Below are 57,681 nucleotides of genomic sequence, written 5' to 3'. Positions count from 1 at the left end.
AGAAGCTCATTGATTTTGGATGAATTATGTCATATAATTAGCGAGTTAATAATTAGTTAGTGATGGGACACAAGGTGTCACTATGGAGTAAGAGCGCTGTTTTGGGGGTTCCCCTAACTTTCGATCGATAAGTCTACGGTTTCTGACCGATATTCTCGTTTTCATCTTGATGACGTCCGTCACAGTTTTGTGTCGAAATCCCAGCGTGGTCGCCATTATCACAGATGAGTTTTTGCGACTGTGGTTGTTAGATCAGAAGGCCCAAGATTCCGGATCGGGTATTTATTGAAAACAGAGACTCGATACTTTAAATAGCAGAAGCATCAGACACGACTAAAAAGCAGCCGACCTCCAGCAAGAGATACATTTTCTATAGCACGTGTTCTGAATGGTCGGAGTCCCATCATACAACTTTGGACGTTGACACAATTCTCAGGCCAGGCGAAACAGCGTCGAATAAAAGATCAGCTCATTTTATAAACATGAAAAATATATATATATATGTACATAACATAAACAGGAACACTATGGTTGCATCACCACACATAACTTCAAAGTGTAAAACGAATTCCATAGAGCCCACAGAGATGTTTGAAATAAATGAAAGTAATAGCTTTGGCAGCATAAATGTTACGTTATGAATTGTCTTTGCTTCATAGGTTTACTTTGTATTCAACAATATATTTCTGCTATTTTATGCATGTCATTGAGACTATTTGCGTACGTTGATGAGTATAAAATACTGATAGTTGCGTGCCAATGATTTCTGAAAGGGAAAGAGAGAATTTATAATGTGTGTGTGACGACATAATATGATGTAATATTCTGTTTTTACTTATCGATCTTTAGATCGGTAAGTATGTTGATAGGTAATTGTCTGTTTGTCTGTCTGTCTGTTAGATGCACGCGATATCTCACGAAGGCGTGGTTGAATCTGCTCCAAACTTTGCATGTGCATTCATCATATCGGACCAGAAGCCTATTGATTTTGGATGAATTATGTGGTACAATTAGCGAGTTATTAATTAATTAGTGATGGGACACGCGGTGTCACTATAGAGTCATGAATCAAAAACGCAATTTCGATCGATAAGGCTTCGTTTTCCGACCGATATTCTCGTTTACATATTGCAAAAAATCCTTTACGACGTCATATTCTTGTATTTAGAAATCATAAAATTCAATAACTAGCACTGCACACTTTTCATTCATTTGTGCTTTGGTAGATATGTTGATAGTTTTTTACACATAGGATGTGAAAAAAATCCTAATGAGGATGCTATGATGTCACATATTTTGATATAGATCCTAAACAACTCTAAAATCAGATTTTTTACCCTTTCTGACGAAGATTGGAATAAAGTTTTAAAAGGAGGTTTATCGAATATCTTTATCTGACGCCTAAAGTTTATATTAATTTTCTTGGTCTGTCGAATATTGCCGGTCTCGGTAGCATAACGAAAATATTGCATAACGACAAATTTTGAACTTGAATAGGAAGAATAGTTTCCCGAGAACTAATGTCAGTTATAGTGTTTGGGCAATGAAAAGATGCATTATAACCAAAGTTGGCCCCAAGTAAAATATTGGTAATTCATTTCACGACATAATGTTCGATCATACCATAATATCGTTTGTAACGGCTGAAATTCGAGTTGGTGTATTTTCAAAATGATAATATAATGTGATGCTCTGGGAATCTTGCCTTATCAAATACCTTAAATCACGTGACCATATAAACTCATATGATTGGCTGATAATTATGAAACAATCGCGTCGCTTGTTCAAACGATGATTCGTACGAGTCACAGCTAAACTCCACTTCCAACGAAAATGTAATTGTACAAAATACCTCATTGGGATCTCCTACATCCGCCAATATGGCCCATAATATCCGGTATGAATATAAGAATAGAATATCCTTCAATTGAATTTACCAAATACAGTTCACGAACTTCCAACTTCCACCAAAAAATATTCGACTAGAGAAAATAAAATCGATTTTTCAATATATAGGCTATTTCAGGATATTTTCATATTGACATGTTTTAGAAGTCTTTATGCAGTCCTAAATTTACGAAAAAGCATTGAAGACTTTTCAAGAAGTGACGTTTCCTGAATCTATGGGGGGCACAATTAAAATCATGAACGACAATAATTGGCTTCTTTCCAATGAGGTTTGTTTCAAAATATCAACCCACATGACTTCAATGTTGTTGCCATGCTGGTTATAAAACCTACATCCTAAATGTAAAATGGATAGTTGCAGAGCAGATGCCGTCGCATCTCGTTAACATGGTCTGGTTTGCTTTGGATGCAGTATTTGTACTAGCTTTACCAGTCATTCCACATTGAAATTATCATATTCAATATAATACATGCAAGAAAATATGATTTTTCGTGGTAGATTGTGAGATTACGATTTTTGTTTCGGGTCATCATTATTAATTTTTGTTCTTTTTTGTTATTTATATATATAGATCACATATTTGGACTTTCATTTCTACTCTTTGCTGAAGAAAATATTATGTTGTCTCAACGAAAATTTTTTCAATAAATTTATTGGAGATTCGAGGTAAAATGAAAATATATCTCGCAAGTGTCGACTCTACGATAGCGCTGAAATAGGGAATTTCAGTCGCGCATTGTCGCGGACTACCGTAACATTACTTTTTAGTGTTGCTACATTTTGAATGTGGTAACTACTAACTATTGGTCATTTTTTGTACAATATTTTGTATTGTGTACTGTTTCGTACATTTCCATCGTGTGCTTTACAAAATACCTTTTTACCTTCATATCAGACTTAATAAATCCTTTGTTTGAATCATATACGTCGTCCGGGTTGATGATACTACCGGTCTACTGTCTAACTTTAATATATATATATAACGAATTAATATTGGGAAATGATGAAAATTCCATGTGGAATAAGTAGCCTATTCATTTTAGGTCTTAATATTGGGAAATGATGAAAATTACATGTGGAATAAGTAGCCTATTCATTTTAGTATCTTGCCTCTGGAAGATTTCGAAAATATCAATCAATCACTGCTTTAGTCGCTCGATGGGTGTTCAGAGAAGAATGCAGAAGTCGCAAATGAAGACAATGGAATCTGCAGTTGAAACTAAAAATATAAATCAAATATTTTGCAAGTCATCTTTGTAATATATAATATATATAAATAAAATATGTACCTTGAGAAAAGTTCCGGTCTAGTATAGTTCATTTCTAATAGGTGTAAAATGGTCTCCTAGACTCGAGCGAATTAGCAGATATATATCAATCATTCGATTCAATGTTTAGTTAATATATATATTACTTAATTCAACTCAAGCAGTAGCCCAGCTAATTTTATTCTTCGCATGGCCAATTCTTCTACATTCTTGTGAAACCTTACTTGCGGTACTGTCACAACCGTCTATAAAAACTTTTATTTTTTCAAATCAGAAGTAATTAAAAAAAAATTTAAATATACGAAAATAAGTATATGTATATGGATACATTCGACATCGTTTATTATCATTTATATACCATTCGCTTTAAATTCAAGCATTTCTATCATGTATTCCCTATAGCTTGCGAATTGCAAGGTCAGAAATACCACACTAACTCAAAGTAAATAATTAATTCGATGTAAAAAAGTTTCACCATTTTCATTATGAGTCTATGGATATACCACCTCACAGGGATAAATTGAAACTGCATGGGCTGCCAAGACCAAATTGTCTACATATACAATTTAACCAGGATGTTATTTTTGAAGAAGGAATAAGAAATGAAGCAAAAAAGCTAGCATCACAATGTTTGGATGAATCGAATATCAAGAGCATCGCTGTAAGGCCATATAATTCAATAGACGTAACATGCACCTCAAGACAAAATGCATTGAAACTTTTGGAATATTTTACCTCTATAAAGTCATCTGAGTACAAATGGTATTTGTATACTCCAGAAGTCGTAAAAGTCGAAATAGGATGGGTTCCAGGCCACCTGACAAAAACGGATGTGAAAAAAGCGGGGATAAAATACGTACATACGTTAATACGTTTTAACTGATGATGATGGCATTGCGAATGGGCTGATGGAAATTGACATACAAAATAAGGAGTTACTAAATAATCCGATCCCTAGCTACATATATGCTGATGGCTATTTGCTTACTGTTAAATATCGAGGCCAGAAGAAAACATGCAAAGAATGCGGCTCTTTTGAGCATTTCAAGATAGATTGTCCACAATGGAACCCAAACAAAAACATTAATTAGACGTCTCTAATTAATGAAGTAAACTCATCAAACAAATCACCACAAGATAAACAAGCCAATTTGCCCAAACAAAATTATAGTGTAACTACTGCAACAGCTTCAAACCCAATACCGAAAACAATTCTTCGCACACAGATGTCTAACGCAGAACAGCAAATATCTCAATTTGGAGATCCGCAATCATTATCCGATTTCCGCAATCATTAGCTGGGAAAAGGGGACATTCAAGCAGTCCTTATGATAAACCCGCTACACAACCAAAATATGATGAATTAACCAGTAACGACGAAAAATTCGACGACGAAGACGACAATCAACCAATGGATAAAATGGATTTGATGATATATGCCCTTGGAACACCAAGTAAACATGATAAGGACAAGGCTCAAGAAATCGAAATATCTGCATCGACTATTACGTCTCCTTGCTGCACTGAAATATGTGAATATGAAAACGGTTGTTGGACATGTAGTAAAAGCCTCAATTTTTATTTTCAGTGTAGATGCTTACAACTAAATAAGTTCCCCAGTAAAGGAACCTACAAAAAATGTCTAAATAGCAAGTGTTCGTGCTATATTACGAATTGCCTATGCGGTATAACAAAGGCATCAGACAACGCACCATACTGTGACTGTGGATATTCAACCGGAAGTAACATTAACATAATACCCTAAAATGTCTGGATGCAAATTAAAAGTTGCCTCTTTAAATGTTGGAGGCATTCGATCTTACAAGAAAAGAAGAGAAATATTTCTTTTTCTCAAACACAAAAAAATTGACTTTGTTTATTTACAAGAAACACCTTGCACCGATAATGAAATAGAACAATGGACAAGAGAATGGGGAGGATCAGGCGTTTTTTCCAATCATTCTTCTTCTTCACGAGGGGTATGCATTTTATTCAAAAATAATATCTCATATCCAATTGAACATTCACACAAATCAGATGATGGAAGATATGTTGCATTAGACGTGAAGATTGGATCCGAGCGAATCGGTTTAATCAATATATATGCACCTAATGAAGATAATGTCAGCTTTTTTGAACAATGAATGCTTGATGTACTAGAAACATTAGAAACTGATCACGTGTTACCCGCTGGGGATTTCAATTTAATTTTGAATGATGATCTGGACAAAAAGGAGGTCGACCACTTCATGCGAATCAACGATCTAGAAACACTCTTCTTAATATGCTGAAGGAATATAATTTATCTGGCGTCTTCCGATCGAAATATCCGACAAAACAGTGTTTTTCTCATATTCAAAACCCAACCAAGATCATGACACGTATCGATTTTTTTCTCATTTCCAAACATCTAGTCACGCAGACGACAAAATGTGCTATTATTCCTGCGGTCAAATCAGATCACGCCCTGTGTACTTTAGACTTGAACATAAACCAAGTCAAGAAAGGCAAAGGATACTGAAAACTCAATTGTTCATTGTTAAAAGACAAAAATTACCTAAATCTAATGAAAAGGACAATATCCAATGCAATATTTGATCATTCTCATGAACTGGTTGATCCCCTGTTGTTCCGGGATGTTCTAAAATGTTTGATAAGAGGGGAAAGAATAGCTTATGCAAGTACACAGAAGTACGTGAAGCAAAAACAAAGAAGAGAATTGGAATCTAAAATCAGCCAACTAAGAAACGGAATGCACTCAAATAATTCGACAGACACCTATCAAAATCTTTCAAAGGAACAGGAAAAGCTGAATTTATTATATCAAAGCATAACACATTAACCTATTATACGCAGTAAAGCAAAATGGGCTGAAGATGGAGAAAAAAACTCTAAGTATTTTTTTGGACTTGAAAAACGAAGAAAGCTAAATTCTACAATATCGACCTTACAAACAGAACATGGTATCGCAACCAATCAAGAAGATATAATGAAAAAAATACAAAGATTTTACGAAACACTGTATAGTTCTGGTCAACCTGACCATATTTATACCCAAAATATTACTGAGACTCTAAATATATCTCCTTTGATAAAAGATATTTCTCTTAGGTGCACAGGACAAATAACAGAACAGCAATGTAAAAATGCACTTTTTAAAATGACAGACGGCAAAAGTCCAGGTTTAGACGGATTACCTTGCGAATTCTATGAAGTCTTTTGGGAAGATTTGAAAGACCCTCTGCTGAAATGTTATAACCAGGCGTGTATCACTGGTCACATGAGCCAAACTCAATGTGATGGAGTAATACCCCTTATATTGAAGAAAGGGAAAGACGCCGATAATTTAAGAAACTATCGACCCATTATGCTATTGAATACGGATTACAAAATTTTAAGTAAAGTTCTTACGACACAAATCCAAACAGTAATGAACGATATAATTCACAAAGATCAAAGAGGTTTTATTCAAAACAGACAAATGGGAGAAAACATACGATTACTTTGCGATATAATAAACCATACAACATACAATGAAATACCTGGTACAATTATTGGATTGGATATTTGTAAAGCATTTGATAGTGTCGAATGGTGTTTCCTGTTCCTAACAGCATTCGGATTTCAAGACAATTTCATTTCGTGGATAAAAATTCTTAATACCCAAAACAAACTATTTGTAACAAACAACAATTTCTTTTTTGGGGCAATTATTCCACAAAGAGGGCTTAAACAAGGCGACCCAATCTCATCGTATTTATTCCTGGTAGTAATAGAAATTTTCGCAACGATGGTTCGTAATAATAAAGATATCACTGGATTTAAAACTGCAGAAAACGAAATTAAAATAGCCTTAGCTGCAAATGATACAATAGTCCTCACTGATGGTTCATCTAAAAGCATTGAAACCTTATTTCGAACAGCAGAATATTGGAACTAAATGTGGCATAATTGAACAAAATATCCACCACAATCTCAACTGAACTTATGAATTTGAATTATTGGGAATTACAATTACGGCTGATTTGAAACAACTATATGAACTTAACTTACCGTCTAAGTTGCAGCAAGTACAAAACATTATTCAAATTTGGCGTATGAGAAATTTAACAATTGTAGGAAAAGTATGTGTAATCAAATCATTAATTATATCGCTATTTACATATCAATTTACATTTTTACCTGTTACTATTCCCAAAAAATTTGTTAAATCACTGAATTCTTTAATATTTCATTTTTTATGGAATTCAAATTGGGAAAGAATCAAACGTAAAACATTGATTGGCCCAAAAATGAAAGGTGGAATTGATATGGTAAACGTTGAAAGTACCATTATTTCTAAAAAACCGAAATGGTTGTATCACCTCATAGATGAGTCGAAAGGAAAACCATTGAACTTTATTATTTACGTGATATAGAAATACATTGTTTACTGATAGGAAATTTATGGTATAACTCTCGTTTCATAGAAAATCTTCATTTTATAACAATTAAGGATACACTTTGTACCTGGTACATATATAAGGAATTAACATCTAATGCCAATATCCATCTCTATAATGAACCATTATGGTACAACAAGAAATTACAATATGCAAGAATGCCATTTTTTATAAAAAAAAAAATGGAAAGAACACGGAGTCTGTGAATTACACCATTTGGTGAACAGAAATTCTCTATTCACTTATTTTCAACTGATAGAACATTACGAAATAGAATATACCGCAAATGAGTATAGGGACTATTATAAATTAATTGGTTGCATACCAGAATGTTGGATGGATTGTATTTAGTGATTTTATTTGTTTACATAATATAAATATGTTGATTTTGATGAATTTTTATCAAGTACATTGTGTGAAAATACGTGCCGCTCATCGTATAAACTTATTATAGAAAATAAATTTATTCCACCGGAGAAAAAACAGAGGTTTTGAAAAGAAAATCTAAATTTACCTAATGACTTTGATTGGCTGTCATACTATTCAAATAATTACTATTAAACGATTGAAACTAAATTGAGATCTTTTCAAACTAAATTTTTTCTGAAAGCTATTGTGCTAAATAATATTTCATATGGATTTAACTTGGTGAATTCAAATCTATGTGGATTTTGTGAAAATGCAATTGAAGACCTTTTTCATTTATTTTTTGACTGTCCAATCACTCAAGATTTTTGGGCACAAGTTAATCCATACTTATATTTGATTACTGACAATCCGGCAATTACTCTGGACAAAAAAGAATGTTTTTTAGGTTATTTTAACCCTCCGAATAACATGTTAATCAATTGTATACTAATTTGTGATCGTTTTTTTATATATCGATGTAAACTGCAACGTATTCTTCCAATATTTGGCATTTTTGTTGACTTTATCCAAAGTGTGAAAGAAAGCGAGAAAAGGTATGCAATTAACCGGGGCAAATTACCGTTACATAATAAAAAGTGGAATAATATATCATAGTTGAAATTGTGAAATCATGTTAAATAAATATGTTATGCATTTGTAATATCAATTTATACGCTTGTCTATAATTTTACTTATATGAAAACAATAAAAAAAAAAAAGGATTTGAATTATTGCAACAATTAATCTTTCAGTTGGCTAAAATATGTCGGCTACGCTTTATCTTTCTTACTGTATGAATTCGATGAACAGCGCTTATGGATGGTTCCCCAAGCATCAGTATTCTTGTTTATCTCTGTAATTATAACCAATCAGCAAAAAAGTCAATAATGACGCAAGTCTTAACACTTGCAATTTCTGCACCCAGCCGCTCATACACTTCCGTCGCTCAATCGGAACTTCAAACACTGTGACTTAATGTATTTAATTGTCATTATTTCTTCCGCGGAGCTTTACTTTAGTTGCAGTAACAAAATTGAATCTCGCAAATGCTGCGATGGATAAGGCTAAACGGCACATGTTTGATTAATTTTTATTAAAATGATTCGCTTAAACACGTAAACCAGTTTATAAACGCCAACACATCAAAACACTCTCAGAATAAGCATAAAGTTTGCGATAGTAAAGTATAGGGGTAATTTTTAAGCTATTTTGCACTATCCGTACTTGTCTTTAGAGGTCGCCCTCGTCCGCTATTGTCCACCTTAAATGAAGCGATATGGGCATGTTTTTGTCCCTTATGCATGTTATGCCGCAGAAGATGTAGTGCTACATTATAGAATACTCCCATAGCACGTTCATTGTGTCCTTTTCCTCACGCCAAATAAGGAGCTTTGTCGGTGGTACGCGGCCAAAGTAAAAACAGTACAGGGGTACGCGGTCAGTAAAAGGTTGAGAACCACTGATGTAGAGAAATGTTCAGTTTCTGCTCACCCAAGTTCGCCCCAACTGTTGCGCTCGATTCTATGTAGCCTGGTTACTTCTCACGCACATGAGATTGGAGACTTCAAAAACGCGTCCCAATACCCCAGTCCTGACCCCAAACCTATATCGGTTAATTGTTACAACTAGTCCGTGCTTTCAAGCAATTAAAGTCTGTAAACAGCGGTTAAAGTGCCGCCAGATTCTTCTGTGCCTTTCAAATGCTGCCCCAATATAATTCAACTTGAAATCGGTGAATATCTTTAATAACAATCAACAGACACTTCAAATCAAATCTCGAACATGAATCAGGAAAATATAACTTGCCGGGTACCGGAAACGGAACGTTGGCTTGTCTCGTTCCACCTTGTCTAGTTCGAAATTCTTGATTAACGGGATTCATCAATTCCGCAACCACTTCCTGGACCGGATCCAGGGATAATCTAACTTGTGGCTCTCTAGGAGGCACAATGCAATTGGTTTGACCCACTTGAGGTGTGTTTACTTCAGCCTGTGCTGCTTCACATTCTACCAATTGTGCTATCGGTGGTCCAGAATCCATTTCTTGAAACTGGACCCTTTCATTGCGATTAGAGCTTCTTTCCCACACTTCAGCCTCTACACATGCGGCTTGATATTCGTGTATAGCTTGTAATCGCCTTATTTCTCTTTCTGATGCTGATTTTATTTCTTGAGTATTTCGTTCCGCCTGTTCCAACTCTGACAGTTGCTTCATTTTCAATTTTGCAAGTTCTCTGACAGCTATTGCCTCAGTTCTCTTGTAACTGGAACTTGTACTTTTGTAACTCGATGCTGTCCTTGCAGATCGAGGTCTTGACATATTAGATGATTTTCTACTAGCTATAGATTGTGGTTTTGATGGAGGATTCTCAACGATTTGTGTGCTTTCTTGTCTGGAAAGCCACTCTTCAACATGTGCTTTGAACTCTTCATATCCATAACTTTCTCTCTGAAAAGATTCTTTAGCTACTCTTTGAACCTCTTCATCTACTGGCAGTTCTGCAACATGTACTTCATAAGCTTTAGAATACTCCACAAACATTGCATCTATTTCTTTCACTTGTGATTGTAGAATCTCCTTATTTTTTGGATTCAACATCAATTCTTCTGCTGATCTATACTGACCGATCAGATCACCCAATAAACGTTCCAGTTCTTCTTGTGAAACTGGTTTTGCAGCCATTTCTACTTTTAAGTGACTTTCTTCACTCAATCTAGGATCAATTGAAAAGTTTGATATCTTTCAATTGCTGCTTACAATACTCTGGTTTGATTTCGAAATAGAAAACTTCAGTTTTCCTTCATTCGAAAACTTTAATGTTGCGCTCGATTCTATGTAGCCTGGTTACTTCTCACGCACATTAAGAGATTGGAGACTTCAAAAACGCGACCCAATACCCCAGTCCTGACCCCAAACCTATATCGGTTAATTGTTACAACTAGTCCGTGCTTTCAAGCAATTAAAGTCTGTAAACAGCGGTTAAAGTGCCGCCAGATTCTTCTGTGCCTTTCAAATGCTGCCCCAATATAATTCAACTTGAAATCGGTGAATATCTTTAATAACAATCAACAGACACTTCAAATCAAATCTCGAAACATGAATCAGGAAAATAGAACTTGCCGGGTACCGGAAACGGAACGTTGTTAATGGAACGTAACGTAAATCTTGATACCGGGTATGAGGAACGTAAAGGAACGTTGTTAATGGAACGTTGTTAATGGAACGGTTTTCTGCCAAAATAATAGATAAAACTAAATAGCTTATATGGCAAAATTAATCAAATATAACAGCATTACCATTTTTACAAGCAATAACAATTCACATCAATTAGCAGATAACCATATGTCACAATTATGTACAGATTAAATCACATAGGATAAAATAGTATTCACAATACTAAATTACAGAATGAATCATACAAGATAAAACAATATTTACATAACGAATGTTTAGGATCTCCAGGCAACTCAATTCAACAATTTATAATCCAAAGTAAATACAACTTAACTTATGTGACTAAATATAAAGAACAACAGTTATCATTCTATTTGGGCTATAATACAACCCTAGCCTGTATCCCTACATTATATTACAACTCCAGTATGAACCCTTGATTTTAAACCCAATTAATAATTTCAACCCGAATCGTTTATCCTATCCGCAAATAGTAAACCCAATATTAAACACGATAAACAACTCCTAGCGCAATAGATTACACTGGATACAAGACAGAAGGTGCCAACTCCTCGAAGCAGCGTGGCGATAATTTAGAATTCCCGGGATTAATCGAGAAACAGGACTCTGTCGCAATAAGGCTGCGTCGATACGTTTGCAACGTCTGCGTAACAACGTAAAACCTTATCAACTTAGAAACACGTTATGATTCTCGCTAACAATAAATGCCGATCATTGTTTATAAAAAGCATATGCACGTGATTGTAAGTTGTCAAGAATCTGAAGTGCACAGTGTGGATTGTATATTTAGGTCAAGTCTTTATGTTAGAAATCAGTTCGCATAAAGAGAGAACGCACTGAATTTCCGTCTGTTCACTGAATTATACAAAGAACGCGATTCTGAATCGAAACTACCTTGTTGCACTCACACGCAAAATGGCTTTCAAAAGGAAAAGTTCTGAAGAAAGTTTTAGTATATATTATATATTTATATTATTTATATATTATAGGTTTTTATTATATATGCACGCTATTCTGCAAGAATTAGATCGTGAAATGCACGAAAAACTCTTGTTTTCGGGTGTGCCTGTTTCTGGCGCGTTAGGCTATACTCGCTATTAAAATAATAATTGCAAACCATACTGGAAATGAGACATGATATAAGAGCACTGTCCTAACCAGATCCCAAAATGGATAAACTGGTAGAAGCCCAGATAGCACAACTACGTTGGGCCAACGTTATAATCCGCCGGCAACCGTTGTACGCGGTTTTACAACCATTTACCATGGTAAGGCCATGATTGGCCTTCAACGAAACACTCCATTATGCGAAGAAATGCGCGCGCGATTCGAATATAGCACATGAGGTCGCCATTCATTTTGGCGGTACTCGTAATCGATAGCCTGTTACGAGGTTTTTGCCGTGGATGGGACAGTGACATTGAACTTTTAATGCTTTCATAGTAGAATGGCGAAAGTAGAGATAGCCTAGTTGTAACCGTGTAAGTTAATCTCATGGTACCGGTACGGTACCTTAAGTGCGTTGTCAGGTCACGGTTCATAAGGGTGATAGGGTACCATACCGGTAAAAGTTACATATTCATCCCTGGACACCGTAGGTACCGGTACCGTAACGGCAGAACGAGATGAGGTAGGGTACCGTGCTTGGTCTTTTGGCATTTTTTTGTTAAACTTTTTCAGGTTGCCATCTCTCATTTACCAGTATTCGTTATCGAGTACCGGTACGGTACCTATGGTAGATACCGGTAAAAGTTACATATTTATCCTGGACACCGTAGGTACCGGTAACGACAGAACGAGATGAGGTACCGGTACCGTACAGTACATTACCGTACTTGGTCTTTTGGCACATTTTTTTGTTAAACTTTTTGAGGTTGCCATCTCTTATTTACCAGTATTCGTTATCGAGTACCGATACCGGTATTGGTCCTTCATCCCTGATATGCAATTAGAAACGTGTACAAATATTGTAACTAATGACTTGTCTGATCATTTTCCCTTACTAATAGAGACAAAACTAATGTGTGAAAAGTCTAAAATAAAATTGCGCAAACGAGATTTTTCTTATTTTTCGCCAGAAAATTATCTGGAACATCTCACAGCTGTACTGAACCGCAACTTAAACACAGAGAGAGATACTAACTCCAATTTTCACATTTTTATTGAAACAATCAAAGAAGTTATTGATAAACATGTGCCATTAAAAACCTTGTCTAAAAAAGAAGTTAAAATGAGGATAAAACCCTGGATTACTGCTGGCTTGCTGAAATCAATTAGAGTAAAAAATAAAATGTACGAAAATAGTTACAAGAATAAAAAATCTGAAAAGTTCAAGAAATACAAAACCTATAAAAAATGTCTTGAAAACTCACTCTCGACTGCAAAAAAAAACTACTACAAAGAAAAATTGGAATTATGTCAAAAAAACAATTGCAAAAACTTGGAAGCAAATTCGTAATATTATAAACAAAAACTCAAAAACTGATACCTTGCCATCATTTATCGAAATTAACGGTGAAAAAAATTATAATAGCAATGTAATTTGTGATGTTATGAATAAACACTTCTCAAGTATCGGCCGCAAGCTTGCATCTAAAATTGGGCCATCTCCAAAGAAATTTGACGCATTTCTAGGTTCTTCATTGCAAAACTCATTCTTTCTTCAGGAAACTACACATTGCGAAGTTGAAAGTCTAATTAATAAATTAGATACCAACAAGGCAGTAGGGCCGGATAGTATACCGATCGGGCTTATCAAGATTGCAAAATCAATTTTAGCTCCAACACTCACAAAAATTATCAACCAAAGTTTTAGGGAAGGTATTTATCCTGAAATATTAAAATTAGCAAAAGTAGTACCGATTCATAAAAAAGGCACAAAATCTGACCCTAATAACTACCGACCTATTTCTCTCCTTTGTCAGTTTGCCAAAATTTATGAAAAAATTTTGTATAATCGCCTTGCAGTCTACTTTGACAAAACAAATGTGCTGAATGAATCCCAATTTGGTTTCCGAAATGACTATTCGACCGAACTCGCAGTGACAAAATTGAGAGAAAAAATATTCGAAAACTTGTCAAAAGGCAGAGTTACCTGTACTGTTTTTTTAGACTTGGCTAAAGCCTTTGACACTGTGAACCATGAAATTTTGCTTTGTAAAATGTCTCATTATGGAATTCGAGGTTTACCCCTCAAGTTATTACACTCGTATCTAAGTGAGAGACAACAGTACATTGAATGCATCGATGGCATCTCTTCGCTTGAATATATAACATGTGGTGTCCCACAGGGGAGTACTCTTGGACCGCTTTTATTTCTACTATACATCAATGATTTACCAGCAGCAACTAGCTTAGACTCAACTCTTTTTGCGGACGATACCGCGCTCATTGATTCTGCTGCATGCTGTGAAGAACTGCAGATTTCGATTAATAAAAAAATCGAGATGGTCAACTTGGCTAAAAGTAATGGCTAAATGGCTATCAATGGCTAAAAAGTAATAAATTATCATTAAACCTCTCAAAAACTAAATTCATGGTTTTTGATTCCAGGCAATCTACTTGGCAGTTCCATCTCCAAATTGACAATAAAAAGTTAGAAAGAACAAAATGTATTAAGTATTTGGGTATAATCCTAGATGAGAACTTGTCATGGAAACCTCACATTGATCACTTATGTAAAAAAGTTTCACAATCACTCGGAATATTGTATAAGTTACGTAGAATCCTCGGTATCGATGCATTAAAAATTGTATACTATAGTCTTATATACTCTCATCTGAAATATGGCATTATAAGTTGGGGAGGAACTAATAAAACTACGCTAAAACCACTAGTAATTCTGCATAACAGGGCAATTCGCTGCATGCTATCTGCAGAATCACAGCATGTTCATAACTCACTCTTATACAAGCAGTGTGGAGTATTGCAACTGAAAGATATCTATCTTACTGAAATTGCCAAATTTATGTATCGCTTCGAAAATCATATGCTACCCCCTATTTTTCATAACTTTTTCACAAAAATTTCAACCATCCATAGCCATGCCACAAGGAGTGTTACAAAAAGGACTTATTTCATGCCTCGATGTTCATTTTCATTAACAAAAAAATCGCTCAAAACAGAAGGCATACTAATTTGGGAAAAAATTCCGTCTAATATTAAAGAAAACTCACTTGCAACATTCAGTAAGCGATTAAAAATTCATCTACTTGATGACTATGAATAGATGAAAAAAAAGACGACTAGGTTGTTTTTTTTTCCTCACGTATTCAAGTTATATTATTATTGTATTGCTGCTATGTCCATGCTCCCCAAATCTCAAACAACTTTGATAACAGTTTCCCTCAAATAATAACAATAACAAATTCTGCAACTAGTGCCCAATTAGAAAAACAGCCCTCCAACTTTCAAATTATAAAAAGAATTGCCCCCCCCTGTAAACAATAGCTCAACGTATTTGTTTTTAGTGTTCACTTTATTTATTGTGTTCAGTGTTCACCTTATTTATTGTGTTTAGTGTTCACCTTATTTGTTGTTCAATAATAATCCAATAATAACAGTGGTACTTCGGGTGTCGCTGCTCGATAACCAGTTTTGGTTCCCCGCGACTTCCCTTCCCCAGTAAAATTGTGTACTATTTTCTTGTAATTTGTGCCTGTGTTATCTATCTATTTTTTACTGGTTGGGAAAAAAATAAACTTGATTGATTGATTGATATGATTTTTTATATTTACTCTATTTGTATAAGTGCAAACATTTCCGCAGCCCAAATCCAACCCGTTGAACGACTTAATCCAGTAATCTGAATAGTTGTACATTTGTGAACCTTCTGTCTGATGAATTTCAACAAATCTAAATACAGATCTCAATTGGCTGAAATCTAAAATATGTTTTAACAATTGCCACAATCAAACTGAAACTAAAATTTGATGTTTTTGGGTAAAAATGAGCTCAAGGATTATTGTTTTCCCTTTTTGTTTTTGTAACACTTTAAATTTTTTTTAAAATTTTTGTCCGAGGTCCGAGAACTTTGTCCAACCCTGCTCTATTTCATATTTTCAGCTTTGTTGAGAAATAAATTACTGATTCTTGAATAATATCTATTTTGTTTTAAAATTCAATAGAATTATATTGGGTAATCATATATATTAATATGATTTATTTTCAGTATGTATGCTATGTAATCTTACCCAACCAACCCTAATTAAGTGTTATTATATTTTAAAGTGAATTGGAAAGTAGACCGCTAGCAAAAAAGATTCCGGCGATTGGGGGGAAGCCCATCTCTGTACAATGACTGCCAAATGTGCATGCAACTGTGCAATCCAGCGACTCTAAAAGCATGAAGTATTGTACGACACATCCTTTACAAATATTTGGACATTTTTTGTGTAATATCCATTTTTTCCGGTTCTAAATAATTATTACCGATTAGATATTCTGTCAAGTGTCAATATTACCATTGTAAGTTTAATGGCATATACCATTTTTATAATAGGCCCTATGACAATGGACTCGAAAATTCACCTGCTTCAATTCCCTCTTTAACGCAATCATACACTGTGTCATTTCAAGCATCTCAATGTTTCAATGCGGACAATGCGCAAAACAGGTGTTTTTGTTTTTTAGTTTGATAGTAGCTCCTTGCATACCTGTGCCATAAAATATTGCACAATAGCTAGATATATCGGTTGAATAATTACCTAGTACAACATCATGTGGTTAATACCGTATTTTCCGGCGAATAAGTCGCTTTTCTAGACCCAAATTTTTAGCCTGATTTTGGGGGGGGTCGTCTTATTAGGCGAGTATGATCATTTTCATTTTTTTGTTGCCCTATTATTGAACCCGGACAATGAAATACCTTCGGCGATAGCATCCCCCACGTCCTCATCAGGTTAGTTTAATTAAATCGACATTCTCGTGCTGTGAATCTGAAATTTTAATGCTGTGATTATCATATTCGCATTATCATATATGGACTGAATATTACGTTATAAAAAAAAAAGTCATAGGCTATTTTACCAATGCGCAAACGCGGCGACCGCTCGAAAGGCATTGCATGGTAATTTGAGATTCCTGACGTTGATGCGATTTTACTACCCCGACTCATCGGCCGGTTATATGCAAAAACCCATTTTTTCAGGCTTAAAAACAGGCCTCGTCTTATTCGCCGGAAAATACGGTAACTAATATTAATGAAAAATTTATATTCTGGTAATTAGTATAGGCCATTTGTTCACGTTTATCATCTGAAAGACAATCATGTACTATATATTGTGTAACACTAACTTGATTTTCAGAGATCAAGCCATGCTCCAATCCAGTCCATGGAAAAATTGTTGGGACAGGCGGTAGAAACTCTTATGCTACAAGCTACGGCATCTGCAACTTTCCACTGATTATAGTGTGGACTCGGACATAAAGGAATTGATGAAATTCATTGTCAATTCATTGTCTGATTACATTTTGATCCAGAAAACATTCAAGGATGAAAAAATCGCTCGTAAGTTGAATACTTTTATAGGCTGATTACATACACTTTACGGCAGTGGTTCCCAAACTTTTTTTTCCGCGACCCCAATTTTTGTAAAATCACAGACTACAGATACTTGTGACCCCACAACGAGAAAACATTAAAAATCAATTTATTCTATTCAATCATTCTGATGAAAATCAACTGTAAGTTTGCGGGGCATTAGTGCAACGTGGTTGTACTTGTACTTAAGTTCAGTGGTTCCCAACCTTTTTACCCCAGCGGCCAGCGGGCAAGCAAAATTAATTTAAGAGTTCGCTGACCGGTAACACATGCCATCGTATGAAGACCACGATGTAAAAATCTCTGAGATTCAGAATATTTGTTTAGTTTTAGTACAATGTTAAAATATTGCAGATTACTCCATAATTAATTGGAAAGCTAAACAGAACATGAAAGTAAAATAGGTGAAAATACCCTTGCTGGGTCTCATCTTATTCAGTGCCTTTTATTTTTTGTCGTTTTGTTTTTGACTGCATGAAGCGCTTCGAATTTATGTATGAAATACAATATGCCCAATATTTTCGCTTCGTGTTCAAGGAAGATTATTTAAATGTCTAAATAAGATCTGATTGCAATATTAAAATTGTTCACTTTTATACGAATGGGATGTGGACAAAACACATATGTGTATATTTTAGAGTAGATACTCGCGATAATTTAACATAGAGCTTTTGCAACGGATGAAAACCTTTTCATTAGATGTATTCTTATAATTGTGCTTATTTACTCATTCCAGATAAGATATTTGTCAAGTCTTGGAGGTTGCTCCGAGAAAGACTGGATTGGAGAATCATGAGCTCAGTTATAACAAATTTACTCTCCCGCTCTTTCAACTGTGCAGGACGCGGTGGTGAGGAGGAGTGAGTGGGACGCCCTTAGTTTCTGCTATTAAAGGTACGTATGTAATATGTTTATCATATTGTACCACCATCTTTCTCTGCTCTACCCTCTTCTATTTTATAAGTATAAGATTATTTTGACTCCAAATCAGCTTAAGATAATTCATAAGGGAAATGAACAAAAATTGATTAAATAGAATCTGACAATCTGGAGTGAAAACAAAACCTTAATTAAGATTGGAGCGTAAAGAATATAAGGTTTTGCCAAAAAGATGCCTATCGTGTTCATGAATTAAATTAAGTTACTCACACACAACAACAACAGAGATATAATAAAATAAAAACAGGCGAGAAAATTTAGATAAGTTTGGTAGTAAACAAAATGTACTTGCCAGTTGCCACACCATTCATTTTTATCATTATGATTGTCAAATTGAATAATGATTTTGTAAACAACTGTGAACAGTAAAGAAATTAAATGTAGATTTTGTATACAAAAGTGAACAGTATAGAAAAATATTTATTAAGGAGATATCGCCAAGCTGATTATGGTTAGAGTCAAGTGCCAAATTGCCAATCCAATGTTGCCAGAGTTTGGTGCATAATGGCGAACAGTGGTTTTCGAACTTATTTGTATCATCGCTCCCGTACAGTACTTTTTACATTGTCATCCCCCCCTAGCACAACAGCAAATTATGAAGTTACAAATTAATTTATTTTAAATCAATTAAACAAATAGACTAATCATGGCGCATGATGTTTCTAATAATATAGATGAATTTCAACAAGGAATATTTGAAGACATTTTAGTCAGATAAAATCTCAAATCATCATTATTCCCTCCAACAAATATTCCCCTCAAAACATTGTCTACGCCCCCCTTGCGGAATCAAGAATTTCTGTATTTCTCAATTATTATTGTCTTGTCAATGTAAGCTTCACTCACACATTTGCGACTGCAGAAACTTGGCTTAAGATTCCTACTCTGAAAATTTGTTGGGATGCAGTCATTCAGACTAGGCTTTGAACTCTGGTGCTGTAATTTGCTAATACTGCAATTTAACACAGAATTTTAATATTTTTCAGCTCTGGATGATCTGGCAACGAACTCCGATTAATTTTATTACATGTATACATATTTGTAAAATAAAGACATTTTGTTATTTTTTGTTTTTTATTATATAAATAATGTTAGATTAGTGGGAAATTCCTATGTAGTATAGATCCATACCCTGTCTGTACAACACATCGCCTAACTTGGCCCGACCATGTGCCACGATTGTATTACAACGTGTCACCTACGTAGGCACGTCCATATGTCACGATTGTGTTACAACGTATCGCCAACGTTGGACCGGCCATATTTCACGATTGTGTTACAACGTATCGCCTACGTTGGCCCGACCATTTGCCACGGTTGCATTACAGCGAAAGGACCGACGTTGGCCCAGCGGCCAAATCTTCGCTGGAACATGGTTGTTCGCCATTATTGGGCCGGTGGTTCGAACAACGTTCGGCCATGGTTGTTCCGACGTAGTTGTGCTATCTGGGAGCCTAGCGATTGCACCCATTACATTGAAGTGTATCAATGACAAGCAATAAATGAATGCTTGATATATATAAGATGTTGCTATTCTAAATTTTTAAAGGAAAAATTATCATTGCGTATTCTCATCGGTTATATCATATATCATCGGAATGTATAAACTTTCACTAAGATCATGCTCGTTGGTAAAATAACCAAATATATATCTATATATATTAAATGTTTCTATTGAGAACCTCGACTTTGTGGAATCCGCCCCACTTTTATGCAGTTTTTATTACAACATAGATTTGAAGTTTTGCTTCAAATCAGACTTTAACTAACCTGATCTAAATTCTGCAGGGAAGGATGTCAGTGAAACAACCTTCGAACTTACTCGAAATCCGGTTCTGACACCTGGTTCACAAAATAATCAAATCCGACAGTAGATTAAAACAATCCGGCTACAACTTCTGCTCTCATTTTTGGTATAATAAAACTTTTACTCTAAAATGCCTTCGTGGGATGCCAGTTTCGGCACACTAGTTGATACTTGGTGGGTATGTTTATATCAGTGGGTAGTGACAGAATCAGAATATAGTTGACGTTATGCCCCCTGTTCTTCTGGTTAATAAAAACTGAATCGTCTACGCCTCTTGATAAAACCCGTTTGTGCCAAATTTCCCAAAACATCACTCCAAACACAATAAACATACAAATGTTGAATGCAATGTAGTGTTATATTCTGAGTAATAAGGCTAGCCTTTAATCAAAGAAAACAAGAAATATCAATGTTCTGCCGGGTCCGTCCGTCTTCAAGTCGCGTAGCTGTTTAAAACTTTTTTATTGATCCCCGGTATCATACCAATGCTTGCCATTGTCTTCTGCGTAGTGGTCATAAAACTTTCCATTATCTTGTTGGTCGTCGCCGAACACGTGGCTAAAACCATATACAAAATTGCCAACATGATGAATAATTTTGCCAAGGAGATGGAATACTTTTTCTTCCTCCGATTTTCCTAGTAAAAGATGGAGTTAACTCAGAAAATTGTTCGAATTCCGGGCCAATGTGAACAATTGTACAGACGAAGGAGCAATTTCATGAGCCAAAGCCGTAAAAAATCCCGAAGACCGAAATATTTTACGCTTAATTTCCCCCAAATCACACCTGAACGAAGATGGAACTATGGAATATCTACCATCACAGGATCTAGTGTAGTTTAATAGCACAAATACTTCGAGTGAGTGTGGAAAAACAATTTTTGCATGTTTAATTTATTACCCTCGCCTGGCTACGTCATCCAGACATTACAGCTCGCCACAATAGAGCGACGAGCTCCCGATTTGGCGTCTGCGACAATGATAACAAACTCATTCAATCCAGCCACCTCCCTCGTTTTGATATGATCGTGACGTCGAAATGGCGTGGTTTTTGGATGGCGTGGTCAGAAGGAGAGGGGGTGCAGTAAATAAATATGTTACAATCTCGCTGCAGACTCATAAAGAGAAGAAATAAATAGAAATGTGTTATAATTAAAATATAATTTGCAACTCACTTTCCTCCAGAGATTTTGCACTGAAAAAAGATAATTTTTGACATTAGGAAAATTACTAATATATTTGCAAATACTACATAGTATTTTCATGTTATTTAAAAAATGCTACATATAAATTGATAATCAAACTAAAAGAAACATTGTTTTGAGTTTTTGGACCAGTCGGAGAGTACTTCTGCGCAATTTTTTCGTCATTGTCCGTAGAGGCACCGTGTCTCTTTTCGGCATGGGATCAATGGAACATGTATAAACAAATGTGTTTTTCATTTACTGATTATTGCCGTTTAAAAATTGAGCTAAGTCGACTGTCATAAAATATTCATTGTTATGCATATTTAGGTTTAATAATGCATTAAATTGTGAGGTGCAATGTTCTTTGCGGAAGTTGGTTAATTGGAATGATTATCTCGGCCATGCGAATGGATTCACTTGACAATTTTTTTCAACATTCCATATTAAGGGTAAGTAAGTAAAAACAGATTGACAAATATTTGTTAGATGTAACTTACTTGATGCCAAGTCCCAGTATGAGAAGAATCAAAATTGTTGTTTTCATCTTTCCTGTTGTTTGTCTGAGTTTGATTCGACGAAACTGTGATTTGCAGTGAGAAATAACGGCTTTTTATACACTTCTGCATCCGATATTTTGAAAAAAAGTTAACAATAGTCTTTCCCGTGGCAACACATAAAAAATAATTCTGCATTGAAATCCGTGGAAATAGCTTATTCAAATTCTGATAATCGATGGTGATAAAACTGATGATAATGACATCCACATATAGAAATTTTCAATCCGTGATATGAAAGCAACTTTGGCAATGAACTTAAACTATAGTTCTATTAAAATTTGATATCATTAAACCTCCATACGTTATTAAAATATTCTGATATATGTTGTGATTAATTTATAAAATTGATTTGATTTCCGCTAGACGATTATTTTTTGGTGTAAATTGGAAGTTCGTGAACGGTATTTGATAAATTCAATTCAAGGATATTCTATTCATTATCTTTTTATGGGCCATATTGGCGGATGTAGGTGATTCAAATGAGGTGTTTTGTACAATTACATTTTTGATGGAAATTTAAAGTTTAGATGTGACTCGTACGAACTACTAATAAATTACTAATATTTTTTTTGGTGCCCCCCTTCGGTTAATCTTCTCCTTGCCCAACAACTATAACAGACATTAGTTCTCGGGAAATTGGATCAAGCGAGTTGATAAATGTAACAATTAGAGTCAGGCTCAACACATTTTTTCTACCTGAATTTATTCTACCTTTTCATACTCGAAATTTGTTCTTATGCGCTATTTTCGTTTTGCTAACGAGACCGGCAATAATCGACAGACCAAGAAAATGAACATAAACTTTAGGCGTCAGATAAAGATATTTGATAAACCTATTTTTAAAACCTCATCCCAATTATCGTCAGAGAGGGGAAAAATTTGATTTTAGAGGTATTTTGGATCTATATCATAATATTTGGGATTTTTTCACATCTATGAGAAAAAACTATCAACATTTCTCCGAAGCACAAATGAATATGGAGTGTGCAGTGCTAGTAATTAAATTTTTTGATTTCCAAGTAGCTATTTACTAATTTATAATCCAAAGCCCCTTCTTCCGCGACTATAAACGTGTATCATGACGTCATGACGTTTTTGGTTACACGACGACTTAATACAGCTTCAAATTCCTTACTTGTTTTCAATTTCCAAATCGACCTGTGTAGTGAGAAATGTTCCTTATTACTGCAATTTTGTATGAAGAACAAATGTAGAAATCCAATTATAATGTAATAATAAATTTCGTGGAAAATTAAAAGTTCATAAACGTCATAATGCATTTTAAAAACAAGAATATGACGCCGTAATGGTTTTTGCAATATGTACAATACAGAATATTATGACGTCACACATTTTTCAAATATAAATGCCCCTCTACCTTCAAAAATTTTTGGTACGCCACTACTGGTATTCTACGCGATTTAAACGTGCACCTAAATAGTCTCATTGATATATATAAAATGGTATTTTACGATTAAACCTAAATCAGATTATCCAAGATAGGTTAAAGGCAGGCATAAATTTTTTAACGATGTACATTTGTTAATACTATATAGTGAGTTTTCTGAGTCTGAAGACCAACTCGTGTTCAATTCGTAGCAGAAGTAAATTTGCAAAACTTGTTATCGTCTTTGACTCAACTTGTACTGCTTGAGTTGAATTAGGTCTTCACACTTTTCGTCGCTCATGATTTTATTTGCGCCCTCACAAAATCAGAAAACGTCACTTCTCGAATAGTCTTCAATGCTTCTTCGTAATTTCGCAGGCCTGCAAGATTTTTAAAACATGTCACCAAAACAATCATCAAAATGGCTACAAGAAGGCACCATCTTGTGGTCACATGGTACGAATGGCCGTGGCGCGGATGCAATTGTACGTGGCGATATATGTTCAGGGGTGCAATATGAGTGGGTGCAAATGTACATTGGTGCAGATGTCAATGGTGCAAATTTTCTTGGGTGTTAATGTCCATTGGTACAAATATTCATGAGTGCCAATATCCTTGGGAGACTTGTGCTTATTCATTAAAATGATGACTCAAACTGTATATATGTACAGTGGTAGATTCAAATATTTTGTTAGCCGGTTCCTTCACAAAAGTAATATTTTTTTAGCCAGTTCTGTTACAAACAGAACATTGACAGTAACCAGTAATTCTAACCGGTTCGCTGATCTCATAAAATTCCGTGAGGCGCTTCTATAGAACCGGTGCGAACCGGCTGAATCCCATCACTGTATATATATATATCACTGTTTCTCAAATTTTACATGCCACGGTGAAACCTTTTGCTATATACACTATACTCATAATGTACATCCGATATTTTGAAAAAAGTTAACAATAGTCTTCCTCGTTAGCGACACATAAAATATACTACATTGAATTCCGTGGAAATGGCCTAATCAAATTCTGATAATCGCTGCCAATTAAACTGATAATAATGACATCCACATATAGAAATTTTCAATCCGTGATATGAAAGAAAGCTTGGGAATGAACTTAAACTATAGTTATATTCGAATTTGATATCATTAAAATTTCATACGCTATGGAAATATCCTGAAATATATATTGGATAATTGATTTGATTTCCGCTAGTCGATTATTTTTGGTGAAAGTTGGAAGTTCGTGAACGGTATTTGGTAAATTCAATTGAAGGATATTCTATTCATCATCTTTATAAGAGATATTATGGGCCATATTGGCGGATGTAGGAGATCCAAATGAGGTATTTTGTAAAATTACATTTTTGTTGGAAATAGAGTTTAGCTGTGACGCGTACGAATTTGAACAAGCGACACGATCGCTTCCTAATTATCAGCCAATCACATGGGTTTATTCGATCACGTGAGGCGTTTGACATGATCACAGAGCATCGCGTGATATCTATCAATTTAAACATACACTGACTTGATTTCAGCCACGTATGGCTGTTAAAAACGATATTCCTGTCTGATCAAACATTGTGTCGTTGAAATGAATTACTAATATTTTACTTGGTGCCCACTCCGGGTATAAGGCACCTTTTCCTCGCCCAAACACTAAAACAGACATTAGTTCCCGAGAAAATGGATCAAACGAGTTTATAAATGTGAAAATTAGATTCATGCTCAACACCTTTTTTGAGTTTATTCTTCCTATTTATATTCGAAATTTGTCGTTATGGAATATTTTCGTTGTGCTTCCGAGACCGGCGATATTCGACAGACCAAGTATATGAACATGACCTTCAGGCATCAGATAAAGATTTTTGATAAATCTTTCAAAACTTTATCCCCCTCTTTGTCAAAAAGGGTAAAAAAATCAGATTTCAGAGTTATTTCGGATATATACCTAAATATGTGACATCGTAGCATCACAGTATTTAGGATTTTTTCCCATCTTTGAGAAAAAACTATCAACATCTCTCCGAAGCACAAATGTGTGTAGTGCTAGTTATTGAATTTTTTAATCTCTAAATAGGTATTTTTTAATTTAAAAGCCAAAGGCCCTTCCTCCGCGACTATATACGTGTATCATGACGTCATGACGTTTTTGTTACACGACGACTTAATACAGCTTTAAACTCATTACTTGTTTTCAATTTCCAAATCGATTTGCGTAGTAAGCAATGTTCCTGATAACTGCAATTCTGTATAATGAACAAAATGTAGAAATCCAATTATGATGTCATATTAACATTAGTGAAAAATTAAAAGTTCATTAAACGTCATAATGCATTTCAAAAACAAGAATATGACGTCGTAATGGATTTTTGCAATATGTACAATACAGAATATTATGTCAGCACACATTTTTCAATTATAAATGCCCCTCTCCCTTCAGAAATTTTTGGTACGCCACTACTGGTATCCTACGCGCAAAATAGTCTCATTGATATATACAAAATGGTATTTTACGATAAAAACTAAATCAGATTATCCAAGATAGGTTAAAGGCAGGCATAAACTTTTTAACGATGTAAATTTGTTAATACTATATAGTGAGTTTTCTGAGTCTGGAGACCAACTTGTGTTCGATTCGTATGGCAGAAGTAAATTTGCAAAACTTGTTATCGTCTTCGACTCAACTTGTACTGCTCGAGTTGAATTAGGTCTTTACACTTTTCGTCGCTCATGATTTTAATTCCCCCCTCCCCCCCCCCCCCCACAAATTCAGAAAACGTCACTTCTCGAATAGTCTTTAATGCCTCTCCGTATTTTCGCAGGCCTGCAAGATTTTTGAAACACGTCACGAAAACAATCATCAAAATGACTACAAGAAGGCACCATCTTGTGGTCACATGGTACGAATGGCCGTGGCGTGGATGCAATTGTACGTGGCGATATATGTTCGGGGGTACAATATGAGTTGGTGCAAATGTACATTGGTGCAGATGTCAATGGTGCAAATTTTTTTGGGTGTTAATGTCCATCGGTACGAATGTTCATGAGTGCTAATATCCGTGGGTGACTTGTGCTTATTCATTAAAATGATGACTTATAATTGTAAGATTTTTTCACATCTGTGAGAAAAAACTATCAACATCTCTCCGAAGTGGTAGGTTCAAATTTTTTGTCAGCCGGTTTCTTCACAAAAGTCATATTTTTTGAGCCAGTTCTGTTACAAACAGAACATTGACAGTAACCAGAAATTCTAACCGGTACGCTGATCTCATAAAATTCCGTGAGAAGCTTCTACAGAAACGGTGTGAACCGGCTGAATCCCATCACTGTATATATATATATATATATATCACTGTTTCTCAAATTTTACATGCCACGGTGAAACCTTTTGCTATATACACTATACTCATAATGTACATCCGATATTTTGAAAAAAGTTAACAATAGTCTTTCTCGTTAGCGACACATAAAAAAATACTACATTGAATTCCGTGGAAATGGCCTAATCAAATTCTGATAATCGATGCCAATTAAAGTGATAATAATGACATCCACATATAGAAATTTTTAATCCATGATATGAAAGAAATCTTGGGAATGAACTTAAACTATAGTTCTATCTGAAATTGATATCATTAAAATTTCATACGCTATGGAAATATCCTGAAATATATATTGGAAAATTGATTTGATTTCCGCTAGTCGATTATTTTTTGGTGAAAGTTGGAAGTCCGTGAACGGTATTTGGTAAATTCAATTGAAGGATATTCTATTCATCATCTTTATAGGAGATATTATGGGCCATATTGGCGGATGTAGGAGATGCAAATGAGGTATTTTGTAAAATTACATTTTTGTTGGAAATAGAGTTTAGCTGTGACTCGTACGAGTTTGAACAAGCGACACGATCGTTTCCTAATTATCAGCCAATCATATGGGTTTATTCGATCACGTGATCACGTGAGGCGTTTGACAAGATCACAGAGCATCGAGTGATATTTATCAATTTAAACATACACTGACTTGATTTCAGCCACGTGTGGCTGTTAAAAACGATATTCCTGTCTGATCAAACATTGTGTCGTTGAAATGAATTACTAATATTTTACTTGGTGCCCACTCCGGTTATAAAGCACCTTTCCCTCGCCCAAACACTATAACAGACATTATTTCCCGAGAAAATGGATCAAACGAGTTTATAAATGTAAAAATTAGAGTCATGCTCAACACATTTTTTGAATTTATTCTTCTTATTCATATTCGAAGTTTGTCGTTATGCAATATTTTCGTTGTGCTTCCGAGACCGACAATATTCGACAGACCAAGTAAATGAACATGACCTTCAGTCATCAGATTAAGATATTTGATAAATCTTTCAAAACTTTATCCCAATCTTTGTCATAAAGGGTAAAAAAAAATCTGATTTTAGAGTTGTTTCGGATATATACCTAAATATGTGACATCGTAGCATCACAGTATTTAGGATTTTTTCACATCTTTGAGAAAAAACTATCAACATCTCTCTGAAGTACAAATGTGTGTAGTGCTAGTTATTGAACTTTTTAATCTCTAAATAGGTATTTTCTAATTTAAAAGCAAAAGACCCGTCGCCCGCGACTAGTATCGTGTATTATGACGTCATGTCTTAGGTTACATGACGACTTAATGCTTCTTTAAACTACTTAATTGTTTTCAATTTCCAAATCGACTTGCGTAGTGAGCAATGTTCCTGATAACTGCAATTTTGTATAATAAACAAATGTAGAAATTCAATTATAATGTTATGATAAGTTTCGTGGAAAATTAAAGTTCATTAACGTCATAATGCATTTCAAAAAGAAGAATATGACGTCTTCATGGATTTCTCGCAATATGTACAATACAGAATATTATGTCGTCACACATTTCCCCATTATAAATGCCCCTCTCCCTTCAAAAAATCCTGGTACGCCACTACTGGCGCAATAAAAGTGTACCCAAATAGTCTCATTGATATATATAAAATGGTATATTACGAGTAAAATCAAATCAGATTATACACGATAGGTTTAAGGCAAGCATAAAATTTTTAACGATGTACATTTGTTAAGGAGGTACATAGCTTTGTGATTCATGATATTATTTTACAGGAAGATGTTTTTAAATACATCGTGTTAAAAATGGGTGAGCGAAGAATAACTAAAATTTCGCTACTTCTAACCACGGTATATTGATCTTTTTAAGATGTTTCAAATATCCAATAAGTGCAAAGCTTTGGAATATTTCTGTTATATTACTACGTATAAAAACAAACGAAAAACGTTGACGATTAAATCACAGGATACGGCAAAAAAAAATTCTGTGGACCTCCTGAAGTATGCGAACCAAGATGGTGCACAACCTGAAATGTACCAGGTTAGGGTTCAGGTTATGCGACATCTTGGTACGCATACTTCAGGAGTACCTTTTTTTTTATTCAACCCAATACTGTAGTAATACAATACATAGTAATATTACACCGAACAATACACATTAACTTACCTGGTATTCGAAATCTGCCTGTAAAATTTAAATTACTGTGAGCTTTGATTAGAATTTTGGACCTATTCGGGAATTTTACGAGCATAACCTGCACAAGAAGCTAGACCCTTGAAACATCTAAAGGCCCAGTAATATGATATCGTGCAACTTTTCCAACCGAGTAGATATTCTTCTCTTATAAGACAACAGCAAGGCTCGATTTACAATTAGAAAAAAAAACGAACAGACACCGAGTCATACGAAAAAGTTTCTTTGGAAACATACTCAGATGATCTGTTTAGCTACAATCCCACGCTGAAACAAAAAAGCAATGATCAAATATATGGACATGGAAGCTAAAGATAGGTACACTAGTATCAAATCTTTTACAGGGCCGGTAGTCTGGCCACCAGATGGCTGGAATGCGATTGCGGCACCGCCACACGCTGCGCTAATTACTTATCGATTTTAATTGGTAAGTATGCTGATAGGTATTTGTCTGTTTGTTTGTCTGTCTGTCTGTTAGATGCACGCGATATCTCACGAAAGCAAGATTGAATCTGCTCCAGATTTTGCATGTGCATTCATCATATGACGGACCAGAAGCTCATTGATTTTGGATGAATTATGTCATATAATTAGCGAGTTAATAATTAGTTAGTGATGGGATACAAGGTGTCACTATGGAGTAAGAGCGCTGTTTTGGGGGTTCCCCTAACTTTCGATCGATAAGTCTACGGTTTCTGACCGATATTCTCGTTTTCATCTTGATGACGTCCGTCACAGTTTTGTGTCGAAATCCCAGCGTGGTCGCCATTATCACAGATGAGTTTTTGCGACTGTGGTTGTTAGATCAGAAGACCCAAGATTCCGGATCGGGTATTTATTGAAAACAGAGACTCGATACTTTAAATAGCAGAAGCATCAGACACGACTAAAAAGCAGCCGACCTCCAGCAAGAGATACATTTTCTATAGCACGTGTTCTGAATGGTCGGAGTCCCATCATACAACTTTGGACGTTGACACAATTCTCAGGCCAGGCGAAACAGCGTCGAATAAAAGATCAGCTCATTTTATAAACATGAAAAATATATATATATATATGTACATAACATAAACAGGAACACTATGGTTGCATCACCACACATAACTTCAAAGTGTAAAACGAATTCCATAGAGCCCACAGAGATGTTTGAAATAAATGAAAGTAATAGCTTTGGCAGCATAAATGTTACGTTATGAATTGTCTTTGCTTCATAGGTTTACTTTGTATTCAACAATATATTTCTGCTATTTTATGCATGTCATTGAGACTATTTGCGTACGTTGATGAGTATAAAATACTGATAGTTGCGTGCCAATGATTTCTGAAAGGGAAAGAGAGAATTTATAATGTGTGTGTGACGACATAATATGATGTAATATTCTGTTTTTATTTATCGATCTTTAGATCGGTAAGTATGTTGATAGGTAATTGTCTGTTTGTCTGTCTGTCTGTTAGATGCACGCGATATCTCACGAAGGCGTGGTTGAATCTGCTCCAAACTTTGCATGTGCATTCATCATATCGGACCAGAAGCCTATTGATTTTGGATGAATTATGTGGTACAATTAGCGAGTTATTAATTAATTAGTGATGGGACACGCGGTGTCACTATAGAGTCATGAATCAAAAACGCAATTTCGATCGATAAGGCTTCGTTTTCCGACCGATATTCTCGTTTACATATTGCAAAAAATCCTTTACGACGTCATATTCTTGTATTTAGAAATCATAAAATTCAATAACTAGCACTGCACACTTTTCATTCATTTGTGCTTTGGTAGATATGTTGATAGTTTTTTACACATAGGATGTGAAAAAAATCCTAATGAGGATGCTATGATGTCACATATTTTGATATAGATCCTAAACAACTCTAAAATCAGATTTTTTACCCTTTCTGACGAAGATTGGAATAAAGTTTTAAAAGGAGGTTTATCGAATATCTTTATCTGACGCCTAAAGTTTATATTAATTTTCTTGGTCTGTCGAATATTGCCGGTCTCGGTAGCATAACGAAAATATTGCATAACGACAAATTTTGAACTTGAATAGGAAGAATAGTTTCCCGAGAACTAATGTTAGTTATAGTGTTTGGGCAATGAAAAGATGCATTATAACCAAAGTTGGCCCCAAGTAAAATATTGGTAATTCATTTCACGACATAATGTTCGATCATACCATAATATCGTTTGTAACGGCTGAAATTCGAGTTGGTGTATTTTCAAAATGATAATATAATGTGATGCTCTGGGAATCTTGCCTTATCAAATACCTTAAATCACGTGACCATATAAACTCATATGATTGGCTGATAATTATGAAACAATCGCGTCGCTTGTTCAAACGGTGATTCGTACGAGTCACAGCTAAACTCCACTTCCAACGAAAATGTAATTGTACAAAATACCTCATTGGGATCTCCTACATCCGCCAATATGGCCCATAATATCCGGTATGAATATAATAATAGAATATCCTTGAATTGAATTTACCAAATACAGTTCACGAACTTCCAACTTCCACCAAAAAATATTCGACTAGAGAAAATAAAATCGATTTTTCAATATATAGGCTATTTCAGGATATTTTCATATTGACATGTTTTAGAAGTCTTTATGCAGTCCTAAATTTACGAAAAAGCATTGAAGACTTTTCAAGAAGTGACGTTTCCTGAATCTATGGGGGGCACAATTAAAATCATGAACGACAATAATTGGCTTCTTTCCAATGAGGTTTGTTTCAAAATATCAACCCACATGACCTCAATGTTGTTGCCATGCTGGTTATAAAACCTACATCCTAAATGTAAAATGGATAGTTGCAGAGCAGATGCCGTCGCATCTCGTTAACATGGTCTGGTTTGCTTTGGATGCAGTATTTGTACTAGCTTCACCAGTCATTCCACATTGAAATAATCATATTCAATATAATACATGCAAGAAAATATGATTTTTCGTGGTAGATTGTGAGATTACGATTTTTGTTTCGGGTCATCATTATTAATTTTTGTTCTTTTTTGTTATTTTTATATATAGATCACATATTTGGACTTTCATTTCTACTCTTTGCTGAAGAAAATATTATGTTGTCTCAACGAAAATTTTTTCAATAAATTTATTGGAGATTCGAGGTAAAATGAAAATATATCTCGCAAGTGTCGACTCTACGATAGCGCTGAAATAGGGAATTGCTGTCGCACATTGTCGCGGAGTGTTGCTACATTTTGAATGTGGTAACTACTAACTATTGGTCATTTTTTGTACAATATATTGTATTGTGTACTGTTTCGTACATTTCCATCGTGTGCTTTACAAAATACCTTTTTACCTTCATATCAGACTTAATAAATCCTTTGTTTGAATCATATACGTCGTGCGGGTTGATGATACTACCGGTCTACTGTCTAACTTTAATATATATCACGAATTAATATTGGGAAATGATGAAAATTACATGTGGAATAAGTAGCCTATTCATTTTAGGTCATTTCTTTAATAAAGAAGTATCTTGCCTCTGGAAGATTTCGAAAATATCAATCAATCACTGCTTTTGTCGCTCGATGGGTGTTCAGAGAAGAATGCAGAAGTCGCAAATGAAGACAATGAATCTGCAGTTGAAACTAAAAATATAAATCAAATATTTTGCAAGTCATCTTTGTAATATATAATATAAATAAAAAAATGTACCTTGAGAAAAGTTTCGGTCTAGTATAGTTCATTTCTAATAGGTGTAAAATGGTCTCCTAGACTCGAGCGAATTAGCAGATATATATCAATCATTCGATTCAATGTTTAGTTAATATATATATTACTTAATTCAACTCAAGTAGCCCAGCTAATTTTATTCTTCGCATGGCCAATTAACCATTCACTGAACATACTGGTTTCTTCTACATTCTTGTGAAACCTTACTTGCGGTACTGTCACAACCGCCTAAAAAAACTTTTATTTTTTCAAATCAGAAGTAATTAAAAAAAATTTAAATATACGAAAATAAGTATATGTATATATGTATATGAATGCATTCGGCATTCTTTATTATCATTTATATACCATTCGCTTTAAATTCAAGCATTTCTATCATGTATTCCCTATAGCTTGCGAATTGCTAGGTCAGAAATACCACACTAACTCAAAGTAAATAATTAATTCGATTTAAAAAAGTTTTACCATTTTCATTATGAGTCTTTTGTTTCATGTAGAGCAGTGGTTCTCAACCCGTGGTACGCGTACCACTGGTGGTACGCGGGAGCTTTTCAAGTGGTACGCGAGCAAATTTGAATTATTGCGATTATTGTTATTATGCGAATTATTGATTATTGCGATGTAAACAGCGCTGCGGAGAACATAGATTGGGGAACGCGAGCAGATTGGTGAAGGAACTATGTCTTTTTCTCAAGCGTTGCGTAAAGGTTTACCTATGGATATACCACCTCACAGGGATAAATTGAAACTGCATGAGCTGCCAAGACCAAATTGTCTACATATACAATTTAACAAGGATGTTATTTTTGAAGAAGGAATAAGAAATGAAGCAAAAAAGCTAGCATCACAATGTTTGGATGAATCGAATATCAAGAGCATCGCTGTAAGGCCATATAATTCAATAGACGTAACATGCACCTCAAGACAAAATGCATTGAAACTTTCGGAATATTTTACCTCTATAAAGTCATCTGAGTACAAATGGTATTTGTATACTCCAGAAGTCGTAAAAGCCGAAATAGGATGGGTTCCAGGCCACCTGACAAAAACGGATGTGAAAATAGCGGTGATGAAATACGTACATGTAACATCTGAATTACGACTTTTAACTGATGATGATGGCATTGCGAATGGGCTAATGGAAATTGACATACAAAATAAGGAGTTACTAAACAATCCGATCCCTAGCCATATATGCTGATGACTATTTGCTTACTGTTAAATATCGAAGCCAGAAGAAAACATGCAGAGAATGCGGCTCTTTTGAGCATTTCAAGATAGATTGTCCACAATGGAACCCAAACAAAAACAAATCTATCAGAAAACAAGTTTTAATTAAATCGACCTCTCTAATTAATGAAGTAAACTCATCAAACAAATCACCACAAGATAAACAAGCCAATTTGCCTAGACAAAATTATAGTGTAACTACTGCAATAGCTTCAAACCCAATACCGAAAACAATTCCTCGTATACAGATGTCTAACGTAGAACAGCAAATATCTCAATTTAGAGATCCGTTTCCGCAATCATTAGCTGGGAAAAGGGGACATTCAAGCAGTCCTTATGATAAACCCGCTACACAACCAAAATATGATGAATTGACCAGTGACGACGAAAAATTCGACGACGAAGACGACAATCAACCAATGGATAAAATGGATTTAATGATATATGCCCTTGGAAGACGAAGTAAACATGATAAGGACAAGGCTCAAGAAATCGAAATATCTGCATCGACTATTACGTCTCCTTGCTGCAATGAAATATGTAAATATGAAAACAGTTGTTGGACATGTAGTAAATGCCTCAATTTTTATTTTCAGTGCAGATGCTTACAACTAAATAAGTTCCCCAGTAAAGGAACCTACGAAAAATGTCTAAATAGCAAATGTTCGTGCTATATTACGAATTGCCTATGTGGTATAACAAAGGCATAAGAGCACCATACTGTGACTGTGGACAATATTCAACCGGAAGTAACATTAACATAATACCCTAAAATGTCTGGATGCAAATTAAAAGTTGCCTCTTCAAATGTTGGAGGCATTCGATCTTACAAGAAAAGAAGAGAAATATTTCTTTTTCTCAAACACAAAAAATTTGACTTTGTTTATTTACAAGAAACACATTGCACCGATAATGAAATAGAACAATGGACAAGAGAATGGGGAGGAAACGGCGTTTTTTCCAATCGTTCTTCTTCTTCACGAGGGGTATGCATTTTATTCAAAAATAATATCTCATATCAAATTGAAAATTCACACAAATCAGAGGATGGAAGATATGTTGCATTAGACGTGAAGATTGGATCCGAGCGAATCGGCTTAATCAATATATATGCACCTAATGAAGATAATGTCAGCTTTTTCGAACAATTAATGCTTGATGTACTAGAAACATTAGAAACTGATCACGTGATACCCGATGGGAATTTCAATTTAATTTTGAATGATGATCTGGACAAAAAAGGAGGTCGACCACTTCATGCGAATAAACGATCTAGAAACACTTTTCTTAATATACTGACGGGATATAATTTATCTGACGTCTTCCGATCGAAATATCCGACAAAACAGTGTTTTTCTCATATTCAAAACCCAACCAAGATCATGACACGTATCGATTTTTTTCTCATTTCCAAACATCTAGTCACGCAGACGACAAAATGTGCTATTATTCCTGCGGTCAAATCAGATCACGCCCTGTGTACTTTAGACTTGAACATAAACCAAGTCAAGAGAGGCAAAGGATACTGGAAACTCATTTGTTCATTGTTAAAAGACAAAAATTACCTAAATCTAATGAAAAGGACAATATCCAATGCAACATTTGATCATTCTCATGAATCGGTTGATCCCCTGTTGTTCCGGGATGTTCTAAAATGTTTGATAAGAGGGGAAAGCATAGCTTATGCAAGTACACAGAAGTACGTGAAACAAAAACAAAAAAGAGAATTGGAATCTAAAATCAGCCAACTAAGAAACGAAATGCACTCAAATAATTCGACAGACACCTATCAAAATCTTTCAAAGGAAACAGGAAAAGCTGAATTTATTATATCAAAGCATAACACATGTACCTATTATACGCAGTAAAGCAAAATGGGCTGAAGATGGAGAAAAAAACTCTAAGTATTTTTTTGGACTTGAAAAACGAAGAAAGCTAAATTCTACAATATCGACCTTACAAACAGAACATGGTATCGCAACCAATCAAGAAGATATAATGAAAAAAATACAAAGATTATACGAAACACTGTATAGTTCTGGTCAACCTGACCATATTTATACCAAAAATATTATTGAGACTCTAAATATATCTCCTTTGATAAAAGATATTTCTCTTAGGTGCACAGGACAAATAACAGAACAGCAATGTGAAAATGCACTTTTTAAAATGACAGACGGCAAAAGTCCAGGTTTAGACGGATTACCTTGCGAATTCTATAAAGTCTTTTGGGAAGATTTGAAAGACCCTCTGCTGAAATGTTATAACCAGGCGTGTATCACTGGTCACATGAGCCAAACTCAATGTGATGGAGTAATAACCCTTATATTGAAGAAAAGAAAAGACGCCGATAATTTAAGAAACTATCGACCCATTATGCTATTGAATACGGATTACAAAATTTTAAGTAAAGTTCTTACGACACAAATCCAAACAGTAATGAACAATATAATTCACAAAGATCAAAGAGGTTTTATTCAAAACAGACAAATAGGAGAAAACATACGATTACTTTGCGATATAATAAACCATACAACATACAATGAAATACCTGGTACAATTATTGGATTGGATATTTGTAAACCATTTGATAGTGTCGAATGGTGTTTCCTGTTCCTAAAAGCATTCGGATTTCAAGACAATTTCATTTCGTGGATAAAAATTCTTTATAACCAAAACAAACTATTTGTAACAAACAACAATTTCTTTTCTGGGGCAATTATTCCACAAAGAGGGCTTAAACAAGGCGACCCAATCTCATCGTATTTATTCCTTGTAGTAATAGAAATTATCGCAACGATGGTTCGTAATAATAAAGATTATCACTGGATTTAAAACTGCAGAAAACGAAATTAAAATAGCCCTAGCTGCAAATGATACAATAGTCTTCACTGATGGTTCATCTAAAAGCATTGAAACCTTATTTCGAACAGCTGAAGTGTTTGTAACTATATCAGGATGCAAAACAAATGCTGAAAAATCACAAGCAATGAATATTGGAACTAAATGTGGCATAATTGAACAAAATATCCACCACAATCTCAACTGGACTTATGAATTTAAATTATTGGGAATTACAATTACGGCTGATTTGAAACAACTATATGAACTTAACTTACCGTATAAGTTGCAGCAAGTACAAAACATTATTCAAATTTTGCGTATGCGAAATTTAACAATGGTAGGAAAAGTATGTGTAATCAAATCATTAATTATATCGCTATTTACATATCAATTTACATTTTTACCTGTTACTATTCCCAAAAAATTTGTTAAATCACTGAATTCTTTAATATTTCATTTTTTATGGAATTCAAATTGGGAAAGAATCAAACGTAAAACATTGATTGGCCCAAAAAAGAAAGGTGGAATTGATATGGTAGACGTTGAAAGTACCTTTATTTCTAAAAAACCGAAATGGTTGTATCACCTCATAGATGAGTCGAAAGGAAAACCATTGAACTTTATTATTTACGTGATATAGAAATACATTGTTTGCTGAAAGGAAATTTATGATATAACTCTCGTTTCATAAAAAATCTTCATTTTATAACAATTAAGGATACACTTTGTACCAGGTACATATATAAGGAATTAACATCTAATGCCAATATCCATCTCTATAATGAACCATTATGGTACAACAAGAAATTACAATATGCAAGAATGCCATTTTTTATAAAAAAAAAAATGGAAAGAACACGAAGTCTGTGAATTACACCATTTGGTGAACAGAAATTCTCTATTCACTTATTTTCAACTGATAGAACATTACGAAATAGAATATAACGCAAATTAGTATAGGGACTATTATAAATTAATTGGTTGCATACCAGAATGTTGGATGGATTGTATTTAGTGATTTTATTTGTTTACATAATATAAATATGTTTGATTTTGATGAATTTTTATCAAGTACATTGTGTGAAAATACGTGCCGCTCATCGTATGAACTTATTATAGAAAATAAATTTATTCCACCGGAGAAACAACAGAGGTTTTGAAAAGAAAATCTAAATTTACCTAATGACTTTGATTGGCTGTCATACTATTCGAATAATTACTATTAAACGATTGAAACTAAATTGAGATCTTTTCAAACTAAATTTTTTTCTGAAAGCTATCGTGCTAAATAATATTTCATATGGATTTAACTTGGTGAATTCAAATCTATGTGGATTTTGTGAAAATGCCATTGAAGACCTTTTTCATTTATTTTTTGACTGTCCAATCACTCAAGATTTTTGGGCACAAGTTAATCCATACTTATATTTGATTACTGACAATCCGGCAATTACTCTGGACAAAAAAGAATGTTTTTTAGGTTATTTTAACCCTCCGAATAACATGTTAATCAATCGTATATTAATTTGTGATCGTTTTATATATCGATGTAAACTGCAACGTATTCTTCCAATATTTGGCATTTTTGTTGACTTTATCCAAAGTGTAAAAGAAAGCGAGAAAAGGTATGCAATTAACCGGGGCAAATTACCGTTACATAATAAAAAGTGGAATAATATGTCATAGTTGAAATTGTGAAATCATGTTAAATATGTTATGCATTTGTAATATCAATTTATACGCTTGTCTATAATTTTACTTATATGAAAACAATAAAAAAAAAGGATTTGAATTATTGCAACAATTAATCTTTCAGTTGGCTAAAATATGTCGGCTACGCTTTATCTTTCTTACTGTATGAATTCGATGAACAGCGCTTATGAATGTTTCCCCAAGCATCAGTATTCTTGTTTATTACTGTAATTATAACCAATCAGCAAAAAAGTCAATAATGACGCAAGTCTTAACACTTGCAATTTCTGCACCCAGCCGCTCATACACTTCCGTCGCTCAAACGGATATTCAAACATGGTTGCAAACATTGCCTCGTGTTTGTAGTTTTGAGTGATATTTGTCAGTTTTCAGTTGTGTTTCAAGAAAATAATTGTGACTTAATGAATTTAATTGTCATTATGTCTTCCGCGGAGCTTTACTTTAGTTGCAGTAACAAAATTGAATCTCGCAAATGCTGCGATGGATAAGGCTAAACGGCACATGGCTGATTAATTTTTATTAAAATGATTCTCTTAAACACGTAAACCAGTTTATAAACGCCAACACATCAAAATACTCTCAGAATAAGCATAAAGTTTGCGATAGTAAAGTATAGGGGTAATTTTTAAGCTATTTTGCACTATCCGTACTTGTCTTTAGAGGTCGCCCTCGCCCGCTATTGTCCACCTTAAATGAAGCGATATGGGTATGTTTTTGTCCCTTATGCATGTTATGCCGCAGAAGATGTAGTGCTACATTATAAAATACTCCCATAGCACGTTTCTTGTGTCCTTTTCCTCACGCCAAATAAGGAGCTTTGTCGGTGGTACGCGGCCAAAGTAAAAACAGTACAGTGGTACGCGGTCAGTAAAAGGTTGAGAACCACTGATGTAGAGAAATGTTCAGTTTCTGCTCACCCAAGTTCGCCCCAACCGCGCAATTTATTTAAATTCTTATCTTTCAGATTTCTCTATATTTATAACCTTGTTAACAAAACCGAAGCCACCAAAAAAGGCCTTGTACCGAAGAGGAATCGAGAATCTCGGTTTATCCAGAAAATCGTATCCAGGCTGTATAGTGTTGCGGTCCTGGGATTTAACACGCTACTTAGTGTTATTCCAAACTTCCTGTTTTACTGTGCATTTCGTAAATTGAGTCGTCAAAAATTTGCTGACTTGGCGACGAACATCCTTCAAAGATTGTTCTGTACTGAAGAATTCGACCAAGACACCATCAAAGAAGCCCAATTTTATTCATGAAAATATAGCAGCCACAACGAAGACACTCAAACGACGTTAGTACAAGAATCTCATGCTTTCGTTGCACGTGATGAAAACGAAGAGGGACAAAATTTGTCTTATGGATGTCGAACGGTGGTTGGGAGAGAAATCAATCGTTTATTTGTCATCACAAAAACGAGTTCAAATAAAACCGATGCAATGAATAGTACTAATTATGTTATTTGTGAGGTCGGAGTCGTGAGGGACCTGAAAAGATCTTGAAGTCGAGACACCTACAGCGCTGTTACAGGTTAGCATAAAAAGTAACATGAATGAGGGATAAAATATATAAATCCCAAGTATGAGTCACAACTCATGCAAATACAGCAGTTGCGACATTAGAAATATTTGAGAATATGACAGAGGGTGAAACTAGGAATATGTAACTATCTCGGAATAATTACTAGAAATGAATGTGAGGAAAGCAGGATAAAAAAAAACAAAAAAATTATAGAAAAGGCAAATTTGGCAAAATATACAACTAAAAACTAGGCAAGGCAAACACTAAATATTTACAGCAAATACAATTTTGGGGACTCGTACAACGAATACAAAAATTAACAGAGTCTAATGTTGGTTACAAACAAACTATTATATTTTTAGTTAATGTCCGCAATAAAGATAAAACGATCGAAACATTTGAAAAAAAATAGCAAACGTAGATTGAGGGCAATAGACTAACGCGCTCCACTCTGAACGATCCTTGAATCAACTGTTAATGTAGCAGATATTCTCGTATTCCGACTCCTTGCATCTATTTTTGTCCGAGTAGCTTGACGGTAGCCTGTAGACCAGGCTGTTAAACAGTGCTGCTATATGACCAAGCAGGAAGAGGCCAAAAATATGGGAAAATCGTACGTATGACGCAACAAAACCCCCGTCAATTGAGGCTTGGCGTGCATTTTCAGATCCTGTTTTTTTGCCAACACAATCAGAAAACGTCTTAATGATGACACTCTCAATACTCAGTTTTATGGGAAATAAACAAGACTGTTTGTAATATTGTGTGAGTGTGTTTTAAATTTATTAATCCCGAAATCAGACGGTGGAAATCTTGACCCCGGGATTTCAAATCTGACAACCAAAGAGCAACCCTATTCCAGACACCAAAAGTTTGAAGTCTTGTTCTATATATGTGAAATATATTTGGTGTTCGATATATAAAATAATTTACAGTAACTCTTACTTTTTAGAAAAAGATATTTCGGAAAAACTCAATATAATTAATAATTATCAGATACCATTTTGCACAATCGTATCGTGATAGTAAAATGTACGTAAGGTACGTTACGTATCTCTGTTTCTGTGAAACAATGGGCAAATGCTTTTATCCCCTTCTGGCGGCAGGTTGAAATCTGTGAGGTGTATGACTTGAGTCACCAATGTTTTCGATACATCATCTCAGCTTCTGGATCACAAATGTTGCCATTTTGCCTTAGCTGTTTTCCCCTTTCCATTGTCACAACATTTATTAAAAACAGAAAAAACTCTTTTTGCCCACGAGGTCTAAGCTGCCGACGCCATTGTGACATAACAATGGTCATTTCGTCACGGCGTATTGGGTCTATTAGATTAGAGTTAGACCACAATTTTCAAGGGTATTCAAGTCAAGTTTTTTTTTTCTTTTTGGCAAAATATGTCATTCAAGAAACGGACTTGGTCTGATGACTAAGTGCAGTATGGCTTTACCTGCTCACAGTATGTTCTCCAGGTTTTCTATTTTAAGGGGGGTGTGTTTTCAAATTCAGGGGGTGGTAGATATTTTGTTATTAGTGATAAAACTATTCGTATTTTTGTTTTGTATTCGACTGATCATCTTCACCGGCATATGAGCCATTTTCCTAATATTCAAATGCATTTTTATTTACGTTAAGAATCAAAGTATGGAGTCACACCTGAAAATTAGGGGGGTGTTTGAAAATTTAGGATGTAAGAAAATCACTGCCTTCTCATCTGAACACTACGGAACACAGCGTCCTCAGTGCATTCTTTGCAATGTTATATGGAGCACCTCCAGTCTAGCACCGGCTAAATTACGAGAGCATTATACGAGGTTGCGCTCTTAGTTAAACAATTTGGGGTTCGACAGAAGCTTGCGAATAGCGCAGGGGTTCGGCAGGCTCACAAAGGTTAAAAAAAAACAATGTTCTAGCAAAAGAAGATGAACATAGAGTACGTGCGCGATTACAGACACTGCCTCTGAACATAAAAGCACAATTTCATTATTACACTTTTCATATATATATTTATAAAGTTACATTTCAACTCATCAACATATTTTAATTTCAATGTGCACTCCATTTCCTTTTTCAACACCAGAATCCTATAGGACAAGGAGAACCTTCATTCGTTTCAACTGCCAAAATAAACGTTTAAAATTGTGTTAATAATGTTAAAAATCAGCTTATGTTCGTTTTGTAGGTTATTTTGAGACTTATAGTGTTTCCATCAATAAATAAACCGGCGTTTAGTTTTTATTAATTGGCCATAAAATCTCGCATTCGCATATTGATATACAATATATATATATACAATATTCTCAGGCAATAGTAAACAGTAGAATAAAAACTATTAATATGGTGGAAATAAATTCTTCAGGTAATTAAATACTTAGGACATTTGGTTGTCCAATTAGATTTTAACTTACGTTTCACCGGAGCTGATTGAACATCTTCAGCTAGTAGAATAGTGGTAGCAAATAGAAACGCCGTGATAGAAGTGAGATCTGTTAAACGGATGTTTAACATGTATTTGCCTGTACGAGAACATAGAGACTCATTTAAAGTTGATGTTACACACTGTCGTTACTTAGTAAAACTACTTCCCTTTTCAAATGTCAATTGGTACTTTTAATGAGTGTACAAGATAGTGAGGAACATAATGAATTGTAAATTTTACAGAATCTGATATACAAAAGTATTTGAGACCATCTTCCCGCTGTAAAGCGTATAACTGTCGTATTCTTACTGAAGTCTCAGCTCAGGTTTATGTCTGAATGTTTTATATATATGCAAAAATCAATGATATATAATTTCCCCGACAATGTGCCGCAATGTCAGCTCATAAGTTTATGTTGATATTAAATATCAGGACTCTGACAGAAACAGGATGCCGTAGTCTGGCAATTTTAAGGAACGCTGTTTGATGCTTTTGCGCGGCTGAAATTGCAGTATTCTGCCAATATGCAAGATGTCTAACCTTTCAATGTTGCAGCAATTTTGAAATCACACCCTTCTGCTCGCCTCTGTCACTCTATTATGGTGTTCGGTTTTGATCGCTCCAAGTGCGCCTTATCATTCTCATTTCAAGAACTTCACATCTAATTAAGTAACTGCTTAGTAATATTATCAAATGACAAAATTTCAGGAGTAGCAGAACAAGTCGATGAAGAGTGCCATACGAGTGACTTGTATCTGGCGGCACAGTATTTTTAGTGACTTTTTCCTAATAGCTAGGCTTACCATACATCCCGCTTTAGGCGGGACAGTCCCGCTTTTTAGCGTCTTGTCCCGCCGTCCCGACAAGTTAGCCAAAAGTCCCGCTTTTGCGTTCAGCCATCCAGCATAATACACGATCATGTTCTCGTTACTGTTGTTGCTGTGTAGCGCAACGCTAGCGTCCTTACTGAAGGTGAATGCGGTATTTTGTTTGTTTCGTTGTTTCCCGCTAACATTGTTAGCGAACGTATGACACGTAAAATCAATTTTAATTGGTCCTGTTCGGAGGTTCGCGTGAATGTAACATTGAACAACGTTTTTTAATAGTGTTATCTACAGAAAAGCATGCTTGGCCGAATAAGTAAATTCTCAATGCTCGAAAACGACAGACTATTTCATTATTCTTTATTCCTTTTGCTGTACATGAAAAAATCTAAACTCGGATCATTTGTATCGGTAGCGTCTATTCCTTTCTATTTTTCGAACTGAACTCGATATTTAGACAGAGAATATGCGCATGAACTCTCGATGACAATATGGTCAATGAAGACAGCCGGGATGGCTTAAATGTAGGTCTGTATAGTAAAATTGGAAACTGTAAAGTTACAGGGGGCGTCCCGCTTTGAAGTCAAAAAATATGGTAACCCTACTAATAGGTGTAACTTGAAATACAGTCAATTTGTGAGCTCCGTTGTTATCGAAATCCCCAATTATAACTGGGGATAATTCAATAGATATTTAATTCGATAGGATAATAGGTTATTACTGTTGAATGGAAAATGAATGTAAAAATCATCAACTTCATAAATGGTTCCACGATTGAAAAGATTCCTAAAAAACCTTCCTCGTTAAATCAGAAGTAGATATAAAAAGACTTCAAATATATATGAAAATAATTATATATGAATACATCCGACATCATTTATATACTATTCGCCTTGAAATTAAGCATTTCTATCATATATTTCCTATCTTGCAAATTGCTAAGACTGAAATACCACACTGACTTAAAGTGAGATAATTAATTTGATGGAAAAACTTCACTATTTTTATATGAGTCTTTTGTTTCAAGTAAAGGAATGTCCAGTTTCCGATCATCCAAGTTCCCCTCCATCGCGCAATGAATTCGCAGTTGGCATTTTAGGTTTATGGCCTTGTATCAAATAATAATCGAGATAATCTCAGTGTAACCAGAAAATCGTCTCCAGACACCAAATGTTTAAAATAGCAAAGACATGTAATATATCTGTGGAATAAAATTGGCGTTCAAAGTATAAAATAGTTTACAGTAATTCCATCACTTTACAAAAAGATATATATATATTTCAGAAAAACTCAATATAAATAATAATTATCAGATACCATTTTTACAACCGTATCGTGACAATAAAATGTAAGGTACGTTACGTAATTTATTTTGCGTTTCAACGTCGATGATGTGTGATCACGTGTCCAGTCTCGTGATTGATATTTTAAACGATATCTCAGCGCGAACAATAGCCACCCTCAGCAACGTAAATATAAAAGCCTAGCGCAATTCGGCACGTACGTTGAAGCCATGGTGACGGGTTCATTAGGTGAATCGTAGAGCGAGCGAACGATAATACGCTCAGTTAAACACGGTCACGCCCTGATTTCATGATATTCGAGCTCACACTCGAAGTTATCCATAACAGACGAAGCCCTCATGGTTGTTCTAATTACAGTGCCTACAGCTCGATGTAGCATGAATATTTTATATGTGCAAAAGATTGTTTGGGATTCCAATCTGCTATACGTTCATTATTTGGCAATCAGCTACGCTACGAAATACATACAGCTATAAAAGACTTTCTATCTGGCAATTAGTACCCAAAGCTTCTATCATTTCGTGGCGTAGTTGAACCCACAAATAGGTAAATAATTTCAGACACAGTCTAGCAAAATGCGAGGTGTTGATTTGCTCAGGAAAGTTCGCCTGCTGAAGTTTCCTGAAGAAGATAACATAGGTTAGCGACATATATTGTTTACATTGTTTGAATTTGAGCAGCGAAAAAACATAGGGAGCAATCGCAGGTATTTGTGGATTTTACGAGTATATTTTGAGTCTATGTAACGTTACCCCACTCATTCACCATGGCACATGCTTATTGAAGAACAGCCGTTTTCAATGAACAGAGAGATAATCACAAGTGCGGCTCGCCAATGAGTAGACTACGTACAAATCAAAAACACACGAACCATGCATGTTATTTTCTTTTCTCATCGACTCTTCTATTTTTAAGCAAAATATTTGAGGTTAATTCTAGTAAAAAAAAATTGAAGACAATATGGAAGAAAGACCTTCATCTGGAAATAAGGTCAGCCCAGGTCAAACAAACGCGTACATGGTCAGCAATAGCGGTAAGTTCAACGTGATTAGATTGGATGTCGTGTGTATTTGAAGTGCAGTCTTAAGTTTTTTATATTTAATTTCTGTTGAACGTACAATGGTGGAAACAAGCACCTTTGTCGCAAATAGAGGAAGTCTGAAGTGGATTTACATGTTTTGCAGCGATAGACATTCCTGCCTTGTAATTTTTTTGTCATATTCCTATGTTTCAATCGCATATATATAATATTTGGTAAAATAGGATTTACATTACTGATATACGCTCGTTGTCAGATATTGTTTGCACACCATTGTCAATGGGTGAACTGCGTGTTGGGAAACCAGCGCACGCGACTACTCAGCGTTCATAGTGGTGAATTTGCATTTAAACTTCAAAACCAGTTCGCATCTTCGAGACTCCCATGGACGGATATGATGTTCTAATTGTAGATAGCGTTCGAGGCTGTGTAAACTAATTGTTTCGCTGCACATAGATCTGAGACTTTCGTCACGCTATGTTTCTGAATAAAATTTTGATGACACCCTGAATAACAATCAGTCTTAAAAATAATCAAGCATATATAATAAAACTCTCACAAAACTTAACATTCAAGTGATACGGAAAATTTCTTCATACACTTGTATAAAAAGCTTTATTAGTCACCCCCGTGATAAAATTAAATACTACATACCTTAGTCATCACTGTGTAAATATTCTGATCATGTGAGCGCTCGTGGAGATTTTGCTGTCGGTTCGGCGGAAATTTACTTTAAATGCGGTATTTCTCCTTGGTCAGGTTAAATTTTGCTGTATTGAAAATCATTTCAAGTCATCCCTACTTTCCCCACTATGATTGAATGCTCAGTGTGAAATTATGTTTTAACAAGCTTAGTCACTGGTTAAAGTTAACATGTTCGATACTTGTTTCAGCGTTGCTAGTAATTGCCTTATCGTAAAAATATCTTCTGAGACACGAAAACTCAGTTTCGTGTGCTACGATAGTTGTGTTCCCCTGGGCGGTTGTGATTGGTGTACTCAGTGTCGTCGACTTCTACGAAGCTAAACTTTCCCAACAGTTTATGCGCAAAACGAGATAGACCAATATTCATATGCTATAGTTTAGGTTTAGGCGTTATATTTGCGTTTTATGGTTTACACTGACTACGCATTGTATTGTTAGCCCTTCGCATGGATTGTTGGCACTTCTATTATCTGCTACAATGTTTGCCGTGACATATCTTAAAGTACGCCTACGAGTTATTTGTTTCGATCGAATATTTCATAGCCATGAAGAGAAAGACTTTCGTGAAGTGATGTGCGTTTTAGAGAAAAGATTGTTTGTATTATGGCACTACGCAACAAAATGATGTGCTGATTGCAGTGGCAATTGACATAGCGAGAGGCTCAAATAAAACGCCTGTTTCAAACGCAAGTTTTGCACTGCCAAGCGAAAGACGATGGCCGTGTGTCTTTATGTCAGTATGTGGGTGTCCGTTGTTTTGTTTTTGACATGACACTTAGAGGCGGTTGAGGAAATGAATTATTTATCGTTTGAGATAAACCATCGCATCGCAGACTAGGACAAAAAGCCATTTTTCTTCCGATTCTACAGGATATGGAGGCGGGAGAAATGATTATAGTGCAGTAGTGACTTTTATTTAGAAACGCCATGCTGGCGTAGTTAAATTTCTGTAAATCGTATAACTAACTCAACGACTAACATACCATGATTTAACTAGTCTACGAATAGCATCGAAATATTGGGTATTTGTAGGTTGGAAAACAAAACTATTAAAATCATAGGAATTGTGGCCACTGGAATTTTCGAGTTTGTAATTCTGTAATTGACAGTATCTGACTCATGTTACTAGGGAAAATACGTTGATTTGTGGGGTCTAGTATAGTTTGGTACCACAAGTCTTCCAGTGGGCATAGCATAACGAATTTTGCATATGTTATTCCTAACCATCACCTGACTATGCCATCCAAAAATTATGTCACTACGACGTCATCATCACGTCATATGGCTTGTCAAAGTATAATTACGGTCGCCCAAAATGGCATCTGCGCCGCTGATAACGAACTCGCTAACGCCAACGATCTCTCTCCTATCGGGATCGTTGTGACGAAAAAACGAGAGAAATAGATTGCTCGATTTCGGATGATCGTCTGCGCGTTTTGGACTACCTTCCGCATACTTTGGTGGGCCTTATTACGCCACTGTGTCGTCGAAATGACGTAATTTTTCGGTGACGTAGTTTTCAGGTAGGGGTTAGGATTGACATATGCAAAAATAGTTTAGCCAGGCCAACTAGAAGTGCATGTGGTACTGAACTATACCAGACCCGATTTGTGTTTAATTGATTCCCAGTTGATATCTGGGGTCTCATGTAGTTTCGTACCTAACATACTTCTAGTAGGTGTAGCATAACAATTTTTGTCACGTGTCAATTCTAACCCCCACCTGACCACGCAATCCAAAAATGACGTCACAGTGACGTAATAGAGCCCTTCAAACTATACTTACTGTCATCCAAGACGCACAGACGAGAACCCGTGCCCAAGGCACTATTGGACTGAACTTACTAAATATTGTGTTTTGACTGAATGAAAGTTTTACTCTGGTGGCACAATGAGACAAACAATTAATTAAATGTGAAAATTTAAATCTGGGTATAGTGCTATAAGTTACCTACTGTATGCATGAAGTCCTCAAAAAAGAATAAATAAACAACTAAAAGCTATAGTCTGATAGTAATTAGACATTTTATGGGTTTCCCAGAGCAACTGTATTATCTGTGTATAATTGAGTTAATGTTAAGAAACAGCAGTTTTAGTTGAAATCAACTCCTGACCAAATCATGTGATTTGTTTACTCAGAATATTTGTTTAAAATTGATACCACTAGTTTACTCATAGAATTGTGGAATAAGTATAATATAAGCAAATGGAAATGGAGAGTTATCCGAAAGGCCAACAACCTTCAACTTCGCGAAACACAACGGCATATAATGTACATGAATGTAAGTCTACTGGTCTAAAAGCAACAAATTGCATCAGACAGTAATGTATTCCTGGAGTTCCGAGAATGCAACAGCTACCTTTTTTAGTTGACTATGTACTTCGTAAAACCACTTCCCTATATGCCATTTTTGTAATAGAAATCACAGTATTAGATTACTGTAAAATACCATGTATGTTAATGAATTTTTTAAACCAGATTTGTGTATTTGCCTTTTGTAGTTGAATGCATTCCTTTTTGTGTGGTAATATTCATCATAAAATACTAATCCTAATACTTGATATTTTATCAGCAACTTATAATATTTTTGTATCGATATTATTGACATACTGTTCCATCAATGATCGAAATGGAGGAGCAGCCAAAAACAAGCTTTAAGCAAAGCAGAAACGCTTTCAACTACGCTACTGCCTGTAAGTTTGGCATGAGATGTAATGCGACAACCAAAATTTGACTGGCAGATTTATTCAATGAATCATAAAAATCTTGTGTTGTTAATTTTCATTTCAAAAATCATATTTTTCATATGACTAGTAATTGTTATGATAATTCCTAATTTGATTTGACTCCAGCATGTCAATAATATCGGAATTCTTTGGTATAATGTAATAAATATCTTATGGAAAATAGTTCGGTGAATTTGGGTGAAACAAATCCATATATAAGCTTCGCATTGAAAGAGATAAGGTGATATGATAAAAATAATATATGAGAAAACAGTTCGATGTTATAATCAAGATAAAAAGGAATTAGTGTGGGGCGTAATCATGATTATGGCATCGAATAAGTGTTTCGAGATTGGTCATGTAATTGAACAATAACTTACTTTGTTTTTTTTCATATACCATCCTCACAAAAAGGGATTGATTAGTCATATGATTATGGTATTAACTCTGCTACTCTGACAATAATTATAAATTTCCCCCCTATTTGGATAATGACAAAAGTGTGATTTTTATGATCAACGCAGCCTTCAAAACAAATGATTTTTTTTTAACATTGCTATAACTCTGCACGAGCAGCCATGAATGAGAATTTGTAGCTTGTACTTTGATATTTATTTTGGACAAAACAAGCACATTACATATTTATATAATCATATTTTAATTTTTATTTTGCTGTTGATTTTTGTAATTTCAAATTGCTACAAAATATAATATCTGAAAATTATGACTTTGTAATTGCTGGTACTGAGTATACTGACATCAAATTTGGCATATACCGTTTAGATGCGTTTGCATCCAAAAGTTCCTTTCAAACTTCTTCTTCAAGATTTATCAGTCATAGCATGCCTTTGAACTTTATTCTCAGACATGGGAAATCTTTGAAAATGAAATGCTAACTCTGGTATATGATCAATCAAAACAACAACATTGTGTCATATGTGCATTGATCAATAATTGGTCATGATGTTAAATAGCCGACTTGATTTTGAAGTCTATTTAACAATTTGTCGCAAATTGTATATCTTCATGATTTCTTGACCATGGTCATTAATAAAAGTACCGTATGTTGGATTCGATAGCATGTCCTATATTGTGAAATGACTGGCTTTGCGACTTGGACTAATTGTGAATTGTGCTGTATACAGAGTATAATTTAGCAATCATAAATATGGTTATCAATGAATACCAACAATTTCACAGAATTTAATATACTCCAACAAAATGAATTTGATGGTATCTTTTTTTTCATTAAAATATATCTGAGATTAGATAGCATGTCCTACGTAATATATAAAATGAAAAGTATTGTTATACTATTCACAATATTATATTGTATAGGACGAGCAAGATCCCTAGCACTTAACTAGGTTGCTGAGAATGTAAACAGTAAATATTCAAATCTCAAATGTTTATATAGTTTCAAAGTGTAGAAAATGATGGTCATTTTATACTTTTGCTTCTAACAATACCCGAAGAAATCCTTATTTGCCATATGATTAAGCTGTGTTATCGGCTTTTTTGACAATAATCAAACTAACAAAAAATTAATAATTTACAGCTGATGATGCGGATGATGGATATGGATGCTGCGGAATCATTTTGTTGATCATTTCAGGGTTTGTCATTCTCATCACTTTCCCAGTTGCAATTTGCCTTTGTGTAAAGGTGGGCTTGATTCTATTAATTTCCATCATATTTTACATCAAACTTGTGAAATTTCTTCGCTACTTTTTAGCAACAGTCAATATCTGGATATGTTGACGGAATGCAGCACTTTGCTTATCTGGAATTGAAATATAAATTCCTGATATATTGCAGACTGCATTGTTTGCTCATTAATGATTAATGCAGTGTTCACACATCACAATAAGTACAAAATTTGAACATAAGATCTCTAACTAGCTGCGCCAAACAAAATGCTAACCATTAGTCAATCACACTAAAAGTTATTTATCAGACTAATTTTTATAATAAAATTTATCAATTATTTTTCAAGGTTGTCCAAGAATATGAAAGAGCTGTAATATTTCGTCTTGGTCGCCTGTCAAAAGGTGGTGCAAAGGGACCAGGTATGTTGCCTAATATATTAAGACGAATAAAAAAATTTTAAATTTTTTGTGCTAATCAAACACTTATGTTATCTAAGGTATCTTCTTCGTTATTCCATGCACCGATGAATACAGCAAAGTTGACCTTCGTACGCAATCGTTTGACGTCCCTCCGCAAGAGGTAATTTTTCGTATATTTTCATGTATTAATATTGGTATTACTAATCATGCAAAATGCTATATAAAGCTCAAATTGAAATAGTTTTGTAGTTAGTAAGTTGTGCAGAATTTGTTAATATTTTGATAAATTATTCCTTATATTTAACACTCGTTTCACTTTTTGAATCTCGGTGCGAACTTTATTCTTTTTCGCTAGATTCTGACCAAGGATAGCGTCACCATTGCGGTAGATGCAGTTGTGTATTATCGTGTGCAGGATGCAACCGCAAGTATCGCTAATGTAGCGAATGCTGATGGTGCTACGCGTCTCCTTTCACAAACTACTTTACGTAATATGTTGGGCACGAAAAGCTTGTCTGAGGTTCTCACTGATCGTGAAGAAATCAGCTCTGGAATGCAAGTATGTGTTTATTTTCAGATTACTAACATTTTTATACATTTTAATGAATTAGGGATACAATAGAATTATCATGATTAGACAGCTCAGGTATGGGAAGTTATTTGTTCCAGATGCATGGACCTCATGGTGGAAAAAGTCATAATCGACCGTCGGTTACATGAACCACCCTATGACAACGAAAAGTCCAGCGGCCCTATCGCACATAATCATCTCCCACAGGATTCCATCCTGCAAATTAGAACAAGGTAGTCAAAGGTGCCATTGCAAAGTGCTAGCACAATTCACCTTTTGCCAATTTTAACATTGTAGGATATTTCATCAAAGAGTAGCAACACTAGGCTGCAAGTTTAGGCTAGCTAGGTAAATTCTCTAATAAATAATGGATGCTAAATCTTTCCTTCGAATCAAATTTCTTTATCTGTCTACATCTTACCTCTGAATAAATTGATATGCTATGAATTTTTCAAATGCCATCACAATATGGGCCAATAATAGCCACAAAATATTTATTTGTCATAGATTAACTGTGATCTGCTGTTAGTGTTGGGTGGTTTGTTCTGTTTAGGATTTAGTTTATAGATTTTCAGGTTTACACCAAATAAGACATTAAAACCTCTCGTGGGAGTTAATTAAAAATGCCAATAATGTTTTGTTTACTCTCTTTAGGTGACTCTGGATGAAGCAACTGATCCATGGGGAATCAAAGTTGAAAGAGTGGAAATGTAAGATTAAAGTTATATTGTTTATAGTTTATTGAATTAGAGTGCAGTGGGGGTTAGTAATTACCGCAAAAGGCTAAAAAGGATATAGTATACCCAAGATTAGGTTGCTCTTCTTAGACCATTGATGTTAAGGTCAAAAAACATTATTGCCCTAGGAAAGCAAAAGCGTGTTACACTGTTTCCATATTATTATGTTGGCTAATTAGGATTTGGGCCTATGTCAATCCATTCCAACCTCTGGTGTCACTGTCACCTTCCCAAACCACAGTAACCTTCTTCCTCTTTGCTATTTTCATTAAATAATATGATCTGAATTATGTGCGGTTGTCTGGATTATTGATATATTATTGTGATTGAAAATTTTGTTTTGTTATGAGTTTTACACAGGCAGATTTAGAATTTTTACCTAGCAAGTGCCCTTTAACATGTTGCATGTCACATATGCACATGGACATGATAGATGCTGATGTTCGCACCTAAATAGTAATTGTATAATTCTACTTTGTTGTTGATATTCCTTTTAACATAGCTTACTATTGGGTTGTGAATCAGAATAACATATTTTGTGAAATTTGACACAAAAGTGGTTATCTCACTCCAATAATTCAAATTTTTATTGGAAAAATAATATCTCTCTTATTTGAAGTTTCGTTCACCTAATAAACTCCAGACATCTCTATTTCAAATTTCACTTATTAAGCAAAATGGCAAAATATTTCTCTCGCACAAAATTATGTAAAATAGTAAAATTCAGTAAATCTATTGCACTTTTAAAAACTGTAATGCTCAATTATACGTTGTCTATTCATTACTCCAAAATGTGCATATAAACTCACAAATAGATTTATTTGTCTCAGTTCTTGAAATAATCATTCTCAGATTGTTTCTCGAAATAATCATTTTTATTGATGTTGGAACTGATAGTATATGAATATTTAATGGTTACACATATGGTAAAGATTATATTGACTTGTTGTCGTTTTGAAAGATCAATAAAACTAACTTATCAATAATAGAAATGTCACTTTATCAATTCTTGAAAGATATCATAGCTCTGTCATTAAAATTGAAAAATTATTCATTATATGCCCTTTGCTCGCACATGTTATGTTAGATTGTAAATAGTCATAGATACGAATTCAATGATATTCGGACCTTATGTTCCTGTCATACTAGACTCAGGTAATTTTAGGATTTGAAACAAATACTAACTATTCTTTTCATGTGTTCATAAGAAATTTTTAAAAACTTTCCACTTGGAGCAATTGAATTTTTGAAGATCAAAATTTTTTATTTTTAATTCAAGACCACGGATCAAATAATAAACGACAGTTTTAATCATTGTGCTTTTTTATTCGTTTCAAAGTGAAATGTTATTTTTTGTAATAGAATTTCAAATATTTCAAAACTTTTCAAGGCGAGACAGAAATTTTTTTCATGGTTAAATGCAAATCCATTTTTGAATTGGCGCAAGGCACAAAAACATCACAGGAAAAATGTGTAACAATTATTTATTTCATTTACAGCAAAGATGTCCGCCTTCCGGTACAATTGCAAAGAGCCATGGCTGCTGAGGCAGAAGCTGCACGAGATGCAAGAGCCAAGGTATGTGCTATTTCTCATTATAAATTAATGGTTTTGAAGTTGGTAGATTTACAAGAGTTTCACAGTGGACATGATTTCTGATAGGCTTTAATTTTGCTTTCTTGAATGGCTTCTTCCAAGTGTGTGGGATATGCATAGTTTTAGCACAGACACATATAAGACGTTATATTGAAGACTTGAAGTGATATTGAAAGGACAATATCACAACTTCTTACACAAACATAACTTATAATTCTGATTCTCATTTCCAACCTGGGACTGCTTTTTGGGAAAACAAAATATTTGAAACAATAAATTATTTTATATGTAGGTAATATGAAACCTGTCAATAGATAGTCGTTTCAATTGTAAAAAGGAAGTATATTTTTGTCGAGGAAATAATTAGGGCTGTTTTTGAATTCCATGTGACATCCATGAATAGTCTATTCAAACCAATGGTGATTTGTCACCCTATTCATCTGTAACCTGTCATGAAACACAAACATGTTTCCTATTGTATTATTCGATTGTTTCTACGCTTTGTGGTTTGCAATGGTTACAGTTCTATTGAAATATCTTCCTTTCAATTTCTTTCATATGGAAGGTTTATCCAAAGCAACATTTTCAATATCCAATTTCATATGTTTATGATTAAAAGTAAAATGAATTATCGTAGCTAAAAAGGTGTGGTTTTGGGGTTTTTGAATGTAACATTAATATTTAGCTGTTTTTTTAGACTCCTTCAGCTATAACGTAAAAAAAATCCATCAAAACCAAATTTACTGCAAAAGCAGTGTATCTTCTGGGTCATAATTTTTTTTTACTTCCTGCCGTAATTGACGAAGCATTGAATAATTGATGACAACTTAGAAAGGAATAATTGTAATCTCCATCTTAACAAATCCTGTAATCTTTATCCTAAAAATACCCTATAATTGGATAATTAATGGTGTCAGTGGCCATCTGGTAAAATATGTTTACAATGTATGCTACCTATAAACAGCGGTATGGAAGTTAAAAGAGGAGACTTTGTTTATTTCTGATGATATGTAGGTAGTTATCTCAGCTGGACTTTGATTAGGCTTTCAAATGTCTGTTCCACTTCTTCATATGGAAAAAGACTCTATGAACTGCAGCAATTTGAAGATACAATGTCCCTTTACCATTCTGCTTATATAGCCTACATAAATCTAATATGTATTTGCCGAGCATGGGTCAACATATAATATCTTTAATCTACCTGAATATGTTTGTAAATTTCATTAAAGTAATAAGTAATTCTTTTTTTTTCAGGTTATTGCTGCCGAGGGTGAAATGAACGCTTCAAGAAAGCTGAAGGAGGCAGCTGATGTCATGAGTGAATCCCCCAATGCCATGCAACTGCGTTATCTTCAAACACTCACATCCATCAGCGCAGAGAAGAATTCCACCATCATTTTCCCTCTCCCCATCGACATGCTCAGCTCCTATGTTAAAAAGTAGAACACATGAAGACTTTTCCTTTCATTTTGCTCAATTACTTTATACTATCATGAAAATCTATCTTTTTCTTTGATCTGGTAACACCTTTTTAGAATTACATTTCTATATTCAAATATTGCGCTTTGGGTAAACATGAGCCAATCAATTAATCTCAGTTAATAACCTCGCCTCATCCATACCACATACTTCAACATTGCATATGAACTCGAGAACAAAATTCTTTGGCCAGTGATTAAAAATACATCAGTTTGGCCCAATCACCTAACAATCTTAATCCCAATTTTAATGGATTGGAATGAGTATAACATAGCTGTGCTTCATCGAGATAAAATTGACAACTTCGCAGAGTTATTTTCGCTCCAGCAGCAAAAATACTGAACCCCAGATACCTTTTTCTTCATCACGTACTATGTTATTTCTCTTTCAGTGAATTTTGCATAATTTACCACATGTTTATATATATAAATATGGGCTTTATTCAGGGAAAATCAATGAAATTTCCACTTTTATGACATATTTTCAAGTTCTCTTAGTTTTTAATGAGAGTTAAACCCTTAGAGAAGTATTTTCTTATAACAATGATTTCTCAATTTTGTTTCATCTTATACGTAAAAAGCAATTCAGTATTTCTACCAGCTTAAATTGGTTGGGTGTCAAAGAGACTTATGTAATTATTGTACATCTTTTGGACTATGGGATAAAATTATATTTTTATTGTTTTTTTTTGTCAATAACCTCATGAACTCATTTGACTGCCTCATTTTCAATGGTTCATACATGGTTTATAGTTTTACAACTCAGTCTAATTTTGGGCCAGTTCAATTGCTTGATTTCATCAATATAAAGTAGTTATTGTCAACTTGGCAACTTCTATTGCATTACAGTATTGCTTTAATACCTTCATCTAAAGATACATGGGTTATGCTTTTTTTTACAGCTCATTTTGATTATGGGCCTCACTTGGCCCAGTTAGTTCATTGCTTTATGCCGGCACTACAAAGGGAAAGTCTATTGCATTACGGTATTGCTTCAATAACTTTGTGTAAAGATTACTTTCTATATTTGTATTTTCTAATTAATAATCCTTTCATAAATGAATTGGTTTGTATGTAGCAACTAAAAAATTATTTTGTTTTTTGGACAATGTAATGGCCATTTTAATTTTATATAAACACTATGGTAATTATGTAATATAATTACGAATTTGATCAAATAATATCATGGTTATATTTTATTATGGGATTCAAACACGTGCACCAGGTTACTTTGTTAGTGAGAGCCGTCTCAACTCCGTTGGAATAAAGATGTTTTTGTGGGCTCCCGAAGTATGCGAACCAAGATGGCGGACATCGGAATGTAATATGTGTACTAGGTGAGGGTTAGGCCATAATTTTAGATATAAATACTACGGGAGGCTCTTGGCTAGTCTTCGAACTGATAATAGGACTAAAATGAGGAAAATTGGAAAAAAATTATCGCCTTACCCTAACCTGTTACCCATGTTACGTTCCGATGTCCGCCATCTTGGTTCGCATACTTCGGGAGCACCGTTTTTTGTTTATTAGAAACACTAAGTATCCGATTAAAATGATACTAGTCGCTCCACAAGGGGTGGAGGATAGCACATTTTCGAATTTGCCTCAAAGATTGAAATAATACCATAAACTCGGCGAAAGAGGATTGGGCGACATTAGAAGATCTGATCAGGGTCAAAAATTATATCGAGCTGATGTCAACTTTACTGCTAGGAAGACACTGCACACAGATTCAAAATACATATGCTGAAGTATTTTAATATCGCCGATCTAACGTCTAAAATCGACCGGAACGAAGGAAAAGCGTGTCTCGTCTAATGGGATCACACATTAATAATCCTACATCATTTAGGCACTTCCCTGTCTACGTATTCTTAAAATCGTGTAATCAGCCAGGTCGTTCGTTCCCCAGATTTCTGCTCCGATTTTCCTTCATCACCAATAAGGCAAAATTGAATTTTCAACCACAAAAAAATTATCTGTTGCAGTTAGAAGCGGCATAAGTTGAAAGATGGTT

General features: G+C 34.7%; 2 protein-coding genes across 4 annotated transcripts; one reads left to right on the top strand and one right to left on the bottom strand.

Annotated features, from left to right (window-relative positions):
• Window positions 1-20,849: 20,849 nt before the first annotated feature.
• LOC120347426 (clavanin-C) lies at window positions 20,850-22,331 on the bottom strand. Its single transcript, XM_039417391.2, has 3 exons — window positions 22,194-22,331; window positions 21,685-21,704; window positions 20,850-21,147 (listed from the first exon to the last, which is right to left on the bottom strand). The coding sequence occupies exons 1-3, from the start codon at window positions 22,238-22,240 to the stop codon at window positions 20,972-20,974; spliced, it is 243 nt and encodes an 80-aa protein (XP_039273325.2). The 5' UTR covers window positions 22,241-22,331; the 3' UTR covers window positions 20,850-20,971.
• A 23,302-nt stretch (window positions 22,332-45,633) lies between these two features.
• On the top strand, window positions 45,634-57,190 carry LOC120345791 (stomatin-like). Of its 3 annotated transcripts, none has more exons than XM_078119147.1 (8): window positions 45,634-45,776; window positions 50,772-50,878; window positions 51,210-51,282; window positions 51,360-51,442; window positions 51,638-51,841; window positions 52,508-52,563; window positions 54,090-54,168; window positions 55,441-57,190. In XM_078119147.1, exons 1-8 carry the CDS (start codon window positions 45,704-45,706, stop codon window positions 55,627-55,629), a joined length of 864 nt encoding a protein of 287 aa, XP_077975273.1. In that variant the 5' UTR covers window positions 45,634-45,703; the 3' UTR covers window positions 55,630-57,190. The 3 variants fall into 3 exon arrangements, with proteins under 3 accessions (XP_077975273.1, XP_039271276.1, XP_077975305.1); XM_039415342.2 differs by lacking the exon at window positions 45,634-45,776 and adding an exon at window positions 48,609-48,768; XM_078119179.1 differs by lacking the exon at window positions 45,634-45,776 and adding an exon at window positions 49,043-49,180.
• The last annotated feature ends 491 nt before the right edge of the window (window positions 57,191-57,681 follow it).

The sequence above is a fragment of the Styela clava genome, chromosome 1 (assembly GCF_964204865.1).
Source record: "Styela clava chromosome 1, kaStyClav1.hap1.2, whole genome shotgun sequence".
NCBI lineage: Eukaryota > Metazoa > Chordata > Ascidiacea > Stolidobranchia > Styelidae > Styela > Styela clava.
This window is presented reverse-complemented; position numbering and strand designations above follow the sequence as displayed.

Excerpts from the sequence above, each read along its gene's own strand:
- LOC120345791 (XM_039415342.2), top strand. The coding sequence starts at position 48,693 with ATGGAAATGGAGAGTTATCCGAAAGGCCAACAACCTTCAACTTCGCGA. Across the intron at positions 48,769-50,771 it reads GGCATATAATGTACATGAAT|CTGATGATGCGGATGATGGA; the intron begins GTAAGTCTACTG and ends AATAATTTACAG. Across the intron at positions 54,169-55,440 it reads CACGAGATGCAAGAGCCAAG|GTTATTGCTGCCGAGGGTGA; the intron begins GTATGTGCTATT and ends TTTTTTTTTCAG.
- LOC120347426 (XM_039417391.2), bottom strand. The coding sequence starts at position 22,240 with ATGAAAACAACAATTTTGATTCTTCTCATACTGGGACTTGGCATCAA. Across the intron at positions 21,705-22,193 it reads ATACTGGGACTTGGCATCAA|TGCAAAATCTCTGGAGGAAA; the intron begins GTAAGTTACATC and ends ATCTTTTTTCAG. Across the intron at positions 21,148-21,684 it reads TGCAAAATCTCTGGAGGAAA|GAAAATCGGAGGAAGAAAAA; the intron begins GTGAGTTGCAAA and ends ATCTTTTACTAG.